Consider the following 72,089-nt stretch of genomic DNA (forward strand, 5'->3'; position numbering starts at 1 on the left):
TGCATACCTGAACATCCTGTTCTTAACCATTATTATCTCCTATGCGATACAAATCCTCATATTCAACCAAAAAACTGAAAATTTTTGCACAAACAAACAGTTTTTGAGCAGCACAAACCTCATCTGAATGTCGTTTCCCAGCAACCGAAAATTATTATACTAGTACTTTCTTGAATCTTCAAATTCGTATTCTCTGTGAGAGTGAAAGACTCCAAAAATCTTCAATCGCGATCAAATTTACCTTCAAATACATCCAAAATAAAACCAAATGCATTAATACAGTGAAGAAAATAGATTCGAAGAAGTATGTGTAAGTAAAGGTTACACATCTAATTAACATGTGTAACTAAAAATTACACATCTATTTAGCTTGTGTAACTAAAAATTACGCATCCATACCAAAACACATCTATTCCATTACCACTGTCTTAACTGCAGCTGCACCAGTACCTGTAATGTTAACTCCTAACATACATCTATCTGAGCATCATTAACTCAAACCATTCTGATTCTTCAACCAGTGCATACTTGAGCTATATCACAACAATAACAACACCAGTTCATTCCAAACCAACGCCAAATCTGCATATGTACCATTTCACACTCCAACAGCTCTCTGTGAACTTTCATACTCTGAAATCAACACCTCCATAACCTGTAATTAGCAACAACAGCTTGTTCATAACCATTACTATCTCCTATGCGATACAAATCCTCATATTCAACCAAAAAAATGAAAAAATTTAGTTTTGGTATGGATGTATAACTAATATATACACATCAATTTAGCTTGTGTAACTAGAAGTTGCACATCTAATTTGCATGTGTAACTAATATATACACATCAATTTAGCTTGTGTAACTAGAAGTTACACATCTAATTAGCATGTGTAACACATCCATAGTCTGCGAATGCTAGTTAAACGTGCAAACTTTCATGCATATAGCTTGTGTAATGTGCATTTAAACAGATGTAAAAGGGAAAATGAGTTAAGTGAAACCATTCGAGACCTATATCCAACTTACAGTGTCTAACACAACTCCAACATCCATACCAAACCTCTCAGCTTCATAGCAAAACACCACCACTAACTCCAAATACAAATTATCCATACTAAACCTCTTAGCTTCATACCAAAACACCACCATTAACTAGCGGTTACACGAAGATAAGACCTTAGGTGTTTTGGAAGTAATTTCTCAACAATAGGGGTAGGAAAGTGCATGCAATTGATTTTGTTTGTTTATCCTCAACAGTCATAGTATAAAAGATCACAGAAAGACAGTTGATAAGTTAACTTAGCATGTGTAATTAGGAGTTATACATGCACCTGACTAGTGTAATTGAGAATTACACATCCATATATGACATGTGTGTCCAACAGTCAATGAAAACACATATGTAACTATAACTTACACATTCAATTAACATGTGTAACTCCTAATTACACATGTGTATACGCAAGTTACACATGCAATTTGGATGTGTAGATGCAAGTTACACATGTTGTGCATCAAAATTCTAAGACTCATACACTTGCACAGTAATTTCTAAGTATCAAGATATCCATACACATTAATGAAACAACACATAACATGTCATATTGCTATAAATTTGTACACAAAGTACATCTATTCATAAAAATGTTGAAAATAAAGCAAGTTATCTCAAATTAGAAAGAAGGAATCGTCTTACTTACCACTGACTTTAGATCCTCCTCCAAAACTTCTCAAATACCACCACCGCTACCACTACAACCTCCTCATCTTCCACCAGAACCTGCATATCCACCACCAATACTATTGATGAACATTAGTACCCTCTACAGTTACTGATGACGACAAGTAATCACCATCAACAACAAAAACAACAATATTCTAAATTCATACATAGATTAAAACTTGTTGATTCAATTAAAAACGAGAGAAATCTTACTGATTTTCATATCTTTTCCCATACGACGATTTCATTTCTGATGCTGTTGAAGATTTTCTTGATTCAATTGTTGAATTTGCACAAAAAGTAAGTAATTAGGGTTAAAACGACATTGAAGAAATTCGATTGATTCAAAAAAAAAATCAGGTTCTTCTTCTTCTCAGATCTGGACAGAATCAATTAAAATCAAAATCAAAAACCTAATCAAAAATTGAACTAACAACAGTAAGAATGATTAACCTAATCAAAAACCTAATCCGAAATGATTTCTGCTGCTTCGAATCAACTGAAACTTAGATTCGATTCAAAATCTTCAAAAAACCCAATCGAACAAAAGAAAACCTAACCCGATGCAACTTGAAACCAACAAAAACCTAGATTCAAATGAAATCTATTCAAAGATTGATTCGTATTGGTGATTAACTGATGATTACCTGCAAAATCGTCTCGTCTTCTTCTTCACAGATCTAAAATCGCAGGAGCGGAGAGAGAAAAAGAATGCAGAAGAGAGCGAAAGAGAAATGAAAAATGAAAATATCTTCTGGGATTCCTCCTGTATAAATATTAAAGGGTAGTTTTGTCATTATTAAAATTCGTAATAATTAATTATGGGCTAGATCTGAAGAAATATTGATATTCTGGGCCTATTAGTGTCATTTTATGAAAATATGGAGTTGATAGTGGATGATCCATTTGGTGGGGCTTCTATATGTTTGAACCCATATAGTAGGGGGTTCTAGTATTTTTCACATGCCCAATTTCACGAGAGATGCTGCTGGTCACCGAGTGAGTCTCTTCGGCTCGCTTTTTCTAAGGATGCTAATGAGGGTACCATTTAACTTAGGGTGACCAACCCAAAGACAATTGTCTTTTTGTTCTATATGTATATCGGTGCGCCCCTAATCAAAACGGTATCCCCAATTAGCAGTCTTGGCTTTTTCGCTCCCACTAGCAAAAATAACAACAAAAAAATAAATCTTAATAAAACCCCTTCTAGCCCAAAGATTAAAACCCTAAACCCCAAAACGTTAATTCCTCTCAGCCTCTGTGGAACCCTAGCAACAAAAAAGAAAATGAAAAGAGCAGCAGAGGGTGAACTTGTTAATAAATCGAAGGTATCTAAAGGTAATAATAATACCCCTGCTACAAAGAAGAACATGAAGAGGAGGAATAAGAAGAAGACTTTTAGCTCCTGTATAGAGAGTGCTCAGGTAGGTGGGAATCTACAGAAACAACAAATAGCTTCTCAAAAAGCACCAGACAGTAAAATGGATGAAATTCCTGTATTTGGAGATTTATTGAGTGAATTAGGCAAAGAAAATGATGGCAAGACAAATCCAAAATTATCAAGTGGAAATGATTCTCACCTGAGTCAGACTAGGTAATGTATTTGTTCTAACTGTGATCTCATTTTCATTTGATGAAAAGGAAAACTTACTAATATATGGTGAAAATTTGTTTTAAATATATTTGAATTCCATTGATGCTTTTATTGCTGATCCTTCGCTTTTTTGTTTTTTTTTTTGTTTTTTTTTGGATGTCTGTAGATTTGATCAGTGCCCAATTTCTCCCTTGTCGTTGAAGGGAATAAAAGATATGGGATACGAGAGAATGACTACTGTGCAGGAGGCAACTCTTCCTGTCATTCTTAAAGGTTATATTTAATTAACATCTCCAGCTTATAACAATGAATCTCACCTTCTTAAGCAAATTTTGCAGCTTTATGGAGAGACTTATTTGTTTTTAAATTTCTCGATGAACGAGTGCATAAGCTTCTGTGGTTATAGTAACTGACGACCCAGACAGGGGTGTGTTTATATGTTTTGCTTGGACCTACCATATTCTTCACAGTCAGTATTTCATGATTCTCAAACCTACCATATTCTTGGACCTCTTTGGAATGTATATAATCTCAACTTAGTCGACCTGATACGTTTGGAAGACCAGGTGCAAATGAGATTTTCTCCATCAGTTCCACTTTTATCTCACCTCCAAGTTTCTGAATAGTTCTATTTCTCATTGCGATCTATTATGTGTTGCAGGTAAGGATGTATTAGCCAAGGCAAGGACAGGAACTGGAAAAACTGTAGCATTTTTGGTATTGAACTTGACCTTTTTGATCTCGATGAGATTGGCATTATTCTCAACTTTAGTATCCAGGCTCAAGATGTGAGACATCACAAAGTCTTATACTCATCTTCAAAATAACGATTCTAATTAAAATATCGATTGCAGCTTCCAGCAATTGAGAACATTTTAAAGTCAACTTCAGTGGATTGTAGTAGAAACGAGTTTCCTATTAGTGTGCTTATTATATGCCCAACAAGAGAACTGGCATGCCAAGTTGCTGCAGAGGCTATGAAATTGCTTAAGCATCATCCTTCTATCAGTGCTCAAGTTGTAATTGGAGGCACAAGCCAAGATACGGAGCGGAAACGTTTGTTGGGAAAGCCTTGCCAGGTAAATTCTTTGTTCGAAAAAGATTTATAGCATGCAAAATTAGTTATGACTATCCAGAATATACAGTTATTTTCCAGGGAAACTCTTCAGCGTAAGTTAGATCCTATGAGCATCCTTGGGTCAAAATTTTCATATAGCTGGTTTCTCGGTTAGGATCCGTCTAAGTTTGAATGCTAGGACTGAACTCCTTTTAATCTGCCGATGCCACGTGTACTCCCCCCACAGTACAGGTTTTACTCCTAACTAGGATAACTCAGTTAATGTTCTCTCAGGGAACTTTAACTGAGGATAGTAAAGATAAAATAACTGCTGAAGTGAAAACTTGATTCTTGTATAATTCTAAATTCATCACACCTTGTCTCTCCTCTTTAGATTCTTATTGCGACACCTGGAAGGCTTAAAGACCATACTGTGACTACACCTGGATTTGCTACTCGCTTGAAGGGTGTAAAAGTGCTTGTTCTTGATGAAGCTGACCAATTATTAGGTATGGGATTCCAAAAGGACATCGAAAAGATTGTTGCTTCTGTTCCAAAACAGCGGCAAACACTTCTATTTTCTGCTACTGTTCCAAAAGAGGTTTCATTCTATCATTACAACTTAACGTATCTTATATAAAAATGACTTGAGACAAAGCTCACAAAGTGTTATTGGCTAACAGGTTCATAATATCTGTCACATAGCTTTAAAAAGTGATCACGAATACATCGACACTGTTGATGAAGGTAGCGAGGAGACACACTCGCAAGTAAGATATCTATTCCCCCCCTTTTCTGTTAGTGATATAACCGTTCTGATTATAGTTATTTGAATTTGTTTGTGATTGTTTTAGGTTAGACAGACCCATCTAACTGCGCCACTCAGCGAACACTTTTCCGTTATATATAAACTTCTAAAAGATCATATTGCTGATGATGTTAATTATAAGGTATGTATGGATGATTTCCAGTTTTTTTTTCTCTGTAGTTCTCAGTCTCAGGCCCTTAATTTGCTTGTGGAAATACTTTGGGTTTTCAAGAAACCTTTTTGCTGTTTTATTTTTTTATATTTATGAAGGGTATTTATTATGGTTATTTGATGTGTGAGCTGCTGTTACGTCTTGTAACTTTTTTTTTTTAGTTCTCAAATGAATTACTGTTGAAATTGCAGGTTCTTGTATTCTGCACTACTGCAATGGTCACAAAGCTTGTAGCTGAACTCCTTTCTGACCTTAAATTGAACGTACGCGAGATTCACTCGAGGAAGGCCCAGAGTTACAGAACAAGGGTGTCTGATGAGTTCCGAAAGTCAACAGGACTTATTCTTGTGACATCTGATGTTTCTGCACGTGGAGTAGACTATCCTGATGTTACTTTAGTAATACAGGTATTGCATCCTCTTAAGTAATGTGTAAAGGTATCCAAAAATTTAAACTTTTCCGAGTGACTGAACATGGTAGTGTTATATTTAGAATTGAATATTCAACTTAATCAGAAGCTAGATTGCATATAAGTCGACCCCAGATCTGCTAAAGAATTAGGTGTTGGTGTAACCAGTGCTGAATACTCGCAATTCATTTGTCGGAATATACTTAAAATAGAAAAGTTTTAGATTTGATATTATTCATTGATGGCAAAGACTGTTGAATCTTCCTATTTTGTTAAACTGATACAATGTGAATCGGTTAACATTAGGTACTAATTTGATTAGGTAGTTGTCATGTGTCCTTCATGTTATTATGTGCTTTTCCCATTGAGTCAATCTCAAAATTTTGAATAGATATGAGGTGATTATCTTTGTTATTTATTCTAAAAACACTGCTTGGAAGCACCTGTGCAACCATTCTTCATGACTGGAATCAATATTTTGTCCCTATTATCCAGTGCCATCTTGTAACTTTTACTAAGCAGCGTAGCCTGACTGCAGGTTGGATTACCCTCTGATAAACAACAGTACATACATCGACTTGGTCGAACAGGTCGCAAAGGTAAACAAGGGCAAGGAATACTGCTGCTGGCTCCTTGGGAGGAATTCTTCTTATCTAATTTGAGAGATTTATCATTAATAAAAGCTTCAGTGACGTTGATTGATCCCGACTCAAAGAAAAAAGTGAGTATGAATATCCTAGTTATGTTTCAGATACAGAATGGTAACCAATACAAATCTGGAATTTTTGTGTAAGATTGTTTTACAGCAATTTTTTGATTGTGGGATGACTGAAATGTGGCCCCCTGAAGTTCCACTTTTGAAGTTTCTTTACAAACGCAATGCACCCTAGAAGAATAAAAAGATGACTATAAAAGCATTTTGATTTATCACGAGAACATCTCATTGGTGTTTCTACTACACTCTCTTGCGGAAATGAGTGCTAAACACCAATTGTCCATTGCAGGCTGCTAGTCCAGTCAGAGTGACTAGAGTCCTTGATTTCAATCAACCAGGGTTTTGTGTCTCAGATTTTAGATTTTCCATCTAAAACATCCATCACATTATGAGCAACTGGACGTTGTTCTAACATAGTCAATGTTAGTATAGCATGAACCCCTCACACCTCATTTGGTGTTCAACTTGACATCAGGTTTCTGTGCTGAGATTTTCTTTTCCTCAGCAGGTAGAACAGGCGGTGTCCCGGATTGATATGAAAAGCAAAGAGGCAGCATACCAAGCATGGCTCGGGTACTACAACGGAAATAAGACAGTGGGCCGTGATAAATGCAAGCTGGTCGAGCGTGCAAATGAGTTCAGCAGGAGTATGGGACTTGATACCCCTCCAGCCATCCGAAAGGTCGTCCTTGGCAAGATGGGATTAAAAAATGTTCCAGGTCTTAGATCTTATTGAATGAAGAGATCAAGGCAAGTTTCTAGCGGATCGTCACCACCTGAATTCTATATGTTCCCATTCTCAACGTTCACATTTTGTTACATTTTTATTTTTTTGATACACCAACTTCACATTATGTGTAGTGACAATGCTTGATATATTGAACTTATATTTGTTCTTGTGAGGTTGTTTATATTCCAATCTCCCAGTTCCTTAATAAACCAATTTTCAAAATGGCAGTTTCTTTTCCCTCTCATTATCGATCTTAATTATAGCGTTTGCCTTAAATGTTGTCAGCCAATATTCATTTTTTTTTAAATTATTTTAAAGGCTGTAGCATAACTCGTGAGCAAGTTCTCCATTTTAATGAAGAGGATTTATCTTTTTTTTTCGTTGAAGCATGAAATTTTATTAACTGCTAAAGGGCTATTACAAAGTGGTACGTGATACCCGTAAGATCGAATACAGTTGGACAGATAAGCGGAGAAATAATAATAACATGGTATTGAATCATAATGCAAGTAGCATTCTCCAGATTTAAATTGCAGCGGTTGTCGTTGGAATTAGCGAGGATGAGTTCGTCAAGGCTTCGCAGAGCTTCGACGAATGTTTTCCACAAGAAAAACTGTGTTTTTGACGGACGTTGTGTCGAGAGGAACTTGGTTGTTGGTGCTGTGGTTCGTTGCAATTGATCTGAGATGCTGGTTAGGCTTTTGTCTCCAGATGTTGAGGAGTACTGCTCAATTGATTTCTGCCAATCTTCTTGTTTAACGGCTTTATCCATGACTTCAAACTGCGTTTTTTGGATTTGATTGTGTGTTGAAGTAGAATCCAATCTCTGCCCTCAAAGGATGAAGCTAATAGACATTACTACTACTAAAGTGAAGCTAATAAACACTACTAATACAGAACTTACTACAAGTACTAAAACTGAAAACTAAAAAATACAAGAAGGGTTACAATTAGGTCTTATGATTGTTGCTGAAGTACAACTTTGCTTAAATGTAGACACAACTAAATTGAGAAACAACTTGTCGAGTTCACCAGCCGATTCGCATACCAATTAGGTCTTATGATTGTTGCTGAAGTATATAATGGAGCTGAAGTTGTGATACCATATTAGGATTTTAACACTCATATAAATCAACATGTGAAGGTGTTGATGATGGAGTTTGCAGAGAAAGATATGTCACCTCGATCAAGACTTACAAATGAACTAAAAATCTTAAAAGAGAACCAGAGTGAAAGGATGGCTTGTCACAGGTTCCATTAATGATGGCATTAACGCTTGTACGAGGTTATTGTGAAGCTGAAGATTAGTACTATCAATCTTTGATTGAGAGATGGAATTGAAATTCATTGGCTGAGATTCTGATTATGATGCAGAAGTAAAACTATGCTTGGGAATGAAAAACATGAAGCTATTTTGTATGGGAACACTGATTAAGGCGCAGAACTATTTCCCAGAGACTAACAAGGATAAAAACAGATCATGAAAGGCCTCCATGAAGCTATAAGGACTCAATTGATACCAAAAACAAATTACATGAGAAACATCAGAACCTTGGAGAGAAACTAATATACGAAATCAAGAGAATCATTGCATAACAACTTTGAAATTCAAAATCACAAAGAACTTTGTAACACAACACAAAAAACACAAGGCAAGGAGATGAGACTAAAGGACAGGACACCACCAACAAACTAAAGCAAAAGACTTTGACTGAAAATATCTGGTGGATTAAAATTGACTTTCGATTTTCAAAACACGTTCATATAAGAAAACAAGCAGGTAATAAAGATATTTCACAAGCCCAGGAGAGGTTATGCAGGAAAGCAAACAACAAACACGAAAGAAATAAGGTTCTACAGACTACACAAAACCAACAAGGAAAGGCAATTGAGTATGGAATATCACGTGCAATAGAGGCCTAACAGATCAAAGTTTAGATAAATAAAAAGGTAACTTTTGGTTTATCATGTGAGGTAAGCATGGAAATCAAAGGTTTCCACAGGGGTAGAGAAATCAAAAGTTAAAAATCAGTAAACTCTAGGCAAACTAGCAAGTGAGATTTACTGAGAACATCTAACACCATGATATGATAATAGGTATGATGATAATAGCCAAAGAATGTTCCTTCATTGATTTCGACTATGAGATTGAGGTGATACCAACCTAAAAATTACCTCGAATTTGAACAATGAATAGATTATTGCATCTGTGAACCTGGGTCAGATAGGTTGTCGATGGAGACCGCATCCGATAAAACTCAGACGAAAATCCATATCTCTCCGAGCAGTATCAAAAATTAGGTTAAAATCCTAGGAAACAAGTAGGGTATCAAAATAAACATCAATCAAGCAACCTAATTAAGTTAGAAGACCGATGAATCGAGGATTTAGTAAAAGATGATCGCTAAATCCATGGCGGTTGTTTTAGGGTTTTGTTGATGAAGGTGTAGGTTGAGTTATGGATTTTGGTTTACTATCTCTGTTATTTCTCTAGAAGATTAGATCGAAGCCGAGATATGAAGATTAGGTTTGATACTGCTCAGATCTAAGAAGATGAGCAGTTAAGGTTGCCGGAAATAGATTTTCCTCCCTGCCGGAAATCGCGTGTTTAGAGAGGAGAGAGATGACCTAGTTGATATTATACTAGTTGATTATCATGAAGAGAATTTATCGATTGTGCTTGTTTTTTTTTATTATATTAACTGAAAAAATAGAGACATTTACATCATTTTACTTCTCCACCTCATTGAGTAAAAAAACAAAACAAAAAAAAAAAATCTCCACCTCATTAGCTTCCCAATAAGCAAAACTAAAATCACAATTCAGTATAAACTAAGTTATCCAAGTTGCTTCCCTAGGTTTAAAATTGATTTATCTTTTTGAACACTAGAAGTTCGTTGGTTACTTGTTGAAAAGCGCAACGAGAAAAATAAAGTCCTAAAGTATAAAAACTCGTGCTATGGCAAGAAAATTCTCACAAAGCCCTGGAATTGTTTTATCTCTTGTAACGAACGTTCTACTCAGTTAGCTTGGTAATCCGAAAAGAATTTGAAATGCCACATTTATGTGTAGTTAATTATTACTTATCTCTGGGATTAAGGAATAAACATATTTACAAAAGTGCTTGATAGCCTTTTGTCTCCCAAATCAAATGACTCTAGACCACAGAGTGTGTTTGCAATTGGACTGGAATGCTCACTTAAGCTGAGTCTACTGGAGGAGGTAAGGTGGTACTTGTACAGTCGCGCCACGTCACGTAGGAGGGAAGTCTTAGTCTAATGGTGAGGGAGGGAAAATAGAAAGGGGCCAGGATTGTTTCCTCGCACAAAATATATTATATTTAATTTTAAAGAGTTTTATTATTTTTAAATATCTTTATTATAAATTTTAATATTTTAAATATATAAAGTGTGTCCACTTTTAGATTCTGTTTATTATAAAAGTGAAAAAGACAATCATCGCTTTTCACTTTTTCTGGAGAGGATTCAATCCTCGCCAATTCCTAAATCCCCTCCCACGTTACCTGCATCTGAGGAGAGAGAACGGGAATTTCATTTTATTTAGAACGCGTGATTGGGGGATATAAAAAATAATTGGGGAATATAAATTACTTCCCCCAACCAATAGTGTTTGCTAAGGGGTGTTTTTGGGGGGCAAAAAAACTAAAATACCCTTCGCTCAAAATAAAAATCTAACAACTTAAAATCAAAAAACAAAATCATATCCCCATTTCCATCTTCATTTCTTATAAATCTCTTTGCGGTTAGGGTTTTGAAACCCACATATTCCCCATTCCCTTTTAAATTCTAAATTTTCCCCACTCCCTTTCAAATTCTCTTCTCCTTCTCTACCTACTCCTCACTTTAAAAACGACTTTTTTTTTTTACATTCAGAAGTGATGAAGACCATGACGGAAGTGATGAAGACCATGCCGGAATTGATGAAGACATGCCGGAAGTGATGAAGACCATGCCGGTAGTGATGAAGACCATGTCGGATTTTTTTTACATCACCGGAAGTGATGAAGACCATGCCGGAATTGATGAAGACCATGCCGGAAAACGGTGCCGGCATACTTGGTAACTAACATTCAATGTCGTAACTAAATGTCGGCATGCTCGATAGAAATCTATCAATGTCGGTAGTCAAGGTGAAAAAAAATTTAAGTTTCCTGGATACTTTACATCATCTGCCGGCAGACAAATTTAAGCAACATACTATGCCGGTAGCAGTACCGGCATGCTCGAGAATTAATTAACTGTGCCGGAAGACTTGTTAAAACCAGCCGGGAGGGGCTACGCCCCTCAGACCCCTGCATAGCGTCCCGACATCGTTTTTTGGTTGAATATTATGCCGGCATGAATTTCAAAATGGGGGATAAGCTCGGTGCCGGCATGGACATGGTATGAATACCATGCCGGTATGGATGCTTCCGGCATTGTATTCATACCACGTCCATGCCGACACCGAGCTTTTTCAGCTGCAAAAATGGTGGATTCAAAGAAAAAAAATCAAAGTTTCAACCTCTTAACAACAATTCTCTCTTCACAATCATCCTCCATTTTCACCAAAAAAAGTTTCATTTCAAATACTTTTTACCTTCTTCTACTCTCACCTCACCCACCCAAATACAAATAAATATACACACTAATCATTTAACAAATACTTCAGATTTTTCCTAATTATAATTAAACATTAAACCTGATTAGTGAGGGGTAGATTAGGTATTAGGTAAAATACTTAGATAAGGGGTGACCCTGATTTGATATTTCGATCCCGTTTTGTCCCTTTCCTGTATCCCCCAATTGTTTTTTATATCCCCCGATTGCGCGTTCTTTATTTTACATTAGACCACGGTTTTTGGTCGTTATCATCATACAAAATAACGCCACTAGACTCAGCCTTATTGATTGAAATAACCATGCGGATTTAGTATACCTTTCTAAGTGACTATTTGATTGAGAAGGAATAAACAACTTAGGTATTTTGCCCTGTTGTAGATGGTGATTTTTGGACCGAGGGTAAAACATTCATTTTACAACCCAAGGGTAAAGTCGTAAATTGGTAGTCCAAGGTTAAATCGTCACTCTACAGAGATGCCCAACCTAGTCGAGTTACTCGAGCCCATGAATATGGTCAGTCACTAGGCCATGAAGAGTACCAACTTGGTTGGCTGAAGAGATGACTCGTCGTGGATTGGCTTGGAATTCGGTCAGTAAGAAAACACAGCCTGACAAAGTTACTACCCAAGTCAGTCTCCTCAGCCGTGTATTCATAACCGAAAATGCTAGTTATCCCCCACTCATGTCCACCAATATCTTCCACCATGAGGTGTCATGGGGATAATGGCCTAATACCATACAAAAGGGCCCCGTTGTTAGCTCCAATCCAGGGGATCAAGGGGTGAAAATTTTACACCTCATGGGAGAAACCTATGGGGGAAGTGTAGCACTTCCGATTCAGAACGATAAAGATCGTTCCCATGTAAATACTGCAAACACAGAAATTGTTTGTGTCAAGAATGTTGGGGTAAAGGTCTTAACATCAGGGCCACATTTCGACACATCGTCACTTCCACCTAACCGCACGGTTAGCTTTACAACCCACGTGGGAGAACACATCAACACAAGGCCACAACAACATGACCAAGTCCCGAAAGGCAAAGAAATAATGAAAGAACCAGAGGCTAACATTCAAACTAAGCCCAATGAGATCGGGGTATCTGCACCACCCGTGAACCCAAATCCGAGTCCGAAAGCAAAACCCAGAATGACAAGAATGTTGTCTTTTTTCACCCCTGACCACACCCAAGTGCTAAACACTTTTTTTCCGCATCGTGATGCAAAGGTTATCATGTTGATTCACAATATGAATGGCAAGCCAGAAGTGATCGTCTCCCACAATGCCAAACCAGAGGAATGACACCATCCATTACAGCCTATCCGCACATACACAAGAAGGACATGTAGACCACATCTAAAGCACCAGAACATTTGATGTTTCCAAATACACCGGACTTTGCTGCTCGGCCACCCCACCAAAGGCAAGAAAATATGTTTCAATTGTTGAACTTGAACAACACACCACCAAAATGAATGTACTGGATTCAGAGGCGCCTACTTCAAGAATCGGGAAACAAAGAAGCAATACATATCACACTTCATCCCGCCTACACAACACTCCACCACCAGTAATTAGTATCCCTGTGGCGTTATTCTTCTTCTTCGACCAACAACCAACTCAATGACGAGAATTCCTGCATGGTAGCTTTCCCTTGATGACAAGATTGTGGCTGAAGATTCTACAAACTCAAAGCGAGGTGTTGCCCCGGACCAACACTCGTAACAAACATGAATTTCCTAACTTGGAACTATCAAGGAGTGCACAACCCTTTTACAGTTATAAAACTCCGTGAGTATACACCCAAGTTCAAAACTGATTTACTTTTTTGCTTTGAAACTTTAGCATATGTCTTGCATATGTCTTTTTTTTGCAAAATAGTCTAGGATTTTTCAAAGTTGTTTTTTATTTCCATGTATTGGACATAGAGGTGGCCTCTGCTTGATGTGGACGTCCCTCCTTAATGTCACTGTTCTAGTTGTTAATCAAAGTATGATACATGCTTACATCTGTCCAAATCATCAACATCAACAAACTCAACAACCTTGGTTTTTTACGGGTAATTATGGACCTTTAAACTACGAGGGTACCCAAATACACCACGCTTTTCGTTTCAACTTATAAGTCTGATATCGAGTGTGATCTTCTATTGCAAAGTCGAGACAATACAACAACAAGGTATTCACTTGATAATAGTTACGGTCCAAAAACGATTTGCTATAAGATCAATATCAAGTGATTAGGATTTAACGTACAAGTGTTATTTACTTTATTATAATAAAACAATTATAATGCAGAAGTAAAGTAAATGACACAGCAAGATTTTGTTAACGAGGAAACCACAAATGCTGAAAAACCTTGAGACCTAGTCCAGTTTTGAATGCTCTCAGAATTAATCTGTTATACAAAGAACAAAGTCAACTTCGTATAGTTGAGACCAAGTAATCTACCCCTAGTTATTTAGTTCCATTAGTATCCCGGCGTCTACGACCGTCTGGTCACGCACGTGAATCGCAAGACTGAAAATCACTATCCTGAGTTGCTTTACCGATGTAAAGTCTTAAGCACTCAAATCCTTTTGATCATATTTCAAACAGTAATGAAACAAAGCTGTTTGGTAACTACTCCAATAATCTTTCAGAAAAAGATTCGTTGAGTTTGACAAAGGCTCTTCCGTTTAAACTAGTAAACTCCTTTGTCGGGCAAGATCAATCCAATTCAGTAACTTAGATTCGGATTCACAACTATCAGATTCAGATATTGAAAAATCCACCAAATGATAGTTGCCGATCTAACCGACTATATGATCAAATCTATTAAAGATAAATCAGATTTAAGTCGGATCCCAGCGATCAAGATGTGTGTACAAATCACGAGATACGAAAACCGATAAGAAAAATATTCTTGTCTTCTAATCTTCAATTGCCTTCTTATGTACCTGCAGACCACAAACTTGAATCCATTGATGATCGATCATACACAGAACGAAGTCTGTTGACAATGGATGATCACAAGTTGTCTTTAGATAAAAAAAAAGTATTAAAGATCACGTCAATACTTTGATCTAGTTTGAGTGACCCTTGTGTCAGAAGAGAAGTCTCTCGATAATAATCAAACTAGGTGCAATCAAAGTTTCAACAACCGTTGGTCAGTCAAATCGGTAATCAAAAACTAAAATAACAATGCAATTATATAGTGTCCCACCGACGATACTCGTAGAGCTTCTTGATCCCACAGAAGTCTTTAAACGAGCGGTCATAAGAAATTTCGCCTAATTAGGGTACTTTCCTCTCCGGATAGACGGCTCCACCAGAAAAAACACGAATGAAGTTTGTCTGGCTCTTAGGATAGTTTGCAAGAAATAAAAACTCAATTATTTATAGACCAAGGTTGTTTGGACAACAAGGAAATCCAAAACTGAAAATATTCTCAAGATATGAAATAAGAACCTAATTTTGGTTTTCCTATTTCCAACTAATATCCAACATGTAATTCTGAAATCTCTCATTAGAAAATATCTAATATTAATTTATGTGACGCCCCAACCTAATCACATGCTTAGATAATAGGATTACAACCTAATTGAAAGCATCAAATCTAGATTAATGAATTTAATTAAGAATCTCAATTACATAAGCTAGTCCCAAAAACAAACCCATACTCTTTGTTATTGTATAAATGAAGATCTCTCGAGTGATATGAATATTATAATGTATTGTTTTACATATTAACAAAAAATATACATAAACAAAAGATACGCAACATCTCTAATACGATAAAAGCTTTAAGCTACGAAACGGTTATCTTCGAGCGCACCTTTTCTTCCGATTACTGAAAACTGAAGTGGGAACGAGTGAGCACATCATCCCAAAGGGGTTCCCAATGGAAACAAATAACTTTCAAGTAATCACTAATATGCTTCACAGTGCTAAAGAAGTAGTAATTTAAAACATGTCATTGTGCATAACATGTGTAAGAGTAATTTCCCCAAATACCTCGATATACTATTTCCTCATCTGGGTCATTAACGACATAAATTAGGTTATAAAATAAAAAGTACTAATTTTCCGCTTTACGCGCTAGATAGCTATTATATGCACTTCTCGTGATATGTATTGCCTCATCTGGGCTATAAGACTTAGCAAGGAGTTGTGGGGAGACCACAGTCACTCCTCGCGGGGATTTCACTCAAACACACATCAAATTATTCACTTAGCAATAAGCAAGCATCGTAATATATCATTTATGAAAGAATGTTATTCTAATTCCACTTCCTCAGGTATTGCGTACCATAATAACAATATCTGTGAAAGACCACCACCGGATGAATCTACAAAAGTGAAACTAGAACAACTAAAATATGTCATTCAGACCTCGCCAAAATCATTAGAGAAAGCGAAAGCAGAATAACTCCAGACTCGAATGATAGCGCCATCCACACAGAGTGCCCATACAAACCATGATTCAAAAACTACCATCATAAGTCCTGAAGGTTTTGCATTCAAGCATAAATATGCAAACGATTGGATTCTCACAAGAAATTATAAAAGTTAATATTCCTCTATATAACGATATTGCCTCATCTGGGCTATAATAAGCATAAAAATAGATATAACATTTGGAGAATCTACACAATGCATATTACACAACATACCCAATCATTTACACACAAATATGCTCATAAGAAGTAATGGCACATCATGATCGCATATGAAAAGGAACTTAATGATTACAAGAAGGTTACAGAGTTCCCACCTGATTTGATGACAAGCCTCGCCTACCTTTAGATCCATAATCCACTAGCTCAATCTTTGAATTGGTCGTTGTTAATAAAGAGTAACTTCAGTTGAAATCCTTAATTCCCCAATTCTCAATTACTGTTCTTGTTTGAAACTAAAACTTCAAATTAAAACCATAACCTCTTTCTTCACATCACGTTCTTCAAAACCCATCCTTGAATTTCTTCTTAATCATCACTAAAACGAATCCCTAATTCAATCTCTGAGAAACCCTAACTCTTGATTCATCCTCAGAACTACTTCATATCTCCAAATTAATAACCACCCTATCCTTCAACATCTATTAACAACTCATAACAAACATCAGTTTATTCAAATCCACATAATCTCCCAAATCGACTCAAGAACCCTAATTCGGTTCATCTTTTCTTTCTCTTCCAAAACCAAATCAACTCTCTAAAACTATCACTTCATCTTCGATTCATCCAGTTAATAAGTTTGCTATGAACGACCAACAAAAACTAAACTCAATCCTTTGAATTGAGATCCACAGAGAAGAGAAAGAGAAAGAACAGGGAGAAGAAGAACGGAGAATAAAGAATAAGAAAGAGAAAAGAAAAGAGAACCCATTTCTCATCGACACGTTTGGGTGATGATAAGGCCAAAAGAAAATGATACATGCACCCAGATAAATGATAAGGTCAGCCAGGCGGTTTAGATGTAAAAAGATTATTTGCCCTTCATACTAATCTAATGATATCTTCTTCGTCCGGTGTCTGAATGACACGTTCGAGTAGTCTATTCCGCATAACTTTTCTAGATCTATCTAGTGATACTAGTTTCGTATCTAGATCGTTGTTAGATTAATTTCTATTAATTACGTTCGTCTCTAATTAATCGAGTCATTATCGGTTAATTCGTCTCTTGACTGGTCTAATAGCGCTGACGAGCTTGAGGGTCCTTACAATTTAGCACTTAACTAATATAATTTTCCAAGAGATATTTTTTGATTTGCTGGAAAATCAAAAGCATATAATCGAAAATCTTAATTCAAAGATTCTTAATATTTCAGATTGGGATCACCTTGAGTATCAAGGAATATCTTTGGGCAATAAAAGATAAGAATTATATTCATGTCCAAATTATATCGACATCCAAAACTTTCCTATTTAGTAAAACCTAATTCCATACTCACACAAAATTGTAAATTAATATGTGAATATGAAGGATCGGTTTTGCTCTTGGGACTGGTTCTACCATAACTCCTAACATAGGTTAAGATCGGTTCTACCAACTCTCCAAATATAGGTAGGGATCGGTTCTACTATGACTCCAACAAAATCTAGGATCGGTTCTATCAAGTATCCCAATATAGGTAAGGATTGGTTATACCAAGACTCCCAACAACAGTTAAGATTGGTTCTACCAAGTATCCCAATATAGGTAAGGATCGGTTCTACCAAAACTCTCAACAACAGTTAAGATTGGTTCTACCATGCATCCCAATATAGGTAAGGATCAGTTATACCAAGACTCTCAACATAAGTTAACATCGGTTCTACCGCATATCCCAAACTAGGTTAAGATCAGTTCTACCATAATCTCAACATAAGTCAAGATCGGTTCTACCAAAGTTATTACCTAGGTTCGAATTGGTCATCCAATAGATCTTCAATGAAAACCGAACCAAAACGCCTATTGATTTCCTTTCGATTACGAAACAAGTTTCGTATATGTACTTCCTTTAAACATATGTAATCAAACATAGTTTCCTAGGATGAAATCACACCTATATCCAATACATAATCAAGTAACGAGTTACATAGATTATATCGATGTCACATTTACGAAATTCAAAATATAAACGCTATACTTCGTAATCAAATATTCTTCCTTGAAACTTTGATCATAATAAAATGACCAGGTCTAATACTAGAGAATTAAATATAACTTTGCATGTTATGTTTTCAATCTTAAACGACTTGAAAGCAACGATAGGAACAGAAACAAGTCAAGTCAGTAGTACTATACCTCAGTGGAATGATGATTTTTCATTGTAGTCGATACGTCTTCACGATCTTCAGGTCTTTAAGGTAATACTTGTACGTCTCAACATTCCTAGACTTTCTAGTCTAACCTAAACGAAGTTGACTCTAGTAAAATTTAATCAAGCGATTCTAATTTATTTTTGATACTAAAATATGACAACCAACCTTGACATACCAACGCTTGGTGGGTTCAACCGAGAAATGCTCTAACAGACCTCCACAACCAGCCGCAAGATGGGACTTATGGCAAAACTTTAACAACATTATAATAACTCCAAACCTTCCATGGATACTCATGGAGATTTTAGTGAGGACATTGATCAACAAGAAAATAAACACAATCAAGCTAAACACTTCAACAACTTCATCAATCTTAATGGACTTACATACCTTGGATTTCAAGGGGATCTGTACACTTGGTCTAACAGGCAGACGGACTCAAAGTTCATTATGGAACGGCTAGACAGGAGTTTAGATTCACAAGAATTGGTAGACCTTCATCCTCGTGCACTCATTAGACATCTACCAAAAATTGGGTCAGACCATGCTCCTTTGCTACTGTAACAACAATCTATTAACAGAAATTCAACAAGGTTGTTTCGTATGGAACACCTCTGGTTTTTACACCCAAAAAAGAAATAGTAATTAATGCATGACAACAATCCAGTGAAGCGAGTTGGTTAACAATCTACGACAAAGAACGGAGGACACGGGACAAGATCTACAACTATGGCACAAACAAACATTTGGTCACCTACCAACTCCGTTGAAGGAAGTGGAATTTCAAATTCAACTGGCACAATCAAAATGTGCATCAACTTCAGGAGCTGAACTTCAGTTCTGGTTGAAACATGCTAAAGAGATGCGTAACTCACATTTGATGCTGCAATACTGCCGTGACACCTATTGGAAACAACGTTCAAGGATTGACTTGTTGAAAAATGGAGATTTAAACACCACTTTTTTCCACACGAAAGCAATAATCAATAGAAGAATAAATCATATTCATCGTTGGAGAGATGAAAACAACATTTAGGTGGATAGTCGAAAACAGATTGCTAGCTTGCTGGTAAAACATTTTGATCACCAATATGTTGCACCACCAAAAATAATTGACATGGAGCTTTTCAATGGTGTGCAACCTAGAATTTCTGACAATCAATGCAGGGCCTTAACTAGACCTCCAACAACCGAAGAAATTTATAAGGATCTCCTCAGCATCGGATGAAAAAGCTCCGGGACCGATGGGTACACAAGTAAGTTCTTTAAAGTATATTGGAACACGACAAACTCGCAGATCATTGTATTGGTTCATGGTTTCTTTGAAATGTATAGTTAGACACTCATTTCGACCGTACCAATATAACCTTATTAACAAAAACCGATAACCCCATAAGTATAAATGATTTCCGTCCAATTGGATTGTGCAATGTAGTCTACAAAAAATCATATCTAAAATTATTAGCTGATACACTACGACCAATCTTACAATTCTTCATTATCCCTTACCAAAATGCCTTTGTACCAAATCGAGTCATGCATGATAACATTGCAATTGCAACATAAATCTTCCGCTACATCAAAACATCTCCTCCAACAAAAACACCAAAAATCGCACTCAAGTTGGTCATCCATAAAGCATATGATAGTAAGACAAACCTTGTGCACCCTGGGACTCCCAACTAAATTTATTGAATATATCATGTTATGTTTAAAATTTGTCATATACTCAGTAAATGTTAACGGCACTCCACAAGGTTGTATCCATCACAAAGAGAACTCAGGCAGGGTGACCAGTTATCACCATACATTTTAATTATGTGTGCAAAAATTTTGTGTACAAACCTGACACAGCTAGGACTACATGGGCAACTGAAAGGACTGTGCATATCAACATAAGCATCTCCAATCCTACATCTCATGTACGTTGATGATTTACTCATTACATGCTCAGCGGACTAGAATACCTATGACAATATACAAACGATCTTACTCTCCTACTCAACATCGTCTGGTCAAGCAGTCAACAAACAAAAATCAATATCCATTCATCATCCTAACACCCCACAACATATCCAACACTCGCTAGCTGACACCTTGCAAATCCAAACAACTCATAACCCACCAACTTACTCAGGAGTTCAGTTCAAACACGGTAAAAATTCTTCACCAATATTTGCTCAACTGCTTCAGAGATTAGAAAGGAAAGATAAAGGTTGGATGGTAAAACGCTTAAACCAGGCAGGTAGACAGCTGCTAATAAACACTTTTCTAATTCCAACAGCGAATCATATCATGATGACTCAGCTACTACCCACTTATGTCCATAAGAAAATGGATAAGATAGCAAGGAATTTCTTCTGGGGCTATGACGCAAACACTAAAAAGCTACAAATCATTGGATGGGACAAAACAAATCTACCAGTGAGTCAGGGAGGACTAGGGATTCGAGACAGCAAAAAACATAACTATGCATTGCTCAGGAAACGAGTGCATATCGAAACCACCAGATTCAACAAGTGCAGCTTGGAAAAATCTATACAAGGTGGTTTTGTTTGTGCATGATAATTGTACGGTTCAGATTGAAGATGGAAAATCAACCTTGATCAAAGAAAAATGGATCCCAATGCATAGAAACATTTCGAATACATGACATTTGAGAGATAATATGGTTAGTTCTCTGATTGAACCCCATTCTTTTACCTGGAACTGTGACTTGCTGAACCAGATATTCACACCAGCCATCACCAACTTAATTAGAAGCATACACATCTCTAACCCTCCGATTCCGGACACCCCAATAAGGCCTCACTCAAAAACTGGACACTGCACAGTCAAGAGTGGATATGAGGTGCTGATGAAATCAGCGCACCATGAGCAACCAACTGCAACAGGAAATCCTACAACCCAAACATCTACCACAATAACCCAGGATGATATCCTCAGGTCGAAGAGGATACGACAAGCAAATAGCCCACTAAAGATCAAAATTTTCTTGTGGGAAGTAAGTCACAAAGGTTCAACACTGTCCGCATTGGGTGTGTGGGCATTCATAAGCTGTTGCACGGGTTTGACCTATTGTCATTATCCATTGTAGCTAGATGTAGGCCCATGAACTTCCAAGTTTCTTGTGCGAGAGTACATTCGAACTAGGGGTGAGCAAAAAGTCCGGAACCGCGGATTTCACCCGTATCCGTCCGCAAATTTACGGGTGAAACTCAATCCGCAAGAACTATGGGCTGGTTACGGGTGGGATTCTCAAATCCGCACATTTAGCGGTTTTGTTGCGGTTGGACTTTAAAATCCGCGGATTCGTCCGCACCGTACATAGCATCATTTATAAACAAGGAGAAGATGATGAAAAAGGAAGATAAGTCATGAGATTGATGAAGAAATGTTGGAATTTTATGATTTTATAAAGTAGAAACGATGATTGTAAAGATGGCATCTGAGTACTAGTAGTAGAAATGACTACTGATTTCATCAACTGAAATATGATGAGTTTTGAACTCTAGTCTACGTGCCAACTTGGTTCAAATTCTAGAGAAGCAGAATAGAAAGAACGGTAAGTGGGTGTGAGAAGTTGAAAGAACGGCAGACTTTCAAAATTAAAAAGAAATCAAGAAATAGGTAAATGCAGATACAGCACTACTAAGATTAGTATGGTCATCGTCATCCGAAGGGGTGTGACAAGTTGGGAACCTTGAATCATAGTACTGAACCTTGAGGTAAGAATCAAAACACCGCTGAACTAAACAAAAATACTGGGAGTACATTACATTTATTATAATCTATGATTATTATTAATTTTTTTCGATTAAAACCGCGGTTAATCCGCATCCGGTCCGCATCATCCGTTGATCCGCGGATGTCAAATCCGCGGGATGATTGGGTTGGACACGGTTTGATTTTTCAAATCCGCAATTTTGGCGGATTGGACGCGGGTGACCCCTAATCCGCATCCGTCCGTCCGTCCGTTGCACACCCCTACGGCAATGCCTAACATGATAAGTCAAGCCACAAGATCACAACAAGAGAGTACAACCAATCATCAACAACAACAAACAAGAACAGCGAGGAGATGGAATTCCACAGGCCTAAGTCAAGGACCAAGAGATTTCAAGGAGTTCATGCTGCTAGCACAGGACAAGAACTCATTCACATTGTGTTGCTTCACCATCTGGAACACTTGGCTAGCTAGAAATGTAAGAATATACAAGAAAACACCGCAACAAACTTTTCAGATAGCATTGCTTCTAATACAAGAATACCGATGGGCCCACAAACATATCATTCCCACGCAGAGTTCAAATACAGCGCCGCAACAACATCAATCCAGCAGCAACAACCAGCAAATAAAAGAAACTTGGAAGCAATGTGACTTGCTGGATTTGTAGAAATGAACAACGATCAGTCATGACTCATAATAGCAACGACTTTCACCTATTGGATTAAGGACAGCCTTGTGACGGAAACATGGGCCTTTCTGTTGGCCTGGCAAGTTCACAAAGTCGGAGGAAAATCTGGTTTGAAACAGACTCACTGAAGCTAATAGAGAAAGGTAACATCGCCTACACCTAATAGGAGAATTCAAGCGGACACACACCTATCGAGAAGCGAACTACGTACGGAGCAGATGGATTGCTAATGTATTTAGTTTAAGCTCTGACTTATTTGATACAAAGTGTTAATTCCCATCTGTCTCGCACAATTATTTCCAATCAGTTACTTAACAAAAAAAAAAAAAAAACACAGAACATAAGGTTGCTTGCCTCCATTTAAGAGAGGAATGTGCTCGATAAGAACGGGCACACTGTTACAGTCATGGATTAACCGTTTAGTATGTATTTCCTATCCCTTAATTGAGAATTATTTGGTACACGACACGGATTCCCCGTTTAGTACAATTGAGAACTTAGGGCATCTTGGAATAGATTCGGCTAAGTCTACCACATACGAATGCAAAATCGTTTCAAAAAAGAACTGCTTGATGTCTCGCAGCCACTTTTCCGGGAAAAGCAAGATAAAACAAAATACCGAGCAATACTTGTTATAAGATGTCAACATAACCATTCTTGACTGAACAAAAATCAATAAAAGCTTCGCTTCCCGTAGCACATGCTACCTTTTTTTTTCTTCTTTTCAGATGATTGTGGAACAACCTACCCATCTAGATGGAATGTAATCTAGGTTTTACACAAAGATCCGAAGTTCGGAGACCATTATGCCCAACTCTAGGATGGAAGCTTTTTTCATTGGATCTAGACATAATTTTGAGTGATCCCAAGAACAAATGATACTGGCAGGCACATGACGTTTCTCCTCTTCGCAGTTCCAACTCACATTGCTTAATATCTTCGCACATCACTTCCAGTAGTCAAAGAGACTCGAAAGTCGGAGAAACAATGTTCAGAAAAATACAAATTCCCATCTGATGACAGTCACTAGCTAACAATGAACCCTCCCAATAGTAAGATAAAGACTTCCCCTGCGAACGATAGACAATGCCCTATGGAGTATAAAAAACAAACATAAATTTTTGCAACTAAGTATATAAAAGTAATGGAGTAGTACAGACTACTTCTACGACAATCAAACTATCCAAAATAACTTTATCTTTCATTATGGTTTCTAACAAGATGAGCTTTTTTTTAAATGGTACGCAAAATGTTCTCACCTGATGTGTGCAAGTCTTCTGAGAATAAACAGCCTTCAAAAATAAAACTAAAGAAGCATCAGGAAGAAATCCCATCTATTAGGGGGACCGCAAATTCACTGAAATCCAACATCCACAAGTTGTGGGCTGGAATCAGCCCACTACCCCTGAACAAGAGAATTTCCCACCCTTCTTCAAGACCTGAGGTAATAGGTTTCTTCGAAGTGCTAAAAGTGGAGACCATAGATGGATAAGAACCTTGCTGGAAAAAGCTAATGTGGCCATCAATACATAAAAACAAAGTCAGACTCAACATGGCTAAACCCTTAACCCAGTTATCTTTACCTGCCTGACATGTGCTTGTTGATCTTTGCATCTAGTAAAGAAGGGAGCATAGTGTAGATACCTTGGCATACTCTAGTAGAAAATACAGTGCCGCGTTAAGTACAGTATGACAGGAATAAGCTCATGTAGAAAGAGAACTTAAAAACATAAAAAAAAGATGGGTATGCATGACAGCAATGTGTTTTCAAAGTCATACGGCTGTGTTTCAGAAGGTTAAGAGTACAAATCACCAGGGTGGAACAATTGAACTGTTTGTTTCTAACTGAACTTTTGACATTAATGAGCTACAGTTAAGCAAAGACAAAATAGCCTCTGTTGGTAGAAAAAAATAATCAAAAACTTAGTTGTTCCAAAAAAAAAAGATCTATCAAAAGAATCAAAAGTAGTTTTCTAGATGAATGTTAAGTCGCTATGTTCTGAACCTGAGAAGGTTTCTATATCAGGTAAAGAGCCTGAACAATAAGAAACCCACTAATTTCTCCTTTAAATTACCCCCTCTTCTATATATCCTACTATTAGGCATAGGCAACCAGTTATCTTTCGCAGTGTACAACAATGACTACATTAACATGGTAAACATGTTCACTTACAGGAATGAAGTATGCAAATACCTTGGAGCAACAGATCTCTCAGCTAAGAGTGAAGGAAGGAACAACCACTGGTAACTAGGACATGCTTGATCTTTATGATCATCTTTGACTTGGAGACAACAAGGAGCAGATGTCTCTATATACGACTAATTTCTTTTTATCCACTGATACCCGCAAGATATTCAATTCCTTCTGTATAACATTAATCAACATTAACAAAGGATATCAGGTGAAAAAATAAAAAATCAATAGAAGACAAAGAAATGCCTACAGAAATCCAGCTGAGATGGCAAGTTTATGTCTGACTATATACAAATTTTCAATGTGTGATAACAATACATGGGCAATAAGCAAATGAGATGGACTGCAAAAACAAAATCATCGATAAGCATGTCGAAAAAGAATAAAACATGTGCAGTATACCCAGCTAGAACTAGAGACGTTGACTGCATAGCCCAACCAGAACTAGCATAAACGAGAACCAAAGACACAGCTCAAACTAGAGCAAAACCATCGAGCCTCCGCCATCAACATTGCTACAACAAAGGCTCCCACTCAGCTAAAGCTAATAAGCCGAAGTTAAAACCTTAAAAGTGTACCAGATTCTACCTACAAACCTTTAAAAACACTATTTTTCCTAGTATCACAGGTCTCTTCCTTTTGTTATTTCTGATTCTGAAAATAAGTGTGACTTCAAATCCAAATAACAAATGTTGGAAGCCAATAGACACAACTTTATGGAAAAAACATAAATTAGTTTCCTTTATCAGATTCTATTCAAATCACAAGAAATAATTAGCTAGCATTTTATTTCCGGGGAGATGAGAGACATATTTGATATACCTTTCAGATTGGGGAGAGGAGGGCTCGTCCGGAGAGGATTGAGCAGATGAACCGCCTTGAATCCGCGGTCTTTCATACATAAACCTTGCTGGGCCTACTTCAACTTCCTGTGAAACTTCATCCACACATGAAAAACTACCTTGCCTAACAGAACCAAACTCAACACGCTCTGCAGGCGAACTATAACCAACATTTCGATCATAAGAGTACAACATAACGACAGATGGACCAGCAGGTCCAGTGGGTGAAACACCATTTGAGTTTATGCTCACCATTGGGTAAATGCCGTTGTTGCTACGAATAGAAGTTGGGGAGCGAAATGAACCGTTCTGGGTCTGATATGAGGAGAAAGATTCATGCCTATACGAGTCAAACGTTCTATAATCAGCTTGGTTCTCATTTGCTGCCAAGCGATCTAACCTTGTGCTAGGCTTATCACCGAGACCATTATTTCGCCCAGCAGTTCGCTGTCTAAATCCCATATTCCAAGTTCCCTCACTTTCTTTGTGGTGCTCATCGCAGTCATAATTGTCATTGTTCAATTTATGGTTTCGAATACTTGACGATTGTCGTTCCCTGAAAGGAACCTTCTGAAATTGAAAAACAAAGATTCATCAGCCTACTACAACTGCTACTACCTTCCTGCGTTCTATATAAGGAAACAATATGCCAGCTTATACAGCCTTCCTTCACATGTATAGAAGGTAAACAACGTGCAAAGTAACAGGTTCTTGTGAAAAGTCATCTTACACGACTTGGCAGGTAGGTTCCAGTTCCCCCACGGTATCTAGGGCTTTCATCACCATAACACTGATAAACACCATTTGATCTTTGAGAACCAGGTTGAAACTGAGAAACGGGAACGAGACGAGGGCCATAACTTGTAAACTGAGTGAGAAGGTTTCCATTAGGCGAAATAGGTCTTCCCGGACCATCCCAGGGGAAATGACCCTGTAAATACATTGGTGGTACCATAGCGGGGGAAGGATAAATCAAAGGACCTTGATACCTTGTATTTTGACACAACCGTGCAAACTGAAGATTTCCCCAATGACTAGTAAAGTCACTTTTCAGAATGTCAGATTTGTGCTCCTCGGGATGTTCCGTTAAAGAACCATTCCTACTTGAATCACGGGTACTGAAAATCTCGGACTGACCACGGGACTCTACAGAGTCAAAGTTCTGGTCTGACTGGTTTGTATGACTATGATCATCTGATCCCTCCTCCCCCTCTAAATTGCTAGTGGATCTTTCACTAGTTTCAGTCCCTATAGGCACATTGTACATAGGAAGCATTGTTAGGAATGGAACAGGGGGGCCTGCAAGATAAAATGCAAAGGGTACCATCGCTGGATTTTCCATTGTACTTTGCCGTGAACCAGTACCCACAAGCATAGGAGATAAAGGTATCATCGAGTCCGATCCACTCATACTTGATGTTTCATAGCTAGGCAGTTGGTGGGTCTGAGAATGCAAAGAAGCCACTGATCTTCTTTCAACCATTTCAGTTTGTTGAATCCAGTCTTTGTTGTCTTCATCTGCCTGTGAAGAACTGTTATCTACTGACGCATCATCATACGACCTGTTTTTGTCTTTATCATATGCGGTGCACGAATCTACAGAAGGAGTGATTCTTCTTCCCCGTTTATCCTTAGATGATTTAGAGACTTTGGCAGATAATCCATCCCAGGAACTTTCAGAAGATGTTTTGCTTCTTGAGGAACCTGGTTCTGAAGTAGGTAAGGATCTCATACTCACATATCTATCAGGGCTATGAGCCTCATTTCCTCTATCACACTTTTTCTGGTGAGAAACATTTCGATTTTTGCTTTCTTTAGCAAACTTGTGGCGACCTTTCCCTATTGAACTGCCAGAGCTACTCACTCGAGTTAAAGGAACAAAGTTATGCGACATTGAGTCATCAGACTGCACTACCTGGAAAGCTCCATCATCTGCACCCAAACCTCTAACAGAACTAGCAGCATCTTGATCCTGCCAGAAACGGTGAGAACTTTCAATCTGTTTGACTTCGGTCAATCCTGAATTTTCAAAATTTGGTTCCATAACTTGATTTGACGCTAACTCAACTATAGGGAAGTATCTCGAAGATGGCGATGACACCTTAGTTTGAGGAAATGAGGTACTGCCCTGAAGAGGGTCAGCCAAAGGCATATCTGCTGGAATCATACCCATCAAATTCCTACGAGCATAACCAACTGATGCCAGAGCAGAAGGTGAAACTGGACGAGGTAAGTGTGGAGAAGCTAAATTCATAGGATACTGCATACGGCTGGGAGGACCATGTAATCTGGTTGATGCCATCATGTTCACCATGTTTTGCGCCTCCTGACACATCTTCCTCGTATCAGCTACAGAAGCAAGCTCTTCTCCAGTGGAACCAAAACCAACTTCCTCATAATTCTTGTTTTCACCAGCAATATCAAGGCTTCGAAGAGATGGGATGCTCCTCAAAGTTGAGGAATCTTCAGTTACACATTTAGCGCTATGAGTCCCTGGAACTTCCAGATTCTTTCTCCTTGTATATTCTGCCTTCCGAGTACTCTGTTTTCTCCCCATTTCTGGCACCTTGTTATGTCTTCCTCTGGAAACCTCAGTTGATGCGTCTGTTAGCTCAGGACTAGAATGTGCCCTCACAAAATGGAATGTGTTTTGCACCTCATCCGCCAAGTAATTTGGTATAATCTTTCGGTGACCCGCAGCTTCACCAGGGTTAACATTCTTCGCCAAATGCTCAGTCACCCTGGAAGTGTTTAGATTAGAAATTCTTTTCCGACCAGTACGAGAAGTTGCAGAAAAGTTACTGGTCCTAGATACTCTTTCTGGGGCTTGACTGCCAGGAGACTCCTCGATCTTTTTCTTGCTGCTCACAGGATGTTTTAAATTCTCAGATCCAATTACATGATCAGGAATTGATGGTTGCAAGCAAACCAAATCAGCACCAGGTGCATCAGGGCGGTGCCGACTACCATGTCTACCCCATGTGTTCATAAAGAACAGATTTACTTCAGACATTACGTTCTCTTTCGGGCAGTCGAGAAGTCTGGCCAACCTTTTCGCTCCAAACGCGAAGGCACTACGAATCCTAAAAAAATTACCTGAAAGAAAACACAAATAAGAAATTTATAATTATCGAATGCAGTTATGCTTATCTAACTACTTGGTCAAGCAAATATTTGTTTTCCATACACAGCAGAGAATGAATAAAACTAAAACATTGTAATTTTCCTATCGGATTAGTTTCTAAAGTTATAGATTGCCAGGTTTAACACATCAACTCCTTCATTGTATCTAAATCTAGTCCGATGGATAAATGAATTGTTTCACTTGTATAAACTTCTAAATACTGCGACACGTGATTCAACTTTTAGAATTCATCATGTTCTTCGGTTTAACATCACAGACACTAATAATTCATCATGTATAACTCCAAAACAGAATAATTTATTTCAAAGCTTTCATTTTTTTTGTATCGTATACTGGTTTTTTACATATAATTATCTGATGAAAAAAAAAAAACTTGGTAGAAATAATTCTCTGAGCTGCTCAATATGGGGTCATTTGGCTCGAACAGAACCCAGAAACTTTTACAGACACAAGCGACGATAAGATTGCTTTAACTGTCACAGACTTGCTAGTTAGAGAGATTAAGCTAGAATAACATGTCGAAACTATTCCCATGCCGCCTCAACCTTGCTCTCTCCTTCTTCACAGTCAAAGAGTGAATATATCTGAGCTGACAAGAAAATCAATAACCTGGACTAATAAACCCGCAATAAAATCAACAGAGCCAACAAAGAAAAGTTTGTGTAAGACGGATATAGAGGCATTAAAACGGTAACTACATGTAAGAGGTCCTCACAGTCACGACACATACCTATTTTAAGACACTGACCTGGACTCTATCTAACAGTGGGTTTTTCTGTTTTCTAATAAATAACAATGAAATTTTTAAGTATCACAGTAAGCTAAAACTGGAGAGAAGCTTCAAAGGCGAGTTGAAAAAAATTCAGTGTTGTGAGAATGCCAAGGCATCTTGAATACCTTTACTAACACTTCGTCCAAGGTTGTTGTTTATTCGTAGAGGATCAATAACGTTGAAATGTTTAGATACAAAGGGTTGACCCTGATTATCTTGACCGCCCACAGAGTATACAGAACTACAAGCATCAAATAATTTACTGAGCAACAAGTCTTCAGTATCCCTTCGAGGAGGTTCCGCTGCCATACGTTGCACTATCAACATCAGACACACTCGTTAGATAATTATCATAAGGAAGGTTTTTCCTAATGTGGGCCAATTAACTGAAAAGAAATAATCAAAAGTTATTACCTGTCATATCCGCAAGTCTACAAATTGGAACTGGACCCCAAAGGCTAACACAAAAATGGTCCCAGTCAAAGTTACTGAAAAACTCTAGAAACCGGTAAAGGACCTGAACATAAAAACAAAAAGTAAGAAACATTGAGCTACGACTCTCCACCATAAGTAATTAGAGAGAAAAGGAGAATTCCATAGCAACCTCAAGTGGTCCTGCGAAGGAATTGTTGAAGACATGAAATATGTAGAGAACTAATGTTTCAAGTGCATAAGTAGAAATAAGTCCATGATGAGCTCCCAATATACGACTCTCATAGTAACACCAAGCTTTTATCAGAATGATGCTGCGCTTGAATATATGACTTTTCGTAATTAAATAGTCAACCTACATAAACACATAAGTTTTAGCACAAAAGCAACGCAAAAATAAACATTATGAAGTTGGTTTGCTCAAGATGTCAGCTAGACCTTACCTCCTCAAGAAAACAAAGAGTGCACAGCCCGCCAAGCTGGTTAAAGGATATGTCTACTACAATATTTTCTACAAGACACTTGATTATCTTCACCTGCAAATGGATGAAACATAAAAACGATTCAGTATTTACCACAAAGGGCATTGGAAACCACAGATCGACAATATTATGTGGCGGTAACAGCCGCATGAAAAACAGCACCACAGGAGTCCAAATCAGGTGCAAGATGCAAATACCAGAGTATTTATAATGTCTAGAACAGAGACAAGGGGGTTTTTGAGAGTTACCCCGTACAAAATAAGTCTATAATTCAGTATGCACGCTTTGAAGAGTGGCCACAACAGTATATACCAATTTATTATGAAAAATTTGCTCCTCGCCAACCCGTATTTCACTATATCAGAAATTCCAAGCAACCTCAAAACATAACTAACATGGAACACGATACACAGTGCAACTCCAATTAGGTCGCACCTTTTTCTAATTCTTTTTCTTATAAGGCACGGGTCAGAAATTAGTCAAGAAATACAAGATACTGAAACATAAAATGAGTGAGGCACTTAGGAGGTGTTAGGAGTTAAGAACATACTTCTGCCTGTATGTATTGCACCTCTTTCACACGAAATTCAGCCGTCTCACTCTTTTCTTCAGTCTCGAGTATATAACGGACCTCATTAGCCCAAGTATCCTTCAAAGTTTCATTCTCACTGAATGCTGTCAGGTCAATGTCCCCATCTGGTAAGTAGGTCTTAAGAGGGACAGACCCAAACATAAAAACCTGAAATAATTTGATAAAAACACACCATCAGTCAGAAAAAATGCTCCACGCCAGGGTTATCATTATAAAAGACAATGCAATATCTTTCTTAATGAAGTGTATACAAGTATAGAAACAGGATGACTAGTAATACTGACGAGTTAATTTTGGAACCAGAAGAATATATAATCCCTTAGCTTTAACATCCAACATGAAGCATCTAGTCCAAAATTAACTTAAAATACAAATCAACCAATCTCTACAGTATTATAGAGACAATTTGACACAAGCAACTCGGGATGATCCAAATAAATAGAGTGATGCCTCAAGACAAAAAACTCACATTTTATTCTCTGAAATTTTGCATTCCTAAAAGCATTATTCTAGCAACCTATAAATATCCAAAACACTCTTATATAACCTGCAGATTCTATGAACCTCAATACTTTTAGACATGGATAACCACACCTAGGTATTGCGGGAAGATAGGACTACCTTGCAGGAGAAGCACTTCAAGATAAGCCTCTGAACATAGTCTGCAACAGCATTTCTGCGTTCTTCAGAGGGCTTGTTGGGTTGAATGTAATTAATTAATTCTTCGGTTCTCTTTTCAGCAATGGACCATCTTTCTGCATCAAGGGATCTAGTCACCGAACAAACTGTATCGGGCAGAAGGCCATTGGGCATAACACCACTAGGCTGTGCCCAGTGCTCATGATCGCCCATGCAATGACGAACCAGATACTACCCTAAATAGATAAACTAGGAGAGTACCCACACTAAATCTCCTCTTAAACTAAGTTCCAATGATATAATCTTCAAGAGAAAATCCAGATTATAGAGTATGTCAAACTGAACTGGACAAGTGACCCTAATTTCAACACAAGACCAACTATACAACAGTAACAGAATTTGATAAGTTTTTTCCCCGAACCAACTATTGAAACAGTTAGCACAATCAAAATTTGGGTAATACACTAATACTTAATTAAAAACCCTCAACAATCACAATGTTATTTGATTAAAAGTAGAATCCTAGAGTAACTGAGTATTTCATTATTTTTTTCCTTTCAAAACAGTAAAAATTAAACTTCTAGTGGATCTATCTTGAATGAAATCCTGCTTAAAAGACCAAAACTTCTGTAGTAACTAATCTTCATGAAAGCAACTGTGCATTTCTCCTCTGCTCGCTTGAATCACCACAAAAACGATTCAGAAAACAAGCATCAAAATTGAATGATGATTTCTTTGATTTTTCAGTTTAGGGTTTTACTTTTGGTTGTTTGTGCAACGAAAGTGTCAACTTAGGGTTTTTGCTAAGTTTTTTTGTTTTTGTTTCTTTGTTCAGACAGGGATGTGAGGAAGCCGGAGAAAATGAATTAAAACTTTTAAATGAGAGTAAAAGAAAAGGAAATTTTCTGAATAATAATCTTAGTCCGTTATATGTTAACGGAAAGTAGGGGGTTTTAGCTTCATTCACGATCAAACGCAAGTCTAAGATGTGGTCGGGCCACGTATATTGAGTATGTGACCATCTTTATTTCTTGACAACTGTGGTTGATAATAGTAGAGATTAACATTTAGTCCCAAATTTATTGGGTTTTGGACGTTTTAATCCTGTCCTCCCAGGCCTGATACATGTTAGTCCAAAATTTCCCGCATTGACAGTTTCATTCAAAATTTTGACGAGTTAATCCAAACTTCTCCCGATCCGAAGAATCATATTATCGTAAATACCCCATTTATATTTTCGCATGTAAATTAAAGCAGAGAGAGAGAGTTTTAAGATCTGAAAATTTTGTCAAAACAGAGGCGATTTGGGTTTTCGTTCTCCGCGATTTCTGATTCCAGGTAAGGTTGTTGATCTTTGATTATGTTTATTTCAATGATTTCTTCTTTATTTACTAATTATTTTTAATTTTGGTAGATTTGGTCGGTTTGCAATCTTTTGATTTGATTGTTTATTAAATTTCTAAAATGCAATCTTCAACATATTACTCGCAAGGTGATGATAATTATGATTCTCGTACATTTTTTATTTAGATTCAGTCCAAATTATTATTGTTATGTGGGAATAAAGACGATGTCGAGTGGTTACACCAGTATAGAACACCTGACTGTTTCCGGTGGTGAATTTGTTCCTGTAAATCCCTTTCTCTCTAATTTTCACAAATACGTCGTTTCTTGCTACTATTTTGTTTTACATTTTGTAGGGATCCGACGCATGCAACTGTCAAAATTTGCAAATATGGATTTACTTTATTGGTTTTTTAATTTGATTGTGATTTTATGAAATTGAGTAGTTTTTTTTTTTTTTTTTTAGAGTTGAATCTTCAGACACTTCCTTCATCCGAAACAAGGGAAAATTTCTGGTGGTTACCGTCCTCCTCGTGATGTTGATGGTATTATTTATCTTTTTTTTTCTGCCATGTTGAATTTAAGAAGTTTTTTTTAGGTTAATGGGGCTATTTATTATAAATTCAAACTATATTTGGGGTTGGATGCAACTACTATCCGAGATGCATAGCTTAATGCTAGCCATTAAGAAATTGCTAAGTAATTAGAAGTTGATTTCTCAATGAATTTATACGTGGTTATCATACTCAACAGTTTAGGTTTGTTTTTGGAGCTTCAAAGTCATGTCATGTTTGTCACTGCAGATTTTTAGATTTGGTTAAGGATAAATCTAGTACTAGGATCTTATTGCATGGAAAAGAAATTTAGCAGTTGTAAATGCTCAGGAATCATAAAACTTGAATTCCAACTCATTTAGAACTTTGTATCATTTTTATGTCATCTAAAGACAAAGAAAATTAGACACCTTTGCTGACCATGTCAGCTAGTTTGGATCTTTTTCACCCAATTGTAACATGGATTAGGAAGACTCCTTTATACTAATTGGCGAGACTTAGACACTGAAATGGTAGGCTTTGACTTAACTCTTTTCCAATTAACTGATAGGATCTGTTGCTCCACATTAGATGATGGGTTGGCACCTAATGTAGTTGCAATTGCACGTTAGCGTTCACTTGGTCAAGACTAATGTGGTCTATACAGTAACATTGTTTTGTTTTTAAATAAATAAATGAGTAGTTGAGCTTATGTGTAGTTTTTTTTTAATACAACCATGATTTTAAACTTCAACATTTGAATGAATTTAAGCTTAGTTTAAATATTGGTAATGTAAAACTGAAAGGTCACCAAAAGGAAACTATTAACCATTTTTATGATAATAGTATAACTTTTTAGAATATATAATCTTTTTTATAAGCTTCCTATAGAATTCCATTTCATTTATCTCAGTGACTGGACCTTGTTCACATCTTCAAAGCAAAATGACTGAATATGTTTTTATCATGAATAATCTGACATTGGAAACCTAATTCACATTCAAAATTGTTTTTAAAAGGGTGACCCTTGAATACTATGTGAAAATTTAAACACTTGCCTTGTTAGTTTGGGCACCTTTTGTTATTGAATTCTTAATATGCACATAATTATACATTTGTTACTTTTTAATGTGTACATAATTGTACACATATTGACTTTTGTTGTGCACATAGTTATACGCATGTTGCTCATTGATGTGTACATACTTGTACACCTGTTGAAAGTGCAAACATAATGTTCTCGTCACATTTTTTGAATTTGCTTATCTTCCTTATCTATGGGATCAATAAGACAACAGGTCATTAGTTGTTCTTTTAACGAAAACGTGATGAGAACATTATGTTAATGTGATATAAGCAGGTGATATAAGCTTTGACTGTGGGCCATCTGAATCGGGTATTATTATAGTGTACATAGTTGTACACCCGTTGATTGATAATGTGTATAGAGTTGTACACTTGTTGATTGCCAATGTGTACATGTTTGTACACTGGTTGGCCCGGGAAAGTGTATAAAATTGAAGAGCAATGAAAACGGGCCTACAGTAATACCGCAAGTGCACGGTCATCAGTTGTACCTCGTGCAAGTACGGGTCGATTCCACAGGGACTGGGTGTGTTTGGAGTGTGTAGCTATTTTGGGCTTCTAAGTTGCTATTGGGCTTTGGTAACTTCTAGGCACAGTGGGCTTGGCTTTGGTTTTGAAGTGCACTGGGCTCTTGATTGAGTTTGTGCTTTGGCTTTATTCTATAAGAATGAACTGGGCTTTGGGCCTTTGGACTACAGATGGACTGAACTGAGCCTTGGGCACCCTAACAGTGGTCTGGGCTTTTGCTTCACCCTAGCAATGAGCTGGGCTTTTGGCCTTTGTTCCTGGGCTTAGCTTTTGACCTGAGAGTAACTAGGCCTTTGGAGTTAACTGTGGACTGAACTGGGCTTGTGCTGTGAGCCAAGCTCAGTTGCAGCAGCAGCAGTGGAAACCAGGTTGCAGCAGCAGTGGTGGCTGGCACAGCAGGAGCAGGTGCACAGCAAGGGAAAGGAAAGAAAGCAGCAATGGTGACAGTGGAAGCCAAGTAATAACAAAACAGAGATAGTTGCAAACCAAGGCTACAAGCCAAGGGCAGGAGTGTGGAGATAAGCTGACAATGAAGTAAAAAAAGGGAAAAAAAAGCAAACACAAGGCAATGGCTTTAGGCATTCATCTAGAGTGGGAAGAGAACCAGCTTGCTCACAGTCACTAGTGAGCACTAGTTTCTCCCCACTGCTCAATCAACTCAATGCTCTAAGGCTCTAACCTAGCATTGACACACAACAGTAAACTAATCCTAACATTTGAGAAGCTAACAGTTGACAAAACAAGAGATTCAAAACAGTGACAAAACAGGAAACAAAACCAAAGAAACCAAGGCTGTGAGCCAAGGGCAGGGAGGAGAAGAAGTAACAAAACAGTTAAGTTGCAAGTGACTGTGAAAACAAAATGTGGGTTAAGCTAAGGCTTTGAATCCACCCTTGTGTCCTAGCCAAACAATGTGATCCTAGGTTGAGTTGAAAATCCTATGCATACATCTAGAATGGGAGGAAAACTAATTTGCTCACTAGTTTGCCCCTAGCATTGACTGTCTTTTGACAGAACAATCAATCACAGGCACTATGAGCATCAATCTCTTCCCATTGCTCAATCAACACACTGCACTAAGGCTATAACCTATCATTCCACTATCTAACAGTCCACTAAAGCATCATCTGAGCCTCAGCAGTGAACTCAGAACATGAGAAAACAGATGGAACAACACATGATTAACAGGAACAACATAACATTTAAACTACTAAACAGTGAATGAAAATTGCAAAAGAAGAACCCTAAAAATTAACAGTGAAATCAAATTAAATTAACCCAATTAGGGGGTTTCTCGGCTAACCAAGAACAGTTTTTGCATTCTCTACAGCTTCCCTTTTATAGCTTACAACAAAATCCCTAATTTCACAAAACCCTAAATTTGTAAACCCTAACTTTTGGGGAAAAATCAAATTCGACATACCCATGTGTGAATTCTGCTCGACCCATGCCCTGTTGATGTTCTACTGCTCCTCCTCTAGCTCTTGTTGCGCTGTTGGCCTAGCCCTAGGCTTCTGTGAACCCTAGCTTCTCTCACTGTCGAGTTTGCAGCATCAGGACTCGATGCTACAGACGAGAAAGGGAGAGACAAGGGTGGTGATTGACTCCTGAGTTTGTCGGGGGAAGGTGGTAGTGGTGGTGTTCGAGGTGGATATGGAAGAGATGGTGGTGATGGATTTGTAGAGCTATGCAAATTTTTGGGAAGAAGGGGAAGAACTCGATGGAAATGGGATTAGGGTCTGTTTGTTTGGGGTGTAGGTGTTCGGTTGCTAGGGTGTGAAACAGGTGCAGCGGAGTTTGATGATCTGCGACAAGGAGCGATGGATGGGAAGATGGTAGGTGGATCCAACGGCGATACGGAGGTAAGCGTGGAGCGACCGTCGGATGAAGGGATGTAGCAAAACGGACGACCCAAGATGGAGATGGGCGTTGCGATGTAAAGCGGGGGCTTCGGAGTTTGATGTGCGATGATGGAGCGACCGTAGGATGCTGAAATGCTTAGATCTGACGGCTGAAATCCGAGACGGGCTTGGATAGTGGAAATGTGTTTGAGTAAGGGTTTTGGGCCTTGGGTATGCCAAGCCCATATCTTCTTTAAGGACAATTCTTCTTCTTCAAGCCCACTTCTAGCCTTTTGGTCTTGTGCACAACATTCTTCGCGGCTTCCTTGTGTAATTCCTCCCGGCTTTTCACTACTTTTCTGCTCTTTTCCGCTCTGCTATTCATCCAAACTTTATTTATTACCTAAAAATGCAAAATTAATTAAGAAAAATATTTATTCTTGAAAACAATGAAAATACAGAATATGGGATAAAATGTAGAATTAATGCACAAAAGATGAGTTAAATGCCAAGAAAAATATATAGAAATATGCACTTTTTAGCACTCATCATACACCTTGTTGATCATTGCACATAAATGTACACCTATTGATTATTTCATGCATGGTATTATTGATGAGAAGACTGATGTTTTTGCCTTCAAAGTTTTCTTATTAGAAATCATTTCCGGGAGAAAGCTCAGTGATGGATCTCATCAAAGCTTACTTAGCTGGGTAACTCTAATCCTCCCTCTTTCCTAATATATTGATCCAATGATTAAAAAAACTATACTTTTTTTCCTTTGTTGTTGTAGTTATGTGTCCTAATGAAGTTCACTTAATTTAATAGGCAAGGTCATTGTTGATGAACGAAGGAGAACTAGAAAAGCTAATAAATCCAAGACTGAAAGGAGACTTATTATACATAATTGAAAAGAGTTTCCTTCACGACATCGCTCTGTGTCCGTACATCGGCTATATATGTGGTGTCCTACAATGAATCAGGTGCCTGGATTTTATTTAGAATCTTAATATTTTTATTTCTGAAGCATATGCACACAGTGTGAACTCGGCGAAATTTGCTTGAATTATTCTACATAGTAAGACATGTCATAATTATATTGTCAATCGTTTTCGTTATATTATAGTGTCAAGTGTTTCATAAGTTTTCCCATGATTAAGAGTGATGTTTTGGCTTGCATCACAACTTAAAAGAGATGCTGATTAAACTAACTACGAACTAAGATAGACAGGTGACATCGTACATGTGCTAATTTCAACTAAGTTTTACTCTTATAAACAAATCTAATTATGTGGTTTCACTAGTCTATTTTAGTTGATTGTTGAATCTTCGTTAATTACTATTGAAGGTCCTGGAGAGGCAACAGTTGATGCAGTATGCGTTGATTGTTTAACATTAATCTTTTTTTGTTTTATGTATCAAATTTAGGGACTCATAAGCTCAAAATGGCAGAGCGCCCAAGCCCATCAAAAGGTTTGCGGAGGTTAATGGTTCAAATCCATTTGAGTTTCCATTTTATGTTTATACAATATGGGTAGGTGTGCACATACTAGGTAGTGCACCTGTGTAAATCCCATGGAATACATTTTGCTTGTAGGAGAATATGGTTGATTTGTTCCATGTTTTGTGTGGGTGTACATATTTGTGCATCAATGTAGTTTCCATGAAAAATAGGTCTGGGTATAAATGGTCGATTTGGTGCATGCTTTGTAGGGTTGTACATATTGGTACATCCGTGTAATTCCTGAAAAAAGTAGGTTTGTGGGTGATTATGATTAGTCGATTTTATGCATGTTTAGAGGGGTGTACATATTGGCGCACATGTGTAATTCCATGAAAAAGAAGGTCCAGTGTGGTTATGAATGATCGATCTGATGCATGTTATGCAAGGATGTACATATTGGTGCACCAGTTTAATTTCCATGAAAAAGTAAGTCTGAGAGTGGAAAGTATGTCTGAGATTTGATATATGTTGGACATGTGAAAAACTATTGGAAATTTCATGCATGTGCACTTTTTTGTACACATCAAATAATGAAGCAAAAATTAATCTTTTTTAAAAGTGAAAATTATATAGGCATATGGGTACTCTTTTTGTAGCTATCGATAGAGCTTTCCGAATATATAGAGTTTGTGAATTTTGGAGGAGTGGTTCGAAAGATAAATCGTTTTCAAATTATTTTTATATTGTTTAAAATATGTGACATCATTATAAGTCACTATGGACTAAACTGCAAATATTTGGATTAAATTGTAAAAATAAGGGTTATTAGTGTACTTTCCATAATAAGGACTAATTTGTACCTAGTTAAATGGGTGTGGACTATCTTGTATATTTAGATGTGATTTTGGACTAAACCGTATTTTTCCCAATAGTATGATTTCGGGAAGCCCTCTATTGTAGCTAAAAGATCCTGGCGTCTTTAGGGGCGACCCTCAAAGAATTAGGGGTGACACAAAAAGACAAAATATGTTGAAAATACCTATATGTCTCTTCATAATCGATAGTTTAGTTTTTTTTATCATTGCAAAATCTCATTTTTGGGACAACTCTATATTCGGTAGTTATATGAACTATTTTGACTACCGATTATAGGCTCAACCAAATTTAAAAAATAGAGAATTTTTGCAAAATCTCATTTTGGGGCTACTCTGTATTCAGTAGTTATATGAACTATCTTGATTACCGATTATGGCAGGATATTTGCAAAGAGAGCCACTGTATGATCGGAAGTCAGGATAACTTCATTTCCTACCGATTATAGGCTCAACCAAAATTCAAAATATAGAGGATTTTTGCAGAATCTCATTTTGGGGCGACTCTATATTCGGTATTTATATGAACTATTTTGACTACCGAATATGGCAGGATATTTGCAAAGAGGTCTACTGTATAATCGGAAGTCAGAATAACTTCATTTCCTACCGATTATAGGCTCAACCAAAATTCAAAAAATAGAGGATTTTTGCAGAATCTCATTTTGGGGCTACTCTATATTCTGTAGTTATATGAACTATTTTGACTACCGAATATGGCAGGATATTTGCAAAGAGGTCTACTGTATAATCGGAAGTTAGAATAACTTCATTTCCTATTGATTATAGCTCAACCAAAATTCAAAAAATAGAGGATTTTTGCAGAATCTCATTTTGGGGCAACTCTATATTCGGTAGTTATATGAACTATTTTGACTACCGAATATGGCATGATATTTGCAAAGAGGTCTATTGTATAATCGGAAGTCAGAATAACTTCATTTCCTATTGATTATAGCTCAACCAAAATTCAAAAAATAGAGTATTTTTGCAGAATCTCATTTTGGGGCTACTTTATATTCGGTAGTTATATGAACTATTTTGACTACCGAATATGGCAGGATATTTGCAAAGAGGTCTACTGTATAATCGGAAGTCAGAATAACTTCAATTCCTACCGATTATAGGCTCAACCAAAATTCAAAAAATTGAGAATTTGTGCAAAATCTCATTTTGGGACTATTCTATATTCGGGAGTTAAAAAACTAAATTCACTACCGATTATGGTAGTATTTTAGCCAAAGGTCTAGTTTAATCGGGGGTCAAGATAACTTCATTTACTACCGATTATAGGATAATCAAAATTCAAAAGATAGAGGATTTTATTTTGAGGATACTTTATATTCGGAAGTTATATAAACTAAATTGACTCCCGATTGTGGATTAACTTCCCGATTGTAAAGTTATCTATCGATTGGAAAGGGTAGTTTGGCCATTAAAAAAACAGGAGATAAGGATGACTACATTTCACATTTGGGGGACCTTTTTTGTCTTTTTGTATCGCCCCTAATTCTTTTGGGGTTGCCCCTAAAAATGCCAGTAAAAGATGAATCAAGCTTGATTTTTTGAGTTTCTGGCCCTACCTGAATATATTTAGACCAGTAAAAATCTTTTATTTTCCCACACTACCAATATTTTATATCAATTTTGGGCACACTCCCTTAAAGAGTTTGCACGTAACAAATGAATTTGATTTGCTACAACTAACCGATCATTAACTATATAATAAAAAAATTAGTTTTTATTTTATTTTTTTATTAATTACAATTTATAAATTGGAAAGAATTATATACATAATATGTAATTAAGTCCAAAATCCAAGGGTTGAAAGAAGATTTTTGTTATGGGGAAAGCTAAATCATCCAAGGGAAAAGTTGAATTTTGGTCCGAGAGATTGGAATTATAATCAATGGGGGTGAAACAAAAAGGGGACGGGTATTGTTAGTGTTCATGATTTATTCCATTCACCAATCGTCACTACTCCAAATACCACCACTAATGTCTAATATCTAAACAAAACTACCTTTGTTCCCACCGTTAATGGTGCGTTATTGATTCTATTTTATTTATGCAATTATCTCTTCGAAAAAAAATTGTTATCTCATACGACGAGATTTATTTGCGACACAACAACTAATTTAGTGAAGCTTTGATGATTGGTAAAGACGGAGATAAAATGATTTGATAATCAATGATGTCATCAATCAATAAAAAGTATTATTAGTTATTTTTGTGTTATGAGGATTATGATTAATCACGGTGCTAAAATTCAATGAAACTAGACAAAGGTTTTCCAGCAATACCACTTTTCAAAGGAATGACATTTCTATATGTTGCCTAAGGGATAAGGTTTTCATAGGTTCATTAAAGATTAATTAAGAAGATTGCTAATTCTAACTTGTTTGGACTGTCATCAATCAAGTATTCAGATAACGAATCTTCTTCTTTTTTGATAAACTAATCATGGATGTTCAGTCGCTTTTATTCATTTTGCAATAATATTTTGATTTTATATGGAAGAGATCGGTGAATCATAAGTTTATTTTTACTTTGATTGGATAAGAAAAATGATAACCCATTTAATCTGGATCAAAACTCTTAATAAATATGATCCAAGATTTGATGGAAGGTAACGTGTGAGTGGAGGGGTTTTGGGAATTTTTAAATCCACCCATATTGACCCAGAACAATATCGTTTGACCATAGTCATCTTTCCCCATATTCGTTTTTGCTTTCCTTATAATAAAAATCTCTAAAAATGGATTTTCATATTTAGTTAAGCCAAAAAAACTGATCATCAGTTCATCACCATTTCAGTCCAACTTATATAAATGGTTTTCGATTTATCGAAGTTTGTCGACGATTAAATGGCCAGAGAAGAAGATTTAGGTTTCCTAAGTAGTCTCATCAAGTCTTATTACTTTTTTATATTAGATTATCGATCTGTTGTTTTCTTTTTAGATTTTGATAACTATATGCTACTATATTGTATGAACATCATAATACTATCATGTTTAAAAAATATAAAAATTGATAATACTAATCCTCATCCTAAATCGATAAAATATGAATGGTGCATGTGATAATGAGTTTGGAATCTAGCATTAGAGATGGAGTTTAACCTAATATCCTATTTCAACATTTCTTGTTTGATATCACTATACTTTAGGATAAAAAATATTTTATTTCCTATTTTAGATTATAATTGAATTAAAACAAAAAAAAGAAAACGGATTTATGTAAGTTGTTGACGTTTGGTTTAGACCAGTCAATCCAAATAATTTGATTTGTGCACACTCTTTAAAGAAGTGTGCACAAAATTGGACTGTCTTCGACACCACTTCTCTATTGATTCTCTCTTTGAAGTTTTAACGAAATCATAGTACTTATTCTTCCTTTCTTCTCCACCGCATCCCCTTCTCTTCCTCTCATGAAATTGTTACTTCTGCTCACTGTTTCTTCTTATAAAATTTGAGGGTTTTTTTGTCGCGGGTTTGAATTAACTAGTCGTGTTTTGATTTGTGCATGAGAGTCTGCCAGTTCGAACCAAGTAATGTTTTTTTAACAATTTAGTTCGAACCGGGTAATGTTTTTTAACAATACCTGATACTTTGATGATGTTAGAGATTATTCATTTTATGTTTTTGCATTCAAAATAGGGTTGTTAATTTTACATTGTTTTGGATTCTCGAACTGATTGCTAGTTTTTGATTTTTGGTATCTGTAGGGGGTTGTCAGTATCAAAATCTATAATTAGGTATTTGGTATTATCATCATGGTTTTTGTGATTATTCAGTCCATGTTTTTGCTTTCAAATTAGCATTTCTAATTTTATGTTGTTTTGAGCTCTCGGGTTGGATGATTTCAAAGACATCAAATGTGATTCACTAAATTGGGGCAACAGCTTGATAGAACCCAGAACTGGGTATCAAGACGGTTAGTGCAGTCAAAAGGTATTAATGTTTCTTATGATTTTATTGTGATAATAGAACTCAATAGAACCCAAAACAATTATGGAAATTAGATGTGTTTAATTGTTGTATTGCAGTTGATGTTCGATTCCAAAGAGAAGGAATGGATGCATGTAAACTATTGGCGCGGAAACGCGGTATTATTTATTTTTTGTTGGATTCTGGTCAAATGTTAAATACCTAAAAAAATGGAAGGTGATCTTGACGGATCCTAAACCATATATGTGAGTCATGTGGTCTACAGGTACACTATCATGGGGTTGTGTTGTTAGACCAACCCTAATGGTAGTATGTGTGTTAATGGAAGTTGTGATCCCTACTGCATTATAGGTATATTTTAATTAGATAAATCTCTTGGGTCCTGGAAATAAGCATTGAGCTTCGTTTACTTTGGAAAATTCTATGTTTCATTCTCATTTATTTGCTTTGTGGGATTCGTTTGTTTGGCGCAGTCATTGGTAAAAGAAATTACTCCTGATGATAGCTACTATGCACGTAAGTACGACATTTTTACACCCATATTTACACTAATTAGACCTCGTTATTTCGCTGATAATACTATCTTGAGTTTTCACCGGAAAAATAAATGGCGAAATTGGAGGTTAAATTGCGTTTGCGATTAAAATCACCAAAACGCTACTCAGTGCACCAAAGTAGTTACTGTGTTGCAGGCAAGTCAATAATTATTTATGTTGCCTCACCACCGTACTACATTTTTTCACAGTCAGAGAACAACTAAATGAATCAAATGAATCCTTTTGTGTGCAGACACATAAATCCACTATGGGACCAACCGAAATGGACGTGGCCTACTTCCTCACCGCATTTCTTTTGTGGTTTAACTTTCAAGCAGCTGTCCATTTTATTTAGTTCTCTTTCACCTCACCGGGTCAAAACGAAAATGAGAGAGTTAATGTAAGACGAGATCTGAGCAGAGTGGTGGCTAGTGAATCGAACAGGAAGGTTCACTATCAAATGGAGTTCGGGGTTAAACTAGATAGATTTCATTTGGGTTTGATTATTGAGGCGTGATGCAGTCAGTTGATAGAAAAAGTAAATAAAGTTGGGGTATCTCATAGGGTTTGAAATTAGGCATTAGCAGTGTTTTAGGGAGTAGTAATGAGTGTGTTAGTTGAATGAGTTGTCTATGGGCTACTTGCATGAACAAGATTGAGCATAGGTTACTAATTGTATGGGTATTCACATGCGAAAATGATTTATACACAACCAAGTGTATGCGCTGTGTGAGAGGGGGTGGGGTCCACTCATGCTTCACCCCTATCCCAATGCAGAGAGAGTGACCTTTCTGCCGTTGGATCCTCTCGGTGCATACACTTCGTTGTGTATGTAGCAAAACCGATTCACATGAGCATCTCGTGGTGCGCAATTGAAATAGAATTAGTAGCTGAATATAAGGTTATGTTGTCGTACTAGGGAGATTATGCCGATAAATCAAGCAAATGACGAGACGGAGATGATCATTGAATCGAAGATTGTTGATGTGGACAAGTTTCATTCAACTGTTGTGATTGGTGGTGGAATTCAGGGATGGAGCTAGAAATTCTATACAAGGAGGGATAATCAAAAAAATAAAATTTTAAAGGGGGATAATAATAGATTTTTCTTAGAAATAATAGGAATTATAAATGACTTTTAATAGATTATAAAAGTTTTAGGGGAGGAGGGAGCTACCCCTGGCTTCCACTAAGCTTTGTCCCCGTTGGAGGTTACATGCTGATCCTTGACATGAGTGGAGATGGATTCTCGAGTTGGTGGTAGTACTGGTGACAAAAACAACAGAGGGAATTGGCGTTTTACTAGTGGTGGCTCTGACGTCTGGGAGATTAAGTGAAGTGATGTGACCGAGATTAGGGGAAATTGATCTATTATGAACGGTGCAGGATGATGAAGGATGGATGGTCAGTATAGCTATTTTCGTGAGAGGAGAAAGGTGATAGACGCACATAATGAAAAATATTTGATGTGTTCTAGAAGAATTAAGTATGCTAATTTGAGTTCGAGTTTTGTTTGATTTGGATTAAAATTTTGTGCCGGAAAGTCAAACTCAAGACTCGGTTTGTTGCCGTTAATAGGGGGTTGTGGTGTAATGTTTACCATTGGTTTTATGAAAGCCTATTGTTTGGGATATAGACTCGGAGAAGAACAAGAAAGATGGGTATCAGCTAAGTTGTTTTTGTGGGGATTTGACTTAGCATTGTGGCGGAGTTAAGCAAAATGGATTTGGGCAGGGCCTTAGAAATTAGATGATCCGACTGGAAGTATTTGCTAGTGCATATATACATATCGTTTGAGACAGATTCAAGGGAGGATGGTTAGAGAGCCGTAAATAGTGAATAATAGTTAGGGTTTGAAGTTTTCGATTCCATTTATGATTAGTTATAGATTTCATTTTCATTTATTTTTGGCTTTTAAGAAAGCCTTGTCTAGCTAAATTACTTGTTAGGATTTAGGTAGAAACTAATTTTGATCATGTACACTTTATAATAATACTTTTTAATAATGATTTGATTGATTAGTAGTTTCACTTCATATAGCTTGGTATTTAATTGTTCATGTGATTTTCTTGATTATTTATGCTTTTCAATTGATATGGTGTGCTTTGGTTAAGTTCTTTGACGTGATATGATTTAGGATTGATAAGTAATGCCTTAGAATCACAGCCCGTGAAGCGAAGGAGATTACAGCGGAGAAACAAAATTTGATAACACAATGAATATATTTTAGATATTAGTAGAGTTCATATGATTTAATTAGCGGAAACCGAAAACCCTAGCAACCCATAACCCATTTTGTTAGTAATTATTGTTTTATTTTATTCCGAATTTCTGAAAAATCGTGAAAACATCATCTTGTTAATTAGTTATTTTTGATATTAGTTAGTAGTAGTATTTTCACACTCCTCGTTGGAACAATCTATACTTGTTATTGTCTACTAGTTAACATTGTGCACTTGCAATATTTTATTGTAGGTTTTTGATACTATCAAGTTTGATGAAACTTCAAAACATATGTTGCTTTAGGTTTAAGCTAAGATAGCTTTGGAACCAAGCAAACAATATCCACCATTAGATGAAAGCTTTGAATCTTATTCACACAAACAAGATATACACTGTTAGAGCATGGCTCGGTTGAACCCACCAAGTGTTGGTATGTCAAGTTTGGTTGTCATATCTTAGTGAATCAAAACTCATTTAACGAGTCGCTTGATTATGTACCAGAGTCAACTTCGTATAGGTTAGCTTGAAAGTACTAGGATATGAGACATTACAAGTATTGCGAAGACTTGAAGAAGTGAAGAAGTAAGAACCTACCACGACAACATAATCCTTCCACTTGAGGTTAGTGATATTTGACTTGAACTGTTTCATTCCCTAACTATCTTTCAAGTCGTGCATATTGAAAACAAAACTGTGAAGCATGAACACTCTAGTTAGACATAGTATTAAGGAATACAATACGAGGTTTATTGCTTAACCATTAAACTTTGTATATAAGACATCGACATAATCGTTTAAATGCTATTGTGATTATATATGGGTATGAGGTGAGGATTTCATCCTAGGAAACAATGGTTTACATGTATTTTAAGGAAGTAAATTCATGAACTTGTTTTGTGAATCGAAAAGGAAATCGCCAGGCATTATTGGTATTGTTATTCATTGATATCTTTTGAACTACCAATATGTGTGATTAGTATTACCACTCATGACTTGTTTGTGTTCTTGGTAAAACTATTCATAAAGGCCTGACTTTTGTATTGGTATGACTTTTATTAGTGAAACCGATCTTAAGTAATCACCTGAGATGGTATGATAGATTTTGTGTTATTGGTAAGACCGACTCTGGGTAAAGGGGAACCGATCCTAGTAAGAGGTGCAACATACCACAAAGGGGAATCGATCCTTGTATGAGGTGCAACATGTTTTAGCAGAAAGGGGAACTGATCCTATGGACATGTGCAACACGTTTTTAGGCAAAGGGGAACCGATCCTATGGACATGTGCAACACATTCAAGTTAGATACCATATATATGTGGGGAACTGATCCTAGTACCTAATCAACCGAATTTTGGAAAGCTAGTGTAACTATGCACAATACTCACATGGAGGTAGAACCGAAACTTGTTTTGGTAGAACCGTTAAACCCATGATTGGTGATTGAGTGTTCTTGATCAATCATATAGTTCTTGAAAGTCAGATGAACCAATTCTAAACTTGTTTGGAAGTGTGGAAAATCGGTTTCAAGATTGTAAGTATGAAAGAGGACTTACAAAGTAAGGATGTCGACATACTTTGAACACGTACAGTAGTAACGCTTATCTTTAATTGTCAAACTTATTCCTTAATAGCTAAAGGAAGAAAATCCCAGGATCGAAACATAAATAAGTTAAGAATGTTTTATTTAAGGTTTTTAATTTTATTTTAGGAAAATGAGAATTAGTAATGTGCATTTACTAGTTGGAGATTTTCCAAAGAGATTTTCGGTCAATATTTTGGACAGAGCATTTCCAGGAATTATGAAAACCGAATTTGGAATATATTGCATATCTTGAAAATATTTTCGGTTTTGGAAATTCCTTGGTGTCCAAACTTCTTTGTCTATAAATACTTGAAGTTTGCATTTCGGGCAAACTAATCCTTCGTGACAGCAAACTTCCTCAATTGTGTTGTTACTGGTGAAGACGCCTATTCGGAGAGGAGAGTAACCTAATTAGGCGAAATCTCTTACGGCCGCGCAGTTTAAAGTCTTCTTTGGGATTGAGAAGCTCTATTAGTACCGTTGGTGGGAAACTAGATAATTGCGGTTTATCTTGTGTTTTCGATTGGTTTGATTGACTAACGGTGGTTGAACTTTGATTGCACCTAGTTTGTTTATGATTGAGAATCTTCTCTTCTGATATAAGATTCACTCAAACTAGATCTAAGTTTCGACAGGGATCTTTAGACTGTTTGTAGATCTAAAGACGTCTTGTGATAATCCATTGTTAACAGACTCCGTTCTGTGCGTGATTGATCACAAGAGATTCAAGTTGTTGTGTGCATGCGTTTATTGAAGATCTAAGAAGATTTGAAGACAAAGAAGATATTGAAGATTTTTGATTTGGGGTTCATAATCTTTGGAGTGCACAATACTTGTTTCGGTAAAAAGAGGATCCAACTATAATCGGTTTATCCTTGTGGTAGATTAGATTGATTAGTTGTGTAGATCGGTATCAATACAATTCTTGGTGATTAAAAGTATTGATTGCAAAATCTTAACAATTACTTTGGTAGTTGATAATAAGATAGATCTAAGAACCCAACGAAGGAGTTTATTGAGATAAACAGAAGAACCTTTGTCGAACTCATATCACTTGGTTGAAAAGAGTTGCTACCATACATATTTTTTGTTCCTTTACTGTTTGGAATACGAACCAAAGGAATTGTTCCAAGTACGTGACTTATTACATGTCGGAGGCGTGGGAATACAGACGGAACTAGGTGAAATATAGGTTTAGTTGCTTGGTCTCAACTACACGAAGTTGGTTTGATTTTGTATAGCGGCTTAATCCTGAGAGTATTCAATTATGGACAAGGTCCCGGGGTTCTTCTGCATTTGCGATTTCCTCGTTAACAAAATCTTGTTGTGTCATTTACTTTTATTTTCCGAAATTATAATTGTTGTTATTATAATTTAAAGTAAATTACACAAACGTTAATTCCTATTTACTTGATAGTAATCCTATTGTGTTTGGTTAAGTCCGAACCTCTTATCAAGTAAACATACTTCGTTGTTGTATTGTATCGATCTCGTATGCATAGACGAACACACGAAGTGTGAACCGATTAGTTGTATTGTCTCGACTCAGTCCATAGACAATCACTTTCGTAGAAAGGAATTATAGGTGGAAAAGTTTTAGATTGAGGTATATTTGGGTACCCTCGCCTTTTCATACACTCTGGTTAAATAAACCACAACCGAACCGTGTACAAAGACTATGTTCAACATGGTTAGCCAAAAATGGCCGGTTTGAACTTAAAAGGTTAACACTCATTTTCAAACACAAAGACATTGATCTTGAGCCCCAATTTTGTGATCAAATAAGTCTAGTGCTAATTAGAGTATTGATCAAATGCAAATCATCTCATAGAAATAATTTAATCGCATGTGAACACAATCGACATAGTTTGTAAATGCACAAAGAACAAATACATGAGTCGTTCATGAATTGGCTGAGTCATGGTACGTGATAGACGCATTTATATGTTTAATTTGTCCTCAATGTTTCGTATTGTTAGTACTCGTTTTCGTCCTTATTATGGTGTTTTTTGTGTTTATAGGTATTTTTTGGAAATAAATACTGTTGGAAAATTCGGCTCAAAAAGTTGCTCGGAGCACCTCCGGAGGACATTTGCCCGCTTTTGTTATGTGTCACCCACGGCTATGTGTAGCCCATTTGTCCACAACACCCATTTGTTATTCGGCACCCAGGACGTTGGATAAAGGCTAACCATTTTCTACCTTTCAAAACTGATTTTTGGCGGGAAAACTTTGCAGACACACAGGCAGATTTAGATTCGAGATTTGAAGGTGTTTTAAAGAGACTCAATGGCTGAAACTTTTTGAGATGATTCAATAGATCATAAAAAACTTAGTACGGGCAATTTGAGCGATCAAATTTGGCTGGATATTGTTTCTCAACAAAACATGAGAGGCTAGTTTTCTCGGGTTTTCTGGGAAAGTTTGGGCAGAGATTTACTTGGAGATTTTCATGGGAAAGGCTTTGTTTGGGCCTGTGATGATGAAACAGGGCTGGTAAGGTCCTTGGAATTGACTAGATTTGGCCGAATAATCGAATGGAAGAAAACAGGGGAGTCCATGTGCATTTGAGATATTCACGGGATAGCATGACTGGATGTGAGTTTGAGATGAGCATTGCTCGAGTTTGGAGGACTTAACTCTGATTTTATTTACAACTAAGCTCAATAAATAAAATAAACATAGACTCTGATTTTGCCAAGATAGATTCTCAAAAGATTAGTTGTAAATCCTAAGAATGATGTATCAAAACATTTAAGCTAAGCATACCTCATCAAATTAAATGACAACCAATTAATTCAAATCATATTTCAATTAAAATTAATGCAAAAGTCTTAAAAAGAATTAAATAATTTTACCCATGTATGAACTTCGTCTTCCTCTGTCGTCCCAGTGTTGGGGTTTAGCTCATTAGGTTGGAAACACACTCAAAATTCATTTTTATTGCTCAAAAGGTGTTCACAATAATGAAATGGGAGAAAAACAATTAAAACCAGGTTTGTAACAGTTATATTTGTTACAAACCGAACTGTTACAGAGAATGATAGAAATGAAGTGTCGCAGGTACTGTAGCAACACGACTGTCTTTTATTGTCTTATGTTCTTCGTGTTCTTCTTCACCAGAAGAACTGGTTCATCTCTGCAACTCTGATTTCTCTCTCAGTTTCGTCCCCTAACTCTCCATCCCCATTCTCTGAGTCCCATGAAACCTTTTTATACCCGACAACGACAAAATATCTCCTCATAACTGTGCCAAATCTTCTCTCTGTGAAGCCATAAACTCGGGAATATTTTCTTCCCTGATTTATCTTCCCATGCACCTGATTGTGGCTAACTCACTCCAAACACGCAGAAAATATTCTTGCACGCTCCAGGAAGTGTTCCAAGTCCTCCAAACTCGAGCGATCAAATTTGGCTGGATATTGTTTCTCAACAAAACATGAGAGGCTAGTTTTCTCGGGTTTTCTGGGAAAGTTTGGGCAGAGATTTACTTGGAGATTTTCATGGGAAAGGCTTTGTTTGGGCCTGTGATGATGAAACAGGGCTGGTAAGGTCCTTGGAATTGACTAGATTTGGCCGAATAATCGAATGGAAGAAAACAGGGGAGTCCATGTGCATTTGAGATATTCACGGGATAGCATGACTGGATGTGAGTTTGAGATGAGCATTGCTCGAGTTTGGAGGACTTAACTCTGATTTTATTTACAACTAAGCTCAATAAATAAAATAAACATAGACTCTGATTTTGCCAAGATAGATTCTCAAAAGATTAGTTGTAAATCCTAAGAATGATGTATCAAAACATTTAAAACCGAGTTAATCTCGGAAGGGTTTACCAGAGGTGTACCCACAAAGCCATGACTTCTAATGGGTCACAAGTATCCAAAGAGCTACGAGGACATACATATTCTCAACCTATCTCCAAGTAACTAGAATAGCCAGAGAAATTAAAGGTGCCAGCTCTAAAGCTGACTAAAGAAAAGGGGAGACACATTCGCAACACTGCTAGATAAAGAGATATCCGCTACACAACTAGATAAACATTGTAAGATGCATCCGCTTTATAGCTGGATAAGATTAGGAGAGAGATAAAGATGAGAGGGACATCTGCTACACAGCTGGACTAATTACGTGTGATGAGTTAAACCAGTGCTAGAAAGATCTTGTGCCAGATTGAAAGCGGACTAACAAAGCAACCAAAATGCATCTTTCTTCGACTCTCTCATAGTGCTCAGTAGAAACAACGTCTTCTTCGGATTCAACTGTTGATGATAAACTCTCGAACCTCATAAAACCTTGGCAATTTAACTTTTCTCCTTAATTTCTTGCTTGAAAATTCCTTAAAGATTTCTACTTCTCTATGGCCTTATTGAACAAACGTAACAATGATTTTTTTTCATTTTTCAATTTTTTTTTTCTTTTTCATTTTTTTTGTTGCCAAAATAACAAGACAAAAATTTAAATGGCCATGAGAGAAGGACTTTAGAACTTGGATCTTCGCAACTTGTGATGTCTTGGTATCATGAAATTCAACAACTTGTATCATTTGCTCTTATAACTTTTTGTAACTAAGTCTTCAACTTTGATTTTTGAATTATTCTTTTCTATTGTTTCTTCTAAACCTTAAACGTCTTCAACTTTCTTCATAGATTTTGACGTCGCCCCGCTTGTTGATGATGATAAGTTTCTACTGAGAGAGAGTCATAATCCAGTAACTAAGACTACATTGTGAGGTTGCTTTGTCTTTCTGGCATTTCCTTCTGACTTACTTGCCTTTCCATCATGGATGGTTAGGTCCATCACGGCTACCCTCTAAAAGGAACAAGTTCTCTCCTGAATTTCAAAGATTTCAATGTCTTTTTCTCTAATGTCTCAATAGAATATTATCCCTAGCAATTCAAATTACCATCTTTTCGGTGAGAAACAATATGTAAACTTAGCTAACCGGATACTATGTGACGCTAGAAGTTTCTCCCTTAACCCCAAACTTAAATCTAACATTGTCCTCAATGTTCTAAAGATAAAATTAAAAACATGAACAAGGAGAAACTATTACCACTTGAGGGAAAAGAAATAAGGAAGAATATTACCGTGTCGCATGAAAATGGGTTACCTCCCAAGAAGTGCTAAGTTTAAAGTCTTATGCCAGAGATTGGAAGAATTAGTCACCTCGTAGAATCGTATAGCAGTAGCCGAAATAATTGTGGGTCATCTGGATCAAAAAGTGTTACCCACAAGAAGAGGAAACTGCAACAGACCAAGAAGATACCGAACATACCCTTGCTTAAGACAACCACATCTAGTTGTGGTTCAGGTTCAGGCTCTATAAAAGGGTCTAAATAAAAGGTTTTCATCGGTTGGATTTCCTCAAAGCTAAGATCTGGTTCAGGTATTAGAGTCTGGAAAAACTCAACAAAGAACTTAGAAGCACATAACAACAACCTGAATAATTGGGGATCCTCTAAGTCAATTATATTTGACTCACAAAGTTGACCATAATAATGGTCATTCTTAAGAAAATGTATCGACCCTAATATCCTAAAGTAATTAGGTTTAGTCTCAATACTTAATAACCGACACATCTGAAAATCATATGTTCCCACAATTGGAAGAAAAGTTTTTGGTGGGAAAACAAAGTCAATTTTGGTATCATAGCCTGGGTTAACCACATCAACCAAAGGATGGGTTTCTAACGACTGAGCTTTTTCCTGGACATCATTAGGTTCGGGAAAACGTGTATGAAGATAATCTTGTAAGATGGTTAAGGCACGAATGTCAATTCCTACACGAGGGGACTTTCTAAGTGTTAAAGAACACGGAGAATGATAATCACCCCCAAACTTAGAGTTTTCTGTGTCTCTAGAAAGACTAGTCACAACTTCCCTAGTTTCAAGGTCATCAGATTCCTGAAAATGGTCAATTGATTCTTCTAAGTCTGGTTCATCCTCACTCATCTCTACGAGTTTATGGTCTTCTAAGATTAGTGTTTCTAAATCGCTAGACTCTAAAACATTATTCTCAGGGTAAACTCTTTCCTCTAAGCCATCATCACAATCATATAAAGGATTATCAGCGGAAGTTTCTAGTAAAGGCTCATTAACTAAGGTATTAATCATAGTTACCTCTTCCGATTCACTGATAGGCACATCAAATAACGGATTATCCAACATACTGCAGGCTAAAGGATCATGAACTACATCGTCTAAAACGGTGGTATCTCTAGTCAAATCCTCAGCCTTTTGAATAGGTGAATAATTATTAAAATTATTTGGATTTGTACTAGAAACAACACTATCATTATAAATATCAATCGGAGTAACAAATTCCTGATCACCATGCCTACATATTTCATGTTCTTCATCAATACTATCCTCATCATAATCATCTTTATAATAACATGAAAAAGATCGAACCTTATCAAAACAAGTAGCATTACCAATTATAACCTCGTCATCTTGATTATGTGAATAAAAACTATCCTTATTTTCTAGGGTGGTATTGGGAACACTATACTGGAAATTAAGACTATCCTGAGCAAGTTTTTCCACAATCCTATTTGTACTCTCAGTAAATTGCTTGAGGGACTCTTCTAGAGACATCTTAGTTGACTTCTCTAGGACTCTTCTGGGAGAAGAATATTATAAGTCTCTTTCATAAATAACTTCCGTCTTGACTCATTGAAACTCTTGAGAGACTCTTCCAGAGAAATAGAAGGATTATTTTGCTCGTATGACCTGTGGGTATGTGCATAGTATTTGGGCTCACAATGGTATGGACCATAACCTTAAAAAGTTTCACGTTCCCAATCACTATTCACACTATGGTCATAAAAAGGATAATGTCCAAGCTGCTCAGTCGGATACTCATTGTATCGGCTATTATAATACCAGTTCGATATCCTAACTGCAAGGAATTCTAAACAAACACAAAGAAGGCTGACTCGACCAGAAAAGGCCTATTTTATCTAGCAAACCAAAAGCATGATGGCTCCACTTAGGTTGTTTCTAGACCAACTTTTATTCTTCCGAAAAGGAACTCGTTACAATCTGAGCAAACCTCTCTGGAATCAATCCGAGTTAAAGTAAGTTGAATAGAGGCGAGGGAAGCTCGGTGGAGCTTTGATACCCAAGGCCTCACCGATATTACAAGGCGGCGTAGTCACGCATTCAACTCACAGAAACCATCATGAACTTCGAAGTATGCTTAAAAGAGTAACCAATATTTTTCGAACGACTTTCCTATTAAGCTCGTTACCCTATCGGTCTCGTTCTAGTCAAAATTTTAAGGCTTAGGTTCACGTAGGTTACGTGTTCCTAAGGCGGGCAAGAAGGAAACGATGATGAAATCCGAGTCCTTATCTTGATTTGGCCAGGCCTTGCCCTTTACTAGAAAATTAAATCCGATTTCAGGTCCTCAACATATATGCATACAAAATCATCCAGTAAACCCGCTGACAGGGGATTTGCGGGTGTTTAGAATTCTTACCTCCCGTTCCAGACGGGGGATGAACCGTTGAAGTCGACTCGGGCCACGACTCCTATGTCATGTACGAACCCGAGGGGCCGAGACGATATCATAATCGTCGTCCTTCCCTGTGCAGTTTATATTTAAACCAACCCTTCCTTAGGGTTTTAAAAACAAAGTCCAATGTTCAATGTAATTTTACCCATGTACGAACTTCGTCTTCCTCCGTCGTCCCAGTGTTGGGGTTTAGCTCATTAGGTTGGAAACACACTCAAAATTCATTTTTATTTCTCCAAAGGTGTTCACGATAATGAAATGGGAGAAAAACAATTAAAACCGGGTTTGTAACAGTTATATTTGTTACAAACCGAACTGTTATAGAGAACGACAGAAATGAAGTTTCGCAGGTACTGTAGCAATACGACTGTCTTTTATTGTCTTATGTTCTTCGTGTTCTTCTTCACCAGAAGAACTGGTTCATCTCTGCAACTCTGATTTCTCTCTCAGTTTCGTCCCCTAACTCTCCATCTCCATTCTCTGAGTCCCATGAAACCTTTTTATACCCGACAACGACAAAATATCTCCTCATAACTGTGCCAAATCTTCTCTCTGTGAAGCCATAAACTCGGGAATATTTTCTTCCCTGATTTATCTTCCCATGCACCTGATTGTGGCTAACTCACTCCAAACACGCAGAAAATATTCTTGCACGCTCCAGGAAGTGTTCCAAGTCCTACAAACTCGAGCAATGCTCATCTCAAACTCACGGCCAGTCATGCTATCCCGTGAATATCTCAACTGCACACGGACTCCCCTGTTTTCTTCCATTCGATTATTCGGCCAAATCTAGTCAATTCCAAGGACCTTACCAGCCCTTTTTCATCATCACAGGCCCAAACAAAGCCTTTCCCATGAAAATCTCCAAGTAAATCTCTGCCCAAACTTTCCCAGAAAACCCAAGAAAACTAGCCTCTCCTGTTTTGTTGAGAAACAATATCCAGCCAAATTTGATCGCTCAAATTGCCCGTACTAAGTTTTTTATGCTCTATTGAATCATCTCAAAAAATTTCAGCCATTGAGTCTCTCTAAAACACCTTTAAATATCGAATCTAAATCTTCCTGTGTGTCTGCAAAGTTTTCCGGCCAAAAATCAGTTTTGAAAGGTAGAAGATGGTTATCCCTTATCCAACGTCCTGGGTGCCGAATATCAAATGGGTGATGTGGACAAATGGGCTACACATAGCCGTGGGTGACACATAGTAAAAGTGGGGGTCCGTAGAGCAAATGTCCTCCAGAGGTGCTCCGAGCAACTTTTCGAGCCGAATTTTCCAACAATATTTATTTCTAAAAAATACCTACAAACACACAAAACACCATAATAAGGACGAAAACGAGTACTAACAATACGAAACATTGAGGACAAGTTAGACACATAAATGCGTCTATCAGTACGCGGACTGGTTTGCAAACTTATGAGCAAAACCAAGTTCCGGAGTTGACAGAACTTTTTCAGTTCACGTGTCGGTTTGAAAACTTAGGTGCAAAACTGAGATCCGTAGTTCACAAAACTTTTCAGTTTGCGAACCAGTTTGGAAACCTTAAGACTTTACCGCTTCCAGAGTTCACAAAACCTTTTAAGTTTGCGTACCGGTTTGGGTACTAAACTAGTTCAAAAACATAGAACTGTATTGGTCCGCATACCGGTTTGGATACTTTAACCCGGTTCCCTTACCACAGTTCCAAAATGGTTTGTGTACGAACATAAATATCTATCTGGATCACGAAACAAATAGATTTTCTCATGATGTGCATATGAATATGCGTATCACACAAATCTGTAAGTAGATATATCTACTCTGCTACGTGTACAAGTACATGTAATACGGCTTCAGACATATAATAGTTATCTCAGTTTGTAAGACTGATAACATCGTCTTGTATTCCGAATATAGTAGTTCTATATTTTCTCTAAATCAGCTCGAAACATTCTCGAATAACATCAATAACACATATCATTGTTCCAGACTATTTTCGAATGATAAAATTGAATTATGATTTGGTTCCGAACAATAAATTTTTATCTGCCGAAATTGATCAAGTATGAACAAATGTTCATTAAGCTTATTCATTATTGTTAGAGCACTGCCCGGTCGAACTCGCAAGCGTTGCTATCTCAAGCTTGTTTGTCAAGTTTAGTTTCCAAAACTATAAGTCTTGATTTCTAGTCTACTTATAGCTAAGTCTCGGACTAGGATAGAAAGTGTAGTTGAGCTCTAGACTCCACGGCGTTCATCATGCAAAGACGAAGAACTACTCATGGAACTGGTGGAACTTCATCGACTAAAAGGTATGTGGAGACTTGAACTTATCTATCACTCAAAATTTTATCTACTCTATCTCCTATTTTGAGACAAAAGTCGTATTACTATATAGACTTCGATTATACACATTTGCTATTTCGAGCCGAGTTTATCTCGCTTATCTATTTCTCGAAATATGTGTTGGCAAGCTTTCGCTTTGGCCAAGTTCATTTTTACAAGCGACGAAAGTCATGTTCATTATTTCAATATCTTGAAAATCGCTTTGATGAAAAATAGTGTGTGAATAACCTCTATTTAACATCCTCTAAGAATGTTTCAATGATTGAAATGAGAATTTAAAATATATAACCTTGAATGGATATAAACATTTTATGTGAACTCATACTTGTGTAAGTCCAAAATCCTTGAACTAAAGTATGCGTACTTTACTGGTTCAGGATGTCCGGAAGCTAAGTCCGCGTACCCGTACGCGTACTGCCGGAAGTTCACATTCCGTGAATTTCTGCTGGAATTTGTGAACTGAAAACAAACTCAATCTGGGTACTAAGTATGCATACCGGTATGCATACTTGAGTGGGTTATTTTCTAAAAACGGTTTATTCATGAACTAAGACGTATATAAACTAAGGAATGCAATCTTTGCAAACCGTGGCTATAATGTTCATGAACCGATTCGAGTGAATCAAAATCGTTTTTGTTTCGATTGTGTCTTATATACTTCTATGAGATCTAAGCAATTGAACAACTCTCTAACTAGTTCTTTTGAGTCATTTGAACTAGTTATGCTGAAGATGAATAAGGTTGATATGAAAGTGCTCATATGGATAACCATTGGTTAACTACTGTTGAACCAAATAGGTGTACATGTTTAGGTACGGTTACACAAACCTAAATGAACGTGCATTTCATTTGTGTATAACAAACTAAGTTTGATCTAACGGTTGAAAGATATTAGCTTGAATCTAATCAGGTTTTCATCTAACGGTGAATATTGAATGCTTTGTTACCAAGGTAACTTAGATTGCAAACCATGATTTGGAGACTATATAAAGGAGAACTCTAGCAACTAAGAAACCTAATTCCCACACCTCCTGTGTGATACTAGTTGTATAATCTAGAGTCGATTCTCCTTTAACCTTAGGTTTCCACCGAGACCCTGTAGGTTAAAGACTTTAAGACTTCATTGGGATTGTGAAGCCAGACCCAACTATTTTCTCTGTAGTTGCATGATCTGATCTTGTTGTTTCTATCATGATTGAGTGCAATCGTAAGATTGGCTTGAGATTAATTTCTCCTATAGGCAAGATAGAAAAGTAGTCACAAACATCTTCGTCTCATCGTTTGTGATTCCACAATATCTTGTTTCGCTAGTCGATTAAGATTATTTTGAGTTTATTGATATTTCTAGGTTTTTCTTCGGGAATATAATTTTGGTATATCAATTGGTTCCTGTTCACCTTGATTTATCAAAATACGGAACAAAACTCGTAGGTATTTCTGTGGGAGACAGATAAATCTATTCCTGTAGACTTTTCTGTGTGATACAAATTTGTTTATTAAAGTCTTCGACTTTGGGTTGTAGCAACTCTTAGTTGTGGGTGAAATCAGCTAAGGGAATCAAGTGTGTAGTATCCTGCTGGGATCAGAAACGTAAGGAGCGCAACTGTACCTTGGATCAGTGTGAGATTGATTGGGGTTCAACTACAGTCCAGACCGAATGTAGTTTGTAGTAGGCTAGTGTCTTTAACGGCTTAATACAGTGTGTGTTCAATCTGGACTAGGTCCCGGGGTTTTTCTGCATATGCGGTTTCCTCGTTAACAAAACTTCTGGTGTATATGTTATTTCTTTTCCGCATTATATTTTGTTATATAATTGAAATATCATAGGTTGTGCGTTGAATCAATCAATTGGTAAATCCAACCTTTGGTTGTTGACTGAAATTGATTGATCCTTGAACATTGGTCTTTGGCACCGTTCAAGTTAATTTCTCTTGTATTCAATTAGACTCGCAGATTGTTATTTGCTTGAGTAAGTATTGAATCAAGAAATTGAGATATAACTCTTTGATATACGTTTTATTAAAATTGAGTCTAACTGTCTAGTTGATTCTCTTAAAAGTATATTGGAGTTAGTCCATACAGATTTCTAAGCGAAATATTGGGTGAGGTTGTTGTACCCCCACTTTTTCAATTATATTTCGAGAAATTCGTAAACAAAATAATTAGTTCTCGACTCGAAATTCTTGTCTATGCAAGCTAGTCTAATTAGTTATGTGATAATCGTCTCAAGGATACAAAGGTGAATATAACTTGAGAAATAGGTGGTTCAGTCTTCACTTACCTTTTGTTGATGAAGTTCTCCAAAAACTTCGTTTGATTTTCGCCTTCAAACAGTAGAACACAAATGATGACTGGTTCGTTTCTCAACTACCTTTATCCTAGACCGAGACTTAACTAATTGTAGACTAAAAATCAAGATACAGTTTTGACAACTAAATTTGACAACAAGATTGATATAGCAACACTTGTGAGTTTGACCGAGCAATGCTCTAACACTCCCTAGGTCCCTTTGATAGACTCCTAGAACATACTTCGAGATACACTGATCATGTCATTCCCATAATATGTACCCAGTCGTAAATGACTCCTAGTACATCCCTCTGAGATACGTTGGTCAGAGACAAGTAATCCATGGTCTCACAGAGACATTATTAGGCACTCAAGCCTCACTTTCTGTCTCGAAAATATCCCAGCTGATTCTGAAGAGACTCAATCTCATGATCTAAGCCTCAACCGACCTCATGAAAATACGAGCTAAATCATCTCATTCGAAAATTCTTATGCAAGCTCAAGACTCAGGCACAAGCCTCACCTAAGGAACAATCATCTTTTAAGCTTTTGAAATATGCTTGCGTTAACAAATTGGGATTGAATCATGCATGCTTATCAAAAAACGTGTATAAGTTTCCTTGAGCTTCACAAGCTTAACAAAGGGACCCACGGGTAAGAGTTCGACCTCCACATGACATATGTGACTGACGTGAGGATTTGGATCTCGATTTCATCTCTTCTCACACTCTGCACAAGATTTCTTAGGTATTCTTTGTCTCTCACGTGACTTATCCTAGTCATATTCACAAATCAGAGAATATTTTTCTATCTTGGCCAACGTCACCTATAGAGAATATCTCTCCATCCCAACATATCATCACAAAGGCTGCCTCAGTCACACATAAATGGGGGATATATACATCAATTAGGGTTTAGGTCTGGTTGTTTATAGCGCACGTGTGAGAAATACCAAGCATATTTATCATCGCAAAAGAGAGTAAAATCGTTATAATAAGAGGATAACCTCAGCCCAATTTATCCCTAGTTTTTCCTGAAAAGACGAGAAAGTGCTTCGCACGGCAAGCTATCCATATTTTCATAGACCTGAGATTAGAGAATTCAGCTATAAATAAGTCATCTATTCACCAGGCTAAAAAAAACTTTCTCAACAACCTTATGGGAAATTATTCTGCAAACCTATAATTTTCTGATCTTTCTTCGTCACTGCTTCCCTACCTAATACCAACTTTAATCTCTCATTTGACTAAAGCACCCCTTGTACGGACACTTCTCTTGGTTTAGACGAGGTTTTTTGTGTTCAACCTCCCGAAACTCACTTTAAGAAACTCTAGGGTCCCACTTTTAGCCTCTCATCGATTTTAGGTAAATACACTAGGGCATCTCAGAAAATTTGAAAGGAAAAGCAACCAACAGAGATAAAATAAGATGCATCTAAAACAACCAGGTTCTTCACTTGATTTTTTCATATCCTCCCTCAATACACGAATCATCAAACATAAAAAAATTAATTATTGGTCATAACATATATAATTTTACTACTTACTAGCATATCAATCTATATGCGGTTGATATGGGGTTGAAGTAATGAAATTTCAGATGAAATTAGTTATAATCGATTGAGAGACGAAACTTTAGCAATTCCTGAGCCAAAAAACTGATTGATATGCCTCTATGTCAACAAAACAAAAAAGTTCAACGGAAAGTGTTTCTTTTTTTAATAATACAAACCATGTGTTGATGGCCTTAGTTGTGTTAATTAATTATTATTTTCGAGGGAAATATTTTAATTTTGTGACCCTTGTTGTACCAAATATATTCCTACAATACTCTTCGAGATTTGCACTCGATAATGATATTTCAGCCGCTGGATGATTCTATAATTTCCTCGAGATGCGCGCTTAAAGAAAGAATTCTGCTAATTGATGTATTGGCTCTCATATAGCTTTGACTCTCAAAGAACTGCTGATAAATGAAAGTGGCGGTGCCCGCAGGGACACTCTGATGCCTCAATAATAAGAGCGACTGCAGGTTTTTATAGGGAGAAAAGGATTAGAAATGTAAAACCTTTCCAGTTGGAATTCCATCTTTATTTATAGGTTGTAAAGAAATTGTATATCTAGACACATTTTAACTACGTATCTGGACCAAATCCTTTCCAGGTTCATCCTGGTCCAAACTAATTCACCTTTTTTTTAGGAATTCATAATCTCCGGGTTTGAATACGTGCCTAGTCTTACTAGCAAACGGATCCGCCTTTTTTTTTGGGGATCTCTAACTTATACGTTTGAATATGTACCTGGTTTTACCGACAAACTAATTCACCATTTTTTTTCCAAGGATTTCTAACCTCGAGGTTTGAATATATACTTAGTATTACCATCAAACCAATTTACATATATATAAAGATATAATGCATTTGGTCATTAAATTTAGAAGGGTAATTGCTGACTGGTTTATAATCATTCTTCCATATTTTTTTACCCAATGGTCCAACACTTATCTTGGGTAGAATCATTAGGTTGAGGAACTTGGGCCCATATAACTAACTATATGGTACAAAAATCGCCCCCTACTAATCCGTTTAAACATCGCCCTACTAATCCTCAACTTGTTGATGGGTTCAGAAGAGTTCTTTAGTTCAACTGCTCCAACATTTTACTTAGACGCTCCCAAGCTACTTGCTGAAGTGACATGGTTGTCTAGTTTGTGAACAAGGTTGCACTTGATGTTGCTGGAAGAGAGTTTTTCATAGTCGAATATGAACAAGGCTTGATGATTATATCACCGTTTTCAAGCTATATGCTTGCTACTATAATAAGTCTTTTTGCTTACGTTACGAAAATGTTTTTTTTTCCTCATTGTGGCTAGGCTATTGCACTCACGGCTATAACCTGTTGGCACGTCTCTTGGATAATATATTAGTCCTTTTGATCAACAATTGTTGTTGTTATCGTTTTTGATACAAGAGTTCCTGGTTGCACTGGCGCAAAGCTTGGTGAGATTTTGTGCTTGCGATGAGAGCAAGACTTAAGTCTCCACTTGTGAGGTGATTCCACAGATGCTTGCATGATATAAGGATTTTTCTCGTATTGTGGTTGTTGTATAACTTCACTATTTGGAAAAAGCTAGCATATTTCTTCTCTAAAATATAGATCCTCGTGCCTACATTAGTATAATGCTATGAATATACTCCAATTGATGTTCCAATGATGATGGTGATGTCGAGATGTGATCCGCGCATTTTAGATGGTTGTAAAACATCATAACTACTCATGCATTGAGAGCTAAGTGATGTTCTTCTATGTTTTTTCGAGTGATGCTTCACTATATCTCAAACCCAATGAGGGGAGCATGAACTAAATAGGAAAAAAATCATTTATTTGAGATCTTCGTTTTATATAGTTGATTTTTTATGATTATTTTTCTTTTCAAAAAAATTTCTTTTATATTTTGTAAAAAAAAATTCATTTTTTAGCTTTTGCTCCAACTCCAAGTATCCCTTTTTATGCAAATAATTTTTTACTTTTTTTTCTCCACGTTTCGGCTCCATGAGAGCTTCTTCGTGCATATACATATATATTTTTGGCTCCATCAAAAATTGTTCGGAAATTGATTTGATTTTTTATCTCCCTTTTAATTTTGCGTATATATATTTATATGTATTCCTTTTTCGCCCCAAAAGTTTCTTCATAAACTTTATATTCTTTTGCAGATGACTAGTGGAAATTGTGCATCAACTCATGAAGGCGCCCTAACACAAATAGGTGTAAGGTGATTTTGAAGAGAACACCCGAATGTCAGTGATATCCTTGAACCTATTTACATCTTCCAATGGACCCTTCTTGAACACTCCAACTGGTTCGACTGGCCCTTCGATAATGCTGGATCCCCAACATATACTCCCAGTTCCCCGTGCAAGAAATCTTTGACGGGGTGGCTCCATATGATGTGCATCCAGATTTTATGGCGATGTCTGTGAAGCAAAATGCTATGGAAATCGAGAAGTATGAGTCGGTTATCTTTGACTACGACGTTGCTAAAGGTTTATCCGAGGCTGCTCCTTATCAACGGATCGTTTGACATTACTGACCAAGCAGGAATGCTAGGTATTTGTTTCCAGAACATGTTCCGTCTATTGGCATCAATTGATTGCGTAAATAAGATGCAAAAATTTGTTATAGCTACCTGGGATAGGGGGATTCGAGTTGCCTTTGCCAATAGGGATCATGAAATTGCCTTCCTTCGACCTGAAAGAGCTCTTAAAGTTCTGGAGATTGAAGACCTCCGAAATGATGTAAAGGAGTATCATTGATGAAGATGAATATCTTTTATTTTTTGCTTCTGAAGTAGTAGTTTATTTACCCTTCTTTGTTCCTTATAAATCTCTATTCGGAAGCCAATTCTTGTTTAGACATTTTTCAGGCTTTAAACAATGATTGTTTTTTTATTTTTTGTAATTTGAAATGTTAAGCCCGGTTGTGCGGCTTTTTACTATGAAGTCTTTTTTCCCTGAGAAAGGGGCTACATTTCCTATGGGTTAGGTCCTTCTTGTTCTTGAGCCTGCGCTAAACCGATTTAGGTTTAGCCTGCTCGCAAATATGCGAAGTATTGACTAAGACCGTGTAAGGAATATTTTTGAAACATTTTTTCTAGCCAAAGCCATGTTGGGATCAATGCTAGCTATATGAGAGTTATTGTTCAACAACAACTCTGTCTAGTATCGAAGTGTATGGATCGTGCTTTTGTACGTGAATTGTGCATTTGTACGTGAATTGTGCATATGTTGTAAGATTAGAAAATATGAATAATGTAAAAGAAAATTGAGCAATAGTTTAAGCTTACCTTATGAGGCGTGAATGGAAACAACATCGCAAATATGCATCCCATACGAATTGTGAACTATTTCCAAGTTTTGGGCTCCATTTTGTTGCTCCTCACTCAATATAACTTCCCTCCTGCTAGCTTATCTATCAAGTACGTTCCTTCCCCAGACGCCCCCATCTGTTTGACTATTATGAGTAAAACTCGCAATGATGTGTAGGTCCAATCGTTTTAAACTCGTGCAAGTTTGAACTTGGGTTGATCCAAAAGAATAAATCGTTGATTGGATCAATGAGTTTAACCACTAGTTGGATCAATGAGCTAAATTTATGATTGAACCGACGACTTGGAATGTTGGTCCTAGCGAGTTAAATCGCTGGGGAAGTCTTGAGTTTGATTGATGGACCAAGGGACCGTTCAGGAAAGCTCAATTATGGGGCGAGCAAGTAATGATGGATTTTGCATAGTGATATGGTGGTGATGTTTTCTGTTGATTTACTACGAGTATACAACTTGAGATCGATAAATATCTGTGATGCTATACTAAGAGAGCATGAATGTAAATGTTGATTGTACTGCAACTGACACCGACATGATGTCCATGTTGCTAGGCGTATCATTATTAACAAATGACATCCTCACACGTGCGTGGTACAAACGGTATCTTGTTTTTATCCATCATTACAAGATTGCATCTATAGCGGAATACATTAGAGATTATTCCCATGGAAGCTATCTAAGGTTATTGGCTCCCATTTTCAAGAGACATTGAGGAACGACGATCTTTGTTTTGTGTTTCTTTTACTTTCTTTTGTTTGTATTTGTTTTAGCATTGGTTTTCGTTTAAATACTCATTTCGTTTTTGTTCGTCAGGGTACTCATTTCTCTTCCTCTCGCCGAGGTATTCCTTCCTCTCCCGCTTGTCGAGGTACTCTTCCCTCGCGCTTGTTGTTCTGGCAATGACTAAGTTCCGGTAGTTATGTTGATTTTACGAAGGTATGATGACTTCCTTAGAGATAATTTAACCGTCGATCTTCCTTTAATACATTACTTTCTTCAAGAGCTTTCCTTTTAGAAGATCCATGTCTCCTATCGTGACCACTTCTTACTTTTCACGCTCGCCAGCCTTCAAATAAAGGTCGTGCAAGCTGGTGGAAAGTGACACTGATAGACGCATTTATGTGTCTAATTTGTCCTCAATGTTTCGTAATGTTGGTACTCGTTTTCGTCCTTATTATGGTGTTTTGTGTATTTTTAGGTATTTTTGGAAAATAAATATTGTTGGAAAAATCGGCTCGAAAAATCACTCGGAACACCCCCGGAGGACACTTGCTATACGGAGCCCAGATTTGGTTAAGGGGCACCCCAGGTCACCCCCAAAACAGGCAGCTGCTATTCGCACCCCACATCTGGTTAGGAGTACACCACCTTCTTTGTTTGAACTTAAAAATTGGCGGGAAAAAAGAGCAGCTCTCTGGTGAATTTTTCGATCGAAATTTGAAGGATTTCTGGGTAGACTAAAGGGATGAAACTTAATGGGTAGTTGTGATATGTCCTAACAAAGCTGGTATGGGTGTTTGTTTCGATCAAAATTGGCTGGAAAATTCGTGACAAGAAAACAGGGCAGCCCGTGCATGAGAAGAATAATTCACGAGTTTTTGAAGATTTATGCGTGTTCTGCTCGTGTATGATGACTCTAGCAACACTCTGGACCGTGTATAAGGAAAATAAGGAAGGTTGGACAGCTGCAGATGCTCGGATGAAGAAAAATATCCGGAAAATATTTTCTTTAACTGCCGAGTTTAATGAAGAATATTGAGAATTTTGGCGTAATTAAATGGGGCTAAGGAGTATAAATATGTTGAGGGGATCATAGAGAATCGAGACGGAGATATTGGGAGAGAAAAAGAGCACCACAGAGCGAAAAATCAAATTTGCAGAGCTGCCATTTCTGCTGCTGCAAAACTGAAGAACACGAAGAACGGACCTGCACCAGCAGTCGTTTTTGAACAGTGACAACAACTCATTCTGTGGGTCGCAGTTTACAGGCAGACTTAAAAACGCAACAACAACAGTAGGACTCTTTGTAACGGTTTTTGCAACAGTTATAAGCGTTGCAAACCCGATTTTTATTATAATTCTCCCTTATTCATCATTTGTAACCCTTTGAGCATAAATGAAATCAACTTTTGAGCGTGTTTCCAACATGACGAGCGGCTAATTCTCTCATAACCAAGGCAATGGATGAAGCTATTCACACATGAACAATGGGTAACTATTTCATTTTCTCTAATATTTAATTATAATTCACTCAATCACTGCCTTTGCAGAGTTCTTAAAAGTTTACATAATTTTCTTCATTAGTTGTGATTCAATTAGATAGGTTATGCTTTGGTTAGATAATCTATGCTTAGGGGATACAATTAATTTTTGAGAATATGTTTGATTATTTATGGATTAAGAAATAAAGGATTAAAAGGATAATTAGAGTTATGAAATATTTGACATCATTCATGTGTAATAGTGGATTCTAGTGTCTTGGTTATTTTCCAATCACTTGAAATCAATTTTGAGTTAAGTTTTCTATATTTTTAAGTTCTATTAAGTCTAGAATTCATTGCCTTCACAAGCCTCAACGAACTCTTTACTACAACATCATTGAGATAACACCAATTTTTGGCGCCGCCAACGCGGGCTTGTCTTTAGGATAGAGTTTTTAGATTTATTTTTTTTAGTTTTTTTTGTTCTTCATTACGTTTTTGGGTTTTTGTCTTTTCCTTTCAGATTTTGGGAATTTGGAGTGAAAGAAATTTTTGACAAAGCTTTTGGCGAATATTTAAAGATTTGAAGTAAAAGGCAAAGCCAAAGGAGCTAAAGAAGAAGTATTTTTTTTATTTTATAGAAAAAGAGAGAAAAAAAAAGAGAGAGTTATTTTATTAGATTGTATTAGGAATTCTTTTTATTTTGTATTTTACTTTTTCTTTTTGCACTTTATTTTTTGGACTTTCTTTTGGACTTTGGACATTAATTTTTTTAAACCCTACGGAAGGGTAGATTAAATATTAAACTGTTTGCAGAGAAGGACGGTGATTACGATATCACCTCGGTCCCTCGGGTTCGTACATAACATAGGAGTTGTGGCCCGAGTCGACGACAATGGTTCATCCCCCGTCTGGAACGGGAGGTAAGTTTGTCGAAACACTCGCGAATCCCCTGTCAGCGAGTTACTGTATTCCTTCGTTTGCATATATGCTGAGGAACTGAAAACGACTGCTTTAAATTCCTAGTAAATGGCAAGGACTGACCATACAAGATAAGGGTTCGGATTTTATCACCGTTCTCTTCTTGCCCGCCTTAGGAAAACGAAACCAAACGCGAACCTAAGCTTCAAAATTTGGAATAGAACGAGACCTATAGGGTAACGAGCTTAGTAGGAAAGTCGTTCGAAAAATATTGGTTACTCTTTTAGCATACTTCGAAGTTCATGATGGTCTCTGTGAGTTGAATTCGTGAGGTGATAGCGGTGAGGCCTTGGGTATCAAAGCTCCACTGATCTTCCCTCGCCTCAATTCAACTTACTTTGACTCAGATTGACTCCAGAGGGGTTTGTTTAAATTGTAACGAATTCCCTTTCGAAGGATTAGAAGCTGGGCTAGAAATAATCTAAGTGGAGCCATCATGCTTTTTGTTTGCTAGAATTCAGTAGGTTTGCTGTGGTGGAGTCAGCCTTGTTTGTGTTTGCATAGAACTTCCCTTTCCTTTTAGGGCTTTTTTTTTTAGTTTTGTTTTTCTAGTGTATGCCCGAGGTAGAACGGGCTTGGAAAAGAAACACTCTAGGTCGTATGATTAGTGATAAAACTAGTAGTTCTTCTTGTGAAGGCGGGGAGCTCGAAGACTCTTCTTTAGAGCGCCCCGTTTTTGGAAACTTCAGTTTTGAGAATCTGCGTCTTTGTGAAGAAAGTTCTCCCGCTTTGTTCCCAGAGCCCCGTTTCCCCAGCTTCTAGTTCCGACTAAGAGGGAGTCCAACTTTAATGATATATTAGAGGTTTTTAAGCAGGTTACTATCAACCTACCATTGTTGGATGCGATTAAGCAGATTCCGGCTTATGCCAAGCTCCTTAAGGACTTGTGTACACGAAAGCGTAAGCTTACTGTCCAAAAGAAAGCCTTCCTAGCTAGTCACGTGAGTTCCATTATTCAGAATACCACTACTCCTAAGTATAAATACCCAGGGTCCCATACCATTTCTTGCACAATAGGTAAACACCGTGTTGAGAAAGCTTTGCTTGACTTAGGAGCCAGTGTGAATTTACTTCCATACCATGTGTACCTTAAGCTAAGACTTGGTGAGATGAAACCTACCCAGATGACACTCCAGTTAGCTGATAGGTCCGTTAAAATTCCTCGTGGTGTGATCGAGGATGTTCTTATTAAGGTCGACAAGTTTATTTATCCAGTGGATTTTGTTATCCTAGATACCCAACCTGTCCCTGACCCAGAGAACCAGATACCGGTGAATTTAGGTCGCCCATTTTTAGCAACTTCCAATTCGATCATTAACTGTCGAACTGGTATTATGAATTTGTCTTTTGGTAATATGACTATTGAGCTGAACATCTTTCACATTAGTAAGTTACCCTATGAACTGGACGACTCGAGCGTAGAAGAGGTGAACATGATAGGCACCTTAGTAGAGGAGTCATTACCAAACACTTTGATAGAAGATCCATTAGAGAAATGCCTAGCTCACTTTGGGATTGATTTTGATGATGATGATGTGATTAATGAGGTTAATGCTTTGTTAGATTCAACCCCTTTGTTAGACACTAGTAATGGATGGAAACCTAAGTTCGAACCTTTACCCGTTTCCGAGTCTACCCTAGTTCCTTCGTTAGAAAAGCCTCGCAAGTTGGACCTTAAACCATTACCAGATACCCTGAAGTATGTGTTTTTAGGCCTATCTGAAACTTTACCTGTGATTATAGCATCCGACTTGGATAGCGATCAGGAAAGTAGGCTAGTGAATGTCCTTCAGAATAACAAGGAAGCTTTAGGGTGGACCATAGCAGACATTAAGGGTATAAGTCCTACTGATTGTATGCATCATATCTATTTAGAGAGTGACACCAAACCTTCTAGGGAGATGGAACGTCGACTGAACCCTAATATAAAAGAAGTTGTTCGAACCGAGGTCCTGAAGCTGTTAGATGCAGGCATTATCTACCCCATTTCAGGCAGTAAGTGGGTCAGCCCCGTTCAGGTTGTTCCCAAGAAATCCGGTATTACTGTAGTCCAGAATGATAACAATGAGTTAATCCCAACCCGAATGACCATGAGTTGGCGTGTCTGTATTGACTATAGAAAATTGAACAAGGTCACTAGGAAGGACCACTTTTCCCTTCCCTTCATCGACCAAATGCTAGAGAGATTAGCTGGACCTAACAATTATTGATTTTTAGATGGATACTGCGGTTATAATCAGGTTCCTATTGCCCTAGAAGACCAAGAGAAAACCACTTTTACCTGTCCCTTTGGTACCTTTGCGTATAGACGCATGCCTTTCGGCCTATGTAATGCCCCTGCGACCTTTCAACGTTGTATGACGAGCATATTTTCTGACATGGTAGAACGGTTCTTAGAGGTCTTTATGGATGATTTTTCAGTGTTTGGTTCGTCTTTCGATGAGTGCTTGCATCATTTGTCATTAGTTTTGACTAGGTGTAAGGAAAAGAATTTAGAGCTTAATTGGGAGAAATGTCACTTCATGGTTCGTTCAGGAATTGTTCTAGGGCATATCGTATCTTCAAAGGGTATAGAGGTAGATAGAGCCAAAGTTGACCTTATTAAAACTTTACCGGTCCCAAAAACCGTAAAAGGTATTAGGTCATTCTTAGGGATGCTGGTTTTTATCGTCGATTCATTAAGAATTTTAGCTTAATTTCTAGACCTCTTTGCAATTTGCTTGCAAAAGATGTTAAGTTTGTCTTTGATGATGCTTGTTTAGAGGCTTTCGAGAAGCTTAAAACTTTACTCACTACCGCCCCCATAGTCCAGGCACCCAACTGGAACCTACCCTTTGAAATCATGTGCGATGCTTCAGATTATGCTATTGGTGTTGTGCTAGGTCAGCGAGAAAACAAGTTACTTCATGTAATTTACTATGCTAGCAAAACTTGAATGATGCCCAGTTGAACTATACCACTACGGAGAAGGAACTGTTAGCCATTGTGTTTGCCTTAGACAAGTTTAGACCCTATCTCTTAGGTTCTAAGATCGTAATATATACTATGATCATGCTGCTTTGAAATATCTTTTGTCTAAGAAGGATACGAAACCTAGATTGATTAGGTGGATCCTGTTGTTACAAAAGAGTTTTCTCCGGACATTAGAGACAAAAAGGGTGCAGAAAATGTAGTAGCAGACCACTTGTCTAGACTTGTTGTGGATACCCTTAATGATTCCCTTCCTATAAGGGACACTTTCCTGATGAACAATTGTTCTTTGTTACCCAATTACCTTGGTATGCGAATATAGTGAACTATTGTTACTGGTCGAATGCCCCAACATTGGGGTAAACAAGAGCGTTCTAGATTTTTAGCTGAGGTTAAGCACTTCTTTTGGGATGATCCTTATTTGTTTAAGTATTGTCCAGACCAGATTATTAGGAGATGTATACCTGAGAGTGACCAGTCCAGTATTATTTCCTTTTGTCATGATCATGTGGGGGTCACTTTAGTGCTAAGAAGACTGCTGCTAAGATATTGCAGTGTGGATTCTATTGGCCTTCGTTGTTTAAAGACTCCCACAGTTACTGTGTACTTGTGAACGTTGCCAGAAATTAGGAACCATTTCCCGTAGGAACATGATGCCCTTGAACCCTATTTTAGTTGTCGAGGTCTTTGATGTGTGGGGTATTGACTTTATGGGTCCGTTTCCTAATTCTTTTGGTAACCTATACATCCTTGTCGCTGTAGACTATGTCTCTAAGTGGATTGAGGCGGTTGCGTGTAAAACCAATGACCATAGGGTTGTGATTGATTTCTTGAAAAATAATATCTTA

The 72,089-nt window shown here is 37.1% G+C and overlaps 2 protein-coding genes across 11 annotated transcripts; one reads left to right on the top strand and one right to left on the bottom strand.

Annotated features, from left to right (window-relative positions):
• The first annotated feature begins 2,950 nt into the window (after nt 1-2,950).
• On the top strand, nt 2,951-7,426 carry LOC113298984 (DEAD-box ATP-dependent RNA helicase 31-like). 2 transcript variants are annotated; one of them, XM_026547887.1, is made up of 10 exons: nt 2,951-3,317; nt 3,484-3,590; nt 3,979-4,034; nt 4,172-4,396; nt 4,769-4,975; nt 5,058-5,144; nt 5,229-5,324; nt 5,546-5,761; nt 6,302-6,484; nt 6,984-7,426. In XM_026547887.1, the coding sequence occupies exons 1-10, from the start codon at nt 3,010-3,012 to the stop codon at nt 7,212-7,214; spliced, it is 1,716 nt and encodes a 571-aa protein (XP_026403672.1). In that variant the 5' UTR covers nt 2,951-3,009; the 3' UTR covers nt 7,215-7,426. The 2 variants fall into 2 exon arrangements, with proteins under 2 accessions (XP_026403672.1, XP_026403674.1); XM_026547889.1 differs by having other exon boundaries at nt 6,987-7,426.
• A 16,213-nt stretch (nt 7,427-23,639) lies between these two features.
• Nucleotides 23,640-33,032, bottom strand: LOC113298985. Of its 9 annotated transcripts, none has more exons than XM_026547894.1 (12): nt 32,114-33,031; nt 31,451-31,639; nt 30,862-30,954; nt 30,591-30,773; nt 30,401-30,503; nt 30,112-30,303; nt 26,800-29,165; nt 26,050-26,639; nt 25,228-25,398; nt 24,678-24,688; nt 24,293-24,543; nt 23,640-24,124 (listed from the first exon to the last, which is right to left on the bottom strand). In XM_026547894.1, the coding sequence occupies exons 1-9, from the start codon at nt 32,342-32,344 to the stop codon at nt 25,389-25,391; spliced, it is 3,957 nt and encodes a 1,318-aa protein (XP_026403679.1). In that variant the 5' UTR covers nt 32,345-33,031; the 3' UTR covers nt 23,640-24,124; nt 24,293-24,543; nt 24,678-24,688; nt 25,228-25,388. The 9 variants fall into 9 exon arrangements, with proteins under 9 accessions (XP_026403679.1, XP_026403676.1, XP_026403677.1 ...); XM_026547891.1 differs by having other exon boundaries at nt 24,293-24,498; nt 24,617-24,688; XM_026547892.1 differs by having other exon boundaries at nt 24,293-24,533; nt 24,617-24,688.
• Nucleotides 33,033-72,089: the final 39,057 nt, after the last annotated feature.

This window comes from Papaver somniferum, chromosome 7, assembly GCF_003573695.1.
Source record: "Papaver somniferum cultivar HN1 chromosome 7, ASM357369v1, whole genome shotgun sequence".
NCBI lineage: Eukaryota > Viridiplantae > Streptophyta > Magnoliopsida > Ranunculales > Papaveraceae > Papaver > Papaver somniferum.

What these genes read in the sequence shown, in the direction of transcription:
- LOC113298984 (XM_026547887.1), top strand. Translation starts at nt 3,010, where the DNA reads ATGAAAAGAGCAGCAGAGGGTGAACTTGTTAATAAATCGAAGGTATCT. An exon ending in TCTTCCTGTCATTCTTAAAG is followed by an intron (nt 3,591 to 3,978) that starts GTTATATTTAAT and finishes TATGTGTTGCAG; the next exon opens with GTAAGGATGTATTAGCCAAG. An exon ending in CTGATGATGTTAATTATAAG is followed by an intron (nt 5,325 to 5,545) that starts GTATGTATGGAT and finishes TTGAAATTGCAG; the next exon opens with GTTCTTGTATTCTGCACTAC.
- LOC113298985 (XM_026547896.1), bottom strand. Translation starts at nt 32,344, where the DNA reads ATGGGCGATCATGAGCACTGGGCACAGCCTAGTGGTGTTATGCCCAAT. An exon ending in TGAAGTGCTTCTCCTGCAAG is followed by an intron (nt 31,640 to 32,113) that starts GTAGTCCTATCT and finishes AAATTATTTCAG; the next exon opens with GTTTTTATGTTTGGGTCTGT. An exon ending in TGGACGAAGTGTTAGTAAAG is followed by an intron (nt 29,166 to 30,111) that starts GTATTCAAGATG and finishes GTTTTCTTTCAG; the next exon opens with GTAATTTTTTTAGGATTCGT.